Source organism: Nicotiana sylvestris, chromosome 2 (genome assembly GCF_000393655.2).
Source record: "Nicotiana sylvestris chromosome 2, ASM39365v2, whole genome shotgun sequence".
NCBI classification, from domain to species: domain Eukaryota; kingdom Viridiplantae; phylum Streptophyta; class Magnoliopsida; order Solanales; family Solanaceae; genus Nicotiana; species Nicotiana sylvestris.
Genome location: NC_091058.1, coordinates 215131902 through 215203990, shown reverse-complemented (window position 1 = coordinate 215203990; position 72089 = coordinate 215131902). Strand labels below are relative to the sequence as shown.

At 36.1% G+C, this 72089-nt stretch overlaps 4 protein-coding genes across 6 annotated transcripts; 1 reads left to right on the top strand and 3 right to left on the bottom strand.

Moving 5' to 3' along the window:
- Nucleotides 1-40384: 40384 nt before the first annotated feature.
- LOC138886274 (protein FANTASTIC FOUR 3-like) lies at nt 40385-41107 on the bottom strand. The gene has a single exon (XM_070167341.1). It carries the CDS (start codon nt 41105-41107, stop codon nt 40385-40387), a length of 723 nt encoding a protein of 240 aa, XP_070023442.1.
- Nucleotides 41108-44509: 3402 nt separating this feature from the next.
- LOC104235246 (uncharacterized) lies at nt 44510-47443 on the bottom strand. The gene is given in 6 exon segments (XM_070167340.1): nt 44510-45283; nt 45461-45694; nt 45823-46824; nt 46880-46963; nt 46965-47035; nt 47437-47443. Coding segments are annotated over 6 exon segments (2172 nt in total).
- Nucleotides 47444-48203: 760 nt separating this feature from the next.
- On the bottom strand, nt 48204-52317 carry LOC104235242 (uncharacterized). The gene is made up of 6 exons (XM_009788963.2): nt 52164-52317; nt 51882-52019; nt 51206-51331; nt 49927-50184; nt 49446-49610; nt 48204-48672 (listed from the first exon to the last, which is right to left on the bottom strand). The coding sequence occupies exons 1-6, from the start codon at nt 52206-52208 to the stop codon at nt 48397-48399; spliced, it is 1008 nt and encodes a 335-aa protein (XP_009787265.1). The 5' UTR covers nt 52209-52317; the 3' UTR covers nt 48204-48396.
- An 8820-nt stretch (nt 52318-61137) lies between these two features.
- LOC104235241 (general transcription and DNA repair factor IIH helicase subunit XPD) lies at nt 61138-69829 on the top strand. 3 transcript variants are annotated; one of them, XM_009788962.2, is made up of 13 exons: nt 61138-61851; nt 63342-63622; nt 64805-64881; nt 64978-65381; nt 66003-66196; nt 66302-66482; nt 66604-66728; nt 67047-67136; nt 67860-67938; nt 68026-68102; nt 68395-68503; nt 69075-69222; nt 69368-69829. In XM_009788962.2, the coding sequence occupies exons 1-12, from the start codon at nt 61312-61314 to the stop codon at nt 69192-69194; spliced, it is 2277 nt and encodes a 758-aa protein (XP_009787264.1). In that variant the 5' UTR covers nt 61138-61311; the 3' UTR covers nt 69195-69222; nt 69368-69829. The 3 variants fall into 3 exon arrangements, with proteins under 3 accessions (XP_009787264.1, XP_009787263.1, XP_009787262.1); XM_009788961.2 differs by having other exon boundaries at nt 69298-69829; XM_009788960.2 differs by having other exon boundaries at nt 69075-69829.
- The last annotated feature ends 2260 nt before the right edge of the window (nt 69830-72089 follow it).

Here is a 72089-nt window from a genome sequence, read left to right as displayed (position 1 = left end):
CTCATTCGATTCATTAGTTATAGAAAACTGATCGACGACATTTATCGAGTCGACTATACTAATCATAACAGGTAATGATCAGTCGTTCAAATAAACAACACCTACAGGGACCTAAAGGGCTTCGGACAACTTGGTCAGTCACTAGGAACCTATATAAGTTTATTCATGCGACGACTATACTAATCGGACATGCTTATCATAGGATACATTTAAATCATACACAGAAACCAATCGACCAAATAAAAGGTCTTTACAGAGATGAAGAAATCCGAATGAAAAATAACAAAAAATAACAAACAAACACAACGAAACATGCTGACCACTTAATCAAAACTAACACAAAAGAAAGGAAAACTTACCGAAAATGTTTAAATCAAACAGACCCAAATCTGATTCAACTTCGAACTTTTGAGGCCGAACAAACTTTAATCAGGGTGTTCTCACATGAGAACACCTTGATTAAGGTCTATTAGACCTCAAACCCATGTCCAAACCGGCCGGATTCCCCAGGTGCATGTGTTCTAAAGTCTGGATTTCCAGATCTGATTTTTAGGGAGTTGTGGGTAGATTCGGACCAAACCAAGTTTGGTTTGGTCACGAGGAAGGTCAGGGGAGTGTCTGGTATGAAGATGGGATGGTTTGGCATAGATCCGGGTTCGACTCAAATCTTCAAATGAAGATTCGAGACGAACGAAAGTGATTCGAGGCTCGTGGTTAGTGGATTCGTGTTCAGGACAGTGAGGTGGTCCTAGGGTGTTCAGGAGGCGGTCATCGGCGTTCATGCCGCCGGCTTTAATGGCGAGGGATACTGGGGCGGCTGCTAGGGTTCGGGGGGTTTCAGATTTGGGTTTGGGGACGATGAAGGGTGGGGTTGGTATAGGGGGTGCGGGGTACGATAGGAGGCTTATATACGGGGAGGCTGATTGGATCTGAGCCGTTAGATCAGATGATCTCAACGGCTTAGATCTGATCCTGAGAAATGAGACGGGGTCGTTTGGTAGTTAAACGAGGTCGTTTGGTTTAAGTGGGGGGTTGGGTCAGACTGGTTATTGGGTCGGGTTTGAAAACGGGTCGTTGAAAGGGGTCCTGAGCCGTTGGATTGGCCTGGACGGATGGCTCAGATCGAACGCCCTTATACGGCGTCGTTTGAATTGCTGCTTGGGCAGCCGGTTTTGGACTGGACTCGAGTGTCTGTTTGGGCCTGCATTGTTTTATTTCTTTGGGCCCAAACCGATTTTCCTTCACTCTTTTGCTTTCTTTTTTTTTTTTTTTCAAATTAAACAAAAATTCCTAAAACAATGTAAAAATTAAAATAAACCTACACACATATTGAGTGATACCCACAACGATAAACACAAAAATGAACAAATAAAATAAAAATAAAAATGGTTAGCTCACAGCTGAGAATGAACGATGCACACATACACATTTTTTGAATTTTCTTTTAACGACAGGCATTTTTGTATTTTTGTTTGATAATGCCTAGATGCAAAACGGACAGACCCATAAATGACTAACAACACATGTCACGGAAAACTCGAAGAATTGTACCGCGAAATCATTTGTCACTATTTTTATTTTCTTTTGGAGCGATTGCTCGTAAAGCAAAAATCACGTGCTTACAGTCCTTTGTGGAGGGCATGGTCGAGTCTGAAACTTAAATAGTGCCAAAAATGGCACAAAATACGTTTCTACTGTTAAAAAAAAGTTATATAAATACATAAAACACAATATTATGCTGCGTTTTACTTTAACGGAAAGTTAGCCGCTAAAGTTAAATGCCGTATTATACTGCATTTTATTAAAAATTAATTTTTTTTAGGAAAACGCAGTATAATACTACATTTTCCTTAAACGCAGTATAATACTACTTTTCCTTAAACGCAGTATAATACTGGGCTTTCCTTAAACGCAGTATTGTACTGCGTTTCCCTATAAAAACTATAAAATTTGGGCCCAATAAACTCGACTGCAGAGAATATTTGTTTTTAGTGTAAAACGTAGTATAATACTGCGTTTTACACTAAATTTTGGGTCCACCAAGTGTTCTGCGGATAACTGACATAACAATAATTGAAATACATAAAATGTGGTAGTATACTGCATTTTACATAAAAAAAATTCTGCACTCAAGCTCGGACTTGCCTTATTTAAAGGCGTTTGAATTTTATGAATCCATTCAAAACTTTCCTTCAAACTTCCGTTCATACTTCTCTCTTCTTCTTATCAATCATTTTTTTATAATATCTGAAGAGCCAAAAATAAGGGTTTCATTATACTGGGGGGTGAGGTTGTGCTGGAGAATAACTATGTGAGGTATAGCTCACCTCTACAGTGTAATGTTAAATTGCCGCTTATAATGGAGTACGATAAATTGGTATCGTTGTTACGTAAAAAAATGTGTGTGAGGAAACGTTCGGTTAACCTTAAAGTAACCGGTAGATTTTCGTATTCAGTGACTCGGCAGGGGTTTGCTTATTATTCTGAGTTTAACATCGAAGATAATGAAACTCTTAGAGTTTTTTTGCGGATTCCGGATGAATACAGGGAATTTATTGTAATAAAATTATTGAAAATGTACGTCAAGGTTGAAGACGTTCCCAATAATGATGGCGTGCATAGTAGGGATAACCCCCAGTCATCGAGTGGTTATTCTGGAGCAGTTTTTGTCGGACAGATTGCTGATGAAAGAGCTTGACTTGATTTAAACTTGACACCACCGGCGAATGAGCAGCCACAAAATAATTTTTCGACTTTATATAATCTACAAGACGACTGGTAAACTTTAATTTTTCTACGATTTAGTGATGTTTATTTTATGTTTTAATTGGATTTGTATTAACACCCATATTTTTCATAGGGGGTACCATCCGGATATGAATTTTACAAGTTATGACCCCGCCCCTAGTTGGAATATGTGTAGTTCTAGCGTATTGGACCATGGTGGTCCATCCGGGAGTCATCACCAACAAGAAAATATACATCATGAAACGGCAAGATAGTACGACTTGTAAGTAAAGTGATAGCTATATGTAAAGTATTTATCTAGTTGGGTAGCTTATCCTTTTGTTCTTTTTATGCAGTGAAAACGAGCTTCTTGATGTTCCTGACCTCACACAACTGCCCGTAGACGACCTACTGACTCGTGATTTGGCAGATGCGCAGAATCAGGAAGATGATAGTGATTATTATAACAATGCGGATGAGTCTGGAGATGACACACCCTTCCATGATGAGGGTGATGACGAGGAGGAAGTGGATGTCGAACCTGAGCTGAGGAGGGAGCATGCTCTTCCACCTCCCGCTAGACCAAGAGTGTACGAGTCCCACGTGCCATTTCATGAGCGGAATATTCCCTACCTTGATAATTTGCCAAGTATGTCGGACGTGGATGCCCTCACAAGGGATGATGACGAAATTCGGTCAGCGATGTGGGATGAGTCTAGACCAGTGGTGCTGGCAAAGGGCATGTATTTCCCCAATAAAGCTCGTGTAATTAGGGATGTAAAATCTACAGTGTAAGAGAGTGTCGTGAGATGACGGTAAGTGAGTCAACTACGGAGGTATACAAGGTTGTATGCCGTAGAAACTTTACAGGTTGTCACTGGATGTTGCGTGCCATCAAGAAGAAATTAGGTTTGTGGAAAGTGGGTAAATTTATTAGCACCCACAAATGTGAAATGTACACATTCAATGAGAATCACTTCAACCTGGATCTGGACTTTATTTCTCTAGCATTGATTTCATATTTGGAAGTGTCCATTAGGTTCAAGATTAAAGAGTGTATTACAACCGTCCACCGGGAGTATGGTTGTATTATAACCAAAAGAAAGGCATATCTCGGTCGCAAACGTGCCTTTGAACTTATTTATGGCGACTGAGATAAGTCTTTTTCATCTCTGCCCAGGTACATGGCCGCCGCACTGCAACACTTTAACCCCGGGACTGTTGTTGAATGGAGGCGTGAACGGAGTCCGGACAGACCCGAATATATTTTCAACTATGTGTTCTGGTCATTTAAACCAGCAATTAATGGTTTTGTGCATTGCTGTCCTGTAATTTCCATAGATGGTACTCATGTCTATGGAAAGTATGATATTAAGCTTTTGATTGCAGTTGCAGTAGATGCCAACGGACAAATATTTCCACTTGCTTTTGCCATTTGTGCCAACAAAAGCGAAAAGACGTGGACATTTTTTTTGAACCACTTGAAGCAGCACGTTGTCAAATAGCGTGCAGGTATTTGTCTCATATCTGATCGACATGATAGTATTTTAAGTTCTGTACGACACTTACTTGAATGGCAGGAACCCTATGCATACCACCGTTACTGTGTGAGGCACCTGAAGGCCAATTTCCAGAAGAAATATCCTGACAAGGCCTTGCATGACCTAATGTGAATGGCTACAACTGAGCACCAGCAGTGCAAATTTATGAGGCGCATGGAAGCGATCCGGCAGTTAGATCCACTAGCCTATACTTGGTTGATGGGACATGAGCTTCACATGTGGACCTTGCATGCTGATGGTGGTAGACTATGGGGAGCCCTAACTACAAATGTGTCGGAGTCATTCAACGGCTTGTTGAAGTCTGCCCGTGGATTGCCTGTCACTGCCATGGTCCACATGACATTCAAACAGAGTGCAGAGAGGTTAGTTGAAAGGCATGGAGCTGCGTCAACATTGATGGACATAGGTGTTCAATTTATGCCAATACCCATGAGAAGATTTGAAAGATACAGGAGGCGAGCACATTGGCATTCATTTTTACAGTACGATCACGACCGAGGTGTTTTTGAAGTTAAGACCATTATCCACGGACACCGTGAGAATAATCTACAGATGGTGAATGAAACCGGCAGGTTGTGTTCATATGGAAAATGGATCATCTACCACATGTCGTGCGCACATGCCTTGAAGTGATTTCAACAAGTTGGTTTAGGGGCAACCAACTATATTGATAGGCAACTATAGTGGGCAGTTGCAGCCATTAGGTGCGGAGCATTATTGGCCGCCGAAACTTTTTAAGATGGTGTGTAACAAGGACTATTTGCACAAGCTGCAAATGCAAAAGAGAATGCGTATACGGAACCAAATGGATGTTGGTGTCACCGTTTATGCGCGTAAATGTAGCATATGCTCACAAACAGGACACGACCGTCGTAAATGACCTTCAGGTGGTGGGCGTGGCGGTGGTAATCCAGCTATTGGTGCAAGTTCGTTGAATGTACCCAACTATCAGTGATACCCCTAGTTTTTTTTGTTTTCGTTTTGTTATTTGTAATACGTGTCTGTACTTGTGTATGTTGCAATATCTATAAAATAAAATTATGTTCCACAATCTTTTTACATCTTATTTTTTAACATGACATTTTGATATGGTTGTTCAAACATTAAACTTATTGGTGTTAGTAAAGAAGATTAAGATTGTGGAATTAAAAAAAATTACATATTAAAAAAAACTTAAATATGTAAAGCAGGGTACAATACGACGCTTTATCAGTAGTCTAGTCGTTCTGAAAATAGCTGAAACGACTACAAAAAAGCTGTTTAGTAGCAGAAAAACATTAATATGTAAAGCGTGGTACAATACTACGTTTTATCAGTTGTCTTATCGTTCTGAAAATAGCTGAAACGACTGTGAAAAGACTATTTCGTTTCAGAAAAACATTACTATGTAAAGCGTTGTATAATACTACGTTTTATGTGAAATCTTGCCTATAAATAACGGGCGCATTGTAGTTACTTTCTGCGCTTAACAATAACCTATAGCAATATTTGCATAAAACCAAAGTTTCTCTTTAAGAAATGTCTGAACAACCCCTTTATGTCCCAAGGTGCTATTGCAGAAAAGAATGCAGTATGTACAATTGATGGGAAGAAGGTGGACGCCGCTACTGGGCGTGTATGAACAAGTTTGATAGGCAACTCGACGAGCCTACATGTGATTTTGAGGTATGGATGGATGAACCATGTAAGCAGGAATACTACAAAGACAGAATTTATGATCTTTATAATTTGTGTACGAGGCAATGGGAAAGAGAGTGTCGATCCAACCAAGAAATTGAGGAGTTGAAGGCGAAACTCAAGGAGGTAGAAGAAGAAGAAAAAAAAGATGGAAGACCAACTCAAGTGGTTGGAGCAGAAAGTACTAGCCGGTCGTGACTAAACAGTGACTTGTACGTGTTGAGCGTAGTAGTGTATCTTTATGTTTCCCTTGTCAAGTGTTTTCGTTACTTGTACTGTTTGTTTTTGTTAAGTGTGTCTTTAGGTTTATCAGTTGTGTTTGTGTTTTCATGTTAAAATAAAATTGTTGAAGTCTTTTCTGTTAAAATAAAAATGTTGTTAAAATAGAATTGTTGCCATTATTTACATAAAGGGGAATTTTCTTCATAGAATTGTTCAAATATTCAACTTATTGGTGTTACTAAAGAAGACCAATCTAAATTTTTTTTAAAAAAACTATATGTAAAGCGTGGTATAGTACTACGTTTTGTGAGTTGTCTTGTCGTTCTCAAAAAAGTTGAAACGAAAAAAGCTGAAACGACTGCAGATAAAGTTGTTTTGTTGCAGAAAAATTTAATATGTAAAGTGTGGTATAATACTACGTTTTGTATGTATGTAAAGCGTGGTATAATACTACATTTTATGTGAAATCTTGCCTATAAATAACGGGTGCATTCTAGTTATTTTCAGCACTTAACAACAACCAATAGCAAATATTTGCATAAAACCAAAGTTTCTCTTTAAGAAATGTCTCAACAACCCCTTTATGTCCCAAGGTGCGAATGTAGAAACAAATGCATGATGTACGATTGTTGGGGAGAAGCTGGACGCCGCTACTGGGCGTGTATGAATAAGTTTTATAGGCAACCCGACGTACCTATATGCAATTTTGAGGTATGGATTGATGAACCATGTGAGCAGGAATACTACAAAGACAAGTTGTATCATCTTCATAATGTGTGTACGGGGCAGTGGGACACAGAGCGCCAATCGAAGCAAGAAATTGCGAAGTTGAAGGCGAAACTCAAGGAGGTGGAAGAAGAGAAAAAAAGCTGGAAGACCAGATCAAGTGGTTGGACCAGAGAATACTAGGCGGTTGTGATTAAACAATGGCATGTACGTGTTGAGCATAATAGTGTATCTTTATGTTCCCCTTGTCAAGTGTTTTCATTACTTGTATTGTTTGTGTTGTGTTAGGCCTGATATGTTTGTGTTTGTGTTGTACTATGAAAATAAAATTGTTTTTCAACCGCAGTTACATAAAATTATTGTTAAAATAGAATTGTTGCCATTATTTACATAATGTAATATTTACACAAAGTACAAACATAAGTAAATCAATGAGTCCGCAGCCTGTGTGCTTCAGTTCTGTTGCTGGCCTGAGTCGCATCCCCTGTCGCCCGGGTACACTATCGGGATCATCATTATCAAGTCACCTCTTTATGTGAGGATGCACAGCAGCGTCGACAGTACAGCTGGCAGGATCAGTAAAAGAGGTTGTCGGGTCGTCAGCAACCTACAAAACAATACTAAGCTTAGCATGTGAAAATGTATATTAGTATTATACGTGTTAAGTCAAAAATATTTTCTCACCGTGGTCTCGTCGGCCTCCTAGTATATGTATCTGTGGTGTCCTCATTAGCTCATACAGTGGCCTCCGTGATGGGCTGGGACGAAGCTTTAATAAGAAAATTAAAAATTAATTAATGACAAATCTTTAAGGAAAAGAAAACAAATTGAAATTTTACAGTAATAAAAGCATACATGCGCCTGTGGTAGATTCGGATCAACCGCTGGGGATGAGGCATAACTCAACCTGCGCCTGCCATCCATGTCCCGGGTCAGCTGATCCTCAGCTGCAGTAAATGGGCCTGAAAAAAACTGGTCTACATCTCCATCGAATGTACCCGTGATCAACAATGCATCTGACGGGGTGACCTGCGATGCTGGCAGAGATAGCTGAAGGTTATACGACGGCATGTTGCTGGAAGGCTCATCTAGCTGAGGGAAATAACCCGGTTGATCATCTCCAACATCCTCATCATGTGCCTCAACAGGTGGGTCGACAGGTGCCTCAATGTCCCCTTGCTGAGGACCACCTCCTCGCCATCCTCCGCGACCTCGTGGGGCACCCCTGCCTCGTGGGACAGCCCTGCCTCGTGGGGCATCCCTCCCTCGTGCCCTACCCCTGCCTCATAGGACAGCCCTACCCCGATGGTAATCCTCTGGCGCGGCATACTCAGCCTCGTGATCCAACCTCGCGCCATCTCTTGCTTGATACAGGGTCCGACGAGCCAGCTCTTCCACCCGCTGGCCATACTCAATGACTGCAGCACTATCGCCATGCTGCTGAATCTCCTGTCCCAACTGGTAGAACATGTGATGCCCAATAGCCTGCGCAACATTTAAAATATTAATTAAATAACGTTGTATCACAATTATAATATATTAATAAGTCACAAAAACATACCAGTGCCTCGTGCTTCCCGGCGTATGGTCTGTACCGATCGCCAAGTACATGAACGGGGTTCCCGATCATCAATCGGGTGTGACGGGGGTACCATGACGTATGCAGCTCAATAGTGGCCTCCTGGATATGCGAATGTGGTGGCGGAATACGGCACTATCGCTGGTCCTAAATATGGACCTGCTCTAGCCATCCTACAAATGCATCGTCCACCCTGGTACGGTCATCCCGCTGATAATGTGTAGGCACCCATGCAGGCTCCCCCAGTATAGGCTGGGGACGGTGAAACTAGAGAAGCACACGCTCTGTGGCATGATGCTCAACCACATCGAAGAAGATCATCGGGACGGAAGTGCTCCAAAGCAGTCGGTCGACTGAGCAATAATCGGGCAGCTGAGCTAGCAACTCGTCGTTGTATGGCGTCCAGATGAACTATCAAATAATAACATAAAAGTGAGTATGCGCAATACAAGTGAATTTATAACAAGTAAGTTTAGGTACATATTTACCTGTCCGGCCACCAGCATATCTAACACATCCCTGATAAGGGGGAAATTATGATGAGCATCAGTCCCTCGGTAGTTCCCACGCCGGAGAACCCACCTTGTAGCTAGAGGGAGAAACGGAGGTGCTAAACCCGACTCTAGTGGTGGTAAAGGTGGCTGCAACGGCAGGATCCGCTGCCAGGCCCAAACCTAAGATAAAAGGTTGACGTAAAATTTAAGAGTCATTTTGACCATATAGAATTCAGAGTAATGAACAGAGTATTCGAAAATGTTGTCACATGTAGAAGCGGCAGAAAACCACATATGTCTACCTGGCTGCCCATGCTCGCCCGGCACATACTCTTGTATAGGTATGCTAGAATAGCAGCACCCCAACTGTACCGGGGTAACTCATCTAGCTGTTGTAGTTGATGCAGAAAGTGTATACCCACTAGATTTCCCGAAGTGTTCGGGAACAAGACACCCCCAAAAAGAAGGAGCAGCGCCAACCTCGTGTACCGCTCAATATGGATAGTCTCTGTCTCGCCGGTAATGTCTGGATGCAATACCTCCATATGCTCTCTGATAGCTGTCATAGAAACGCGACTGCCCCCTCTAAGTGCAACCTCACCCTATGGTCTGTAACCAGTATACTGCCCCATCAAATCCAAATACTGGGGACGCGCCATAATCTCATGTACTGGGGCAGTGCAACGGCCAGTCCATCTACATGCAGCCCATACAAAACCTGAACATCCTCAAGCGTGATGGTGGCCTCTCCCGTGGGCAAGTGAAAAGTGTGTGTCTCCGGTCGTCACCGCTCTATCAATGCCGTGATGAGAGACCAATCAAGTTGCATCCGCCCAATCTGAAAAATCCTAAGGAAGCTCGTAGCCTCCAGGCGATGGACTACGCGGGCATGGAAATGTCTCTGTCTCAAAAAGTCCCACAAATCATCAGGTCTCCTGGCGCGGAGAGTCTGATCCAATAGATGTCCCTCCCATACATAGGAGGACCTATGATCGCCCTGCAACACTAATATCTGATCCTCGGCTGGTCCAGGATGCACAGGCGGCAATTCTATATCGTCTACTGTAATTTGAACAATATTAATTGTGTGTTTGTATAATTATCTATGGGACGAGTAATTATCTATGGGACTGAGTAAATAAATTAAATTATTTAATTGGACTAAGTAATTATCTATGGGTTCCAGGATCGATATTTGAGGTCCGGTTGCACCAAGTTATCCTTAATTATTATGTGTGTCAATTTCAATATTTTTAGAATTTTGTTAGTTTAATAAATTAAATAATTAATTATTTAATTGGACTGAGTAATTATCTATGGGTTTCAGGCTCGATATTTGAGGCCCCGTCGCACCAAACTATCCTTAATTAGTAATTATCTATAGGTTCCAGGCTCGATATTTGAGGCCTAGTAGCACCAAGTTATCCTTAATTATTATGTGTGTCAATTTCAATAAGTTTAAAATTTTGTTAGTTTAATAAATTAAATAATTAATTATTGAATTGGACTGAGTAATTATCTATGGGTTCCAGGCTCGATATTTGAGGCCCGGTAGCACCAAGTTTTCCTTAATTATTATGTGTGTCAATTTCAACATTTTTAGAATTTTGTTAGTTTAATAAATTAAATAATTAATTATTGAATTGGACTGAGTAATTATCTATGGGTTCCAGGATCGATATTTGAGGCCCGGTTGCACCAAGTTATCCTTAACTATTATGTGTGTCAATTTCAACATTTTTAGAATTTTGTTAGAGTAATAAATTAAATAATTAATTATTTAATTGGACTGAGTAATTATCTATGGGTTCCACGCTCGATATTTGAGGCCTGGTCGCACCAAACTATCCTTAATTAGTAATTATCTATGGGCTCCATGCTCGATATTTGAGGCCCAGTAGTATCAAGTTATCCTTAATTATTATGTGTGTTAATTTCAATAAGTTTAAAAATTTGTTAGTTTAATAAATTAAACAATTAATTATTGAATTGGACTGAGTAATTATCTATGGGTTCCAGGCTCGATATTTGAGTTAATTTGATAACATATATTAATTTGTTATTTTTGTAAGTTTATTTGTATAAATTAAATAATTAATTTTGTAAAGAGTAATTGGATAGAGTTTGTAGTTAGTACATACTTAAATTACAGAGACTCTACGCTAAAATGCTCTATATTTTACTACACTAAAAGGCTCTATATTTTACTACGCTAAAAGGCCACTATTACATATAAAAACAACAAACATAACATACATATGAACAACAAATTAAATAAATAATTCAAGGCTAATAATTAACTATTTTTTATCCCAAGCCTAATAATTCAATCCGGGTAAAAATAACACACAAATTTAAACACAAACATAACACAAATCAACGTGAAAACACATTCAATAAAACAAATATGCATATGCTCTACGAGTTTCGACATAAACAAAATCGAAATACCTCGATTTAAGTGTTTTGAAATAGATCCAAATTGAATTTTTCAACTCGAAAGAAGGAATCCAAGGCTTGTGATGTGTGCGAGACCTACACTCTTTACTTTTTATGTACGGGTGGGGCCCAAGAATTTTTTTTTAAAATCGCGGGTAAGGGGGGAGGGGGGGACCAGCAGTGGTGGGGCACAAGAATGACTTATGTCGTGAAGCCAAGGAAGAAGAAGGGTCCCTATAATTTATTATAGGGAAACGCAGTACAATACTGCATTTAAGGAAAACGCAGTACAATACTGCATTTAAGGAAAACACAGTATTGTAATGCGTTTTCCTATAATAAATTATAGGAATTTAAATGCCCTGCAGAAGTGGGCCGAAATATTATAGGGAAACGCAGTACAATACTGCGTTTAAGGAAAACGCAGTATTGTAATGCGTTTACCTATAATAAATCATGATTTAAATGTCCCGCAAAAGTGGGCCCTAATATTATAGGAAAACGCAGTATTATACTGCATTTCCTAAAAAAATTAATTTTTTAATAAAATGCAGTATAATACGGCGTTTAACTTTAACGGTTAACTTTCCATTAAAGTAAAACGCAGTATTACACTGCGTTTTATATATTTATGTAACCTTTTTAAAAAAAAAGTAGAAACGTATTTTGTGTCACTTTTGACACTATTTAAGTTTCGGACTCGGGCATGATCTATAGTTTCATCTTTAGTTTGAAACTATATTTGAAACTATATTTCACTTCCCAATAAATAAACAAGAAAGAGACGTAGATAGAGTTGGTTTTTTTATCTGGTGTTTGCTACTGCTACTGCCTAGTGCTCGTTTGAGAGTGAGTGTTAATAAACCAAGCTAAGAGAGGCAGAAAACTAAAGTATTCACTACTCTCATTTCTCTATCCTGATCAGTGACTATACTCCTCTTGAGACCATATATACTTGTTGTCATTTTCAATATTCTGATATTTCCATTTTCCCATCAGAAATACTCAATTTGCTACCAAAAAGTGCTCAGAATGGGGAAAGAGTGGCTGTACTGGGGTATTAGTAGATCTACCAAGAATAAAGGAAGACGGTAAGAGAAAGGAGAAATCAATGAACAAGTTACTACTGCTGGTTGCATGTGTGCTGTTTTTCAAATATTTGATTTTATGTTCTCGAAGTCAAGGAAGGGGACAATGTAGGAGAATACGCCATCGCATGACTTATTTCTATAATGATTCAGACTCGGAGCCTGAAGTCATCAGGAATGTCCTAAGAGCAAGGCAAAATGAATTAGGGATTGAAGGGCTGAACGAATGGAAAGAGAAAAGAAATTTATGGAGTTTAAGGAATTTAAAATGGGCCCTGATGCTTCCGTTCCTGAACATGTACAGCTTTTTAAGATAAAAAGAGCTGAATTGGCTAATTACATAGAAATCACTGATTGGGAAGCATTAGCTATTTTAGCGGACTCTCTCGAGAACCTTGGGATAAAATTTTAACTGAGATTTATTATGATGTTTGGCCTAGTGCACCTTTTAGCGTATATGAGCAAGAGTTAGTGTTCGATTGGTATATGGATATCCTAGCAAACATGTAAATTATTATTATGTGTTTTATCTTAATGAAATTTATATTATGTTATTTGTCTCGCCAGTTACATACATTGTTTATTATATTTTTTGTAATGGATTGAGACTTGAAATAAAGTACACACTAAGAAGTGATTTTAATTAGTTAAAAATATTTAGATATAGATGATGAATAGAAATGTAACGATCGTTCGATTCTATACTAAATGTAGAATTAATATTATAATTAATTTACTTGAGTGTGTAATCACATGCATAAATTAATTGAAGTATATATTGATAAGTTAAACTTGTAATATTGTCTCTAATAACAGACATGGCATCAAAAAGTATCATTGCTGACTTGAACAAGGGTAACAAACTAAATGGTGAAAATTACGATATATGGAGTCGTAAGATATGGTATGTACTCGAAGAGGAAGATGCTCTTGAAAGTATTAACCATGTTATGAGTCACCCAAAGGAGAGTAACACTGCCCAACACAGGAGGGATCTGGAAACTTACAATGTTTGGAAAAAGAAAGATTCCACTGCAAGTGAAATTATTGTAAGTTCAGTTGCTGATGATCTCATCCACGAATGTGAGCAATATCCTATTGCTCAATCCATGTGGGCACATTTAAGAGAGGCATATGGGGGTACGACTGTGACTCGCCTTCGACAATTGACAATCAAGTTTGACACGTACAAAAAGCGTTATGATCACGATGTCAAGCAACATCTAAGGGTGATGTCAAATATGATTATTCAACTCAAAAGTCTTGGCCATGTTCTCTCTGATGAGCAGCAGGTTCAGGCAGTGATTTGGTCTCTTCCCAATAATTGGGAACATTTGAAGGTTAACTTGACCCACAATGATAGCATGAAAACTTTTGTTGATGTTTCCCTTCATGTGGAGCTTGAAAACGAGCGGCTTGGTGCTGCTAAAGCTGTACCTAATGCCTTTGTGGCAGAATCATGTGGTACAAAGAGATCAAGCTAGAAGCGCAAGAGAAACTGGAAAAATAACGGAAAGGGTAAGGAGACCGGAGAAGGACCCTCCAAGAAAAGAAACAAGCCAAATTCCAAGAAAGGAAAATGGTTCTGCAAGAAGAAAGACAAGAGCAAGATGAAGTGTTACAATTGCCAAGTCCCAGGGCATTTTGCTCGTGAGTGCACTGAGCCGAAAAAAGTAGCATTTCAAAGCGCATCTCTTAGTGCTATATATATCTAGCATTGTTTTACTAACTGAATCTTATCCTGTGTAGATTGTAGACTTAGGGGCCATCGATCATGTGAGCCGCGATAGAGAAGCATTTATAGAGTTTCGTCGAGTTCCACCTGGATCAAAGCATGTATATGTGGGAAATAATGTAAAGCTTGAAGTCAAAGGGATAAGCACTTGCAGAATGGATATGCATGGTGGCCAATCTTTGATGTTGCATGAAGTCCTATATGTTCCAGAGATTCGACGAAACTTAGTATCTGCGTCTGTTCTTGTAGATTTAGATTTCAATTTGAACTTTAGTTGCAGTGGTGTTAGAATTACTCAAGACAATATTTTTTATGGTTTTGGACATCGTTATAATGGTTTTATTGTGTTAGATTGTAATCCTTATACGTATAACTATTTTGTTGACTGTTGTGTTATAGCATGTTATTCTAGTAACAGTGATGTTGATGTTATTACATGACATGCAAGATTAGGTCACATATGGCAGGATCGAATGAATCGATTGGCTAAGGAAGGACATCTAGGTTCTTTCTCTAAAATTGAAATGCCAACTTGTAAAAATTATTTTGCCGGAAAGATTATACATAAACCATTTGGAAAGGCTAACAGAGCTGATTTTCCATTGCAATTAATCCATTCTGATATATGTGGTCCAATGAATGTGAGGGCTAGGTCTGGTGCTTTATATTTCATTACGTTCATTGATGATTTCACACGCTTTGGTTATATCTATTTGATTTCTCATAAATTTGAAGCACTTGAATGATTTAAGAAATATTTGAATGAAGTTGAGAATCAATTAGACAAAAGGATTAAGACCCTAAGAACCAATAGAGGGCGTGAATATCTTTCAAAAAAAATTGAAGAATTGTGCAATGAAAAGGGAATCACCGGACAATTAACTATTCCGTACACACCTTAACAAAATGGTGTAGCATAAATGAGGAATAGAACACTATTGGACATGATAAGGTCCATGATGGCGTAGGCAAATTTACCTATCTCTTTTTGGGGAGATGCGTTATTGACTGCAACTTACATATTGAACAAACTGCCTTCTAAATCAGTTTCTTCCACTCCTTATGAGCTATGGACTAGTCATAAACCAAACTTAAAAGATTTACGGCCTTGGGGTTGTGGTGCATATGTAAAAGATTCTTTTAGCAAATTTGGTAAATTAGGTCCAAAAGGCAAGAAATGTATCTTTATAAGATATTCAAAATACTCCAAAGGTACGTGTTCATTGGTGAATTAGAGGATGGAAGTGTTACTGAGATTGAATCGTGAGATGTCACCTCTTTATGAAATGTTGAACTCAGATAGTCAGCAAGTGTCTTCTGACACAGTTAATAATCAAATTGATCAAGATCTTATTCTTGATCCGAATGGGAGCGGGAACTCTCAATCCCAAAATCCTTCTGACGAACCTGAATTTCAACTACGAGAGAGTGCCAGGAAAAATATACCAAAACGTACTTATGACATTGAAGATTATGTTTTCTTGGTATCTCCCACAGAAATGGATGAGCCAAAGTCTGTGACTGAGGCTTTATCGAGCCCTGGAAAAAATGAGTGGATAAAAGCAATGAAAGAAGAATTAGAGTCCATGAAAACCAAAAAAGTCTGGGATCTAGTTGACCTTCTACCTGTGTATAGAGCCATTGGGAACAAATGGGTTCTCAAAGTTAAACGCAAAGCGGATGGGTCAATAGAAAGATACAAGGCACGATTGATGGCAAAAGGCTTTACTCAAGAAGCCAGTTATGAAGTTTACCTCAATTCGCTTACTTTTGGCTATTATTGCACATTTGGATTTGGAATTACATCAAATGGACGTGAAGACAGCTTTTCTCAATGGAGAACTAAACGAAAAAATCTACATGGAAAAACCTGTAGGCTTCATCGTTAAAGGCCAAGAAAAAAAGGTCTGTAAATTGAAAAGATCTATTTATGGCCTGAAGCAATCTTCAAGGAAATGGTATTTGAGATTTCACAAGGAGGTGATCTCATATGATTTCATCATGATCGATGAAGACCATTGCATTTATGTGAAGAAATCCAACGGGATGTTTGTAATTCTTTCTCTTTATGTGGACGATATTTTATTGGTCGGAAACAATTTAGAGTATTTGAAAACTGTCAAGTCATGGCTTTCAAAGTCATTTGACATGAAAGATATGGGCGAGGCAGACTATATCCTTGGAGTTAAGATCCAAAGAGACCGTTCCAAAAAGTTATTGAGTCTATCTCAAGAAACTTATATAAAGAAAATTTTGGAGCGTTTTCGCATGAATGGTTGCAAATCCATGGATACTCCTATAGCAAGAGCTGAAACTTTAAGCCTTGAAATGTGTCCCAAGACTGAAAATGAAAAGGAAGACATGTCTCGAGTTCCATATTCAAGTGTTGTCGGGAGCTTGATGTACATTATGATGTGTACTCGCCCAGACATTTGTTATGTTGTAGGTCTGGTTAGCAAATATCAATCCAATTCTGGAAGAGATTATTGGAAAGTTATGAAGAGAATTTTTGGATACCTGAAGGGAACTGCAGATTATTCACTATGTTATAGTAGAAATGATTTATACTTGACAGGATATACAGATGTTGATTGGGCTGGTGAACAGAATGATTAGAACATCAACATCCGGTTATGCCTTCTTACTTAATGGTGGTGATATATCATGGAAAAGTAAGAAACAAACTTGTACAGCCCTTTCAATAATGGAAGCCGAGTTCGTGGCTTATGCGTCTGCAGTACAAGAAGCTGTTTGGTTGAAGAGATTCTTTGAGCATTTGGATATTGCAAAGAACTCTCAGGGTGCCAGGACTCTATATTGTGATAGTCAAGCGGCTATTGCATATACAAAAGCACCAAAGTATCACAGCAAGACCAAACACATTGACATGAAATATAACTTTGTAAGAGATATGGTAGTAAGTGGAGAGATAAATTTACAGTACATTCCTACGCTAAGCATGATAGTTGATCCTTTTACAAAGGCGATATCTAGAGACCTGTTTGAGAAACATGTTATGGCTCTAGGTTTGCGAAGGACATGAACATATTCATGTATTGTAAATGACTTTAGTATTATTATATGCCCATTAATATTTGACTCTTGAATTATGCTTATATCTCATATGCATGTGATGAATGTTTTGTTGATAAAGTGTGTCGAACAAGTCGCGAGATTGGCTCTCACATGAGCAATTTCCTCTTATGTTAAGACTCGTGAAGAGATGAGACCAGAGGTTATATTTACTTGTAGAGGTCGGTCTTGACAACTAATCAAATTTACGAATTTCACTATTCGATTATGACTTGTTTTGTAAGCCATATGCAATTTTCTCTATGAAGATGGTTTGAGGATTATTGAAGTGAGAAACTCGGATTAGACATTTGGAGGTGTCTAGACAACGATCTGTACGGTGTTGAATGGTTAAAAAAATAATAATACACACGCGCCAATATAAGGTGAGAACACCATAACATGTGTTTCATACTACGTGTGCTATAGACCAATGGGATAATGGAAGAATGAGTCTCTACTTCTTCATTGTGTGAGATCTCAAAGAAGTTACATTAACTTTTATTGGAATACTTTTTGACCTTTTACTGTTTCTTGAAGTGCCAATCAGTGTTGCTACTTTAGTATGTTACTAATAGCCATGAGTGATTTGGCAATGCAGTCCATGTTTAGGAAAACAGTTGATTTAGAATGGAAAGATTCGAGTAGAAAGGGAAGACAAATAAATAATTTCTGTTAATTTAACTTGTATTCATAGGTCGACCATTACACTTACCATGAGGGTATCAAATGTAGTTATGAATATAAAGTTAAACATGAACTCGAGTTCACCTCTTTCGAGGATGAGGGATTAAATAACTAGCTACTGGAGTAGCAGGTGATGTATGAGGTATTGCGAGTAACAAGATCCTCATGTTAATAGTAAATCCTTCAGCATGTGATTGGATTTCTACATAGAGTTGTTAAAAAACTTAAAGGGATTAAGAATATTATGGCTCTTAATGCTCGCAGGTCGCACGAACTATTTGCCGGTATGAATTATGTGTGTTATTTTCATGGTAGTTACTAGTTTGGATCTAGTCCACCTGTGCGAAGTGGGAGATGTTGGATATAAGGTTTGGGTCGTGGGTCACCTATGTGGACTGACCCGACCCGTTTTAAAAGAGATAAAACTTAAGGAGGTTACACGTAGGTTTTATTACTCCTAAAACCACAACACGTTATTTTGAGAGACGTGAGAACGTGGAGTGGTGGTTTTCATCGGTAGTTTCCTCTATTCCTCTTCTATATATTTGTTCTACAGAAGAACTATCAAAGAGCGTGCAAAAACTCTTTTCTTCTCCCAACAAAAATCACATACATAGAAAGGAAGACTTTTAGTTTGTGAATTAAACTTTGTTTTCTTGTGATTCAAAGTTCGACTTGAGGCAATTCTTTTGGTGGTGAGTTCTACAGTTTTTGCTGCGTCAATAAGGTACACAACTCATTGTTCTCGCCCCTCGTTTTTATCCAACACCGCCCTTCTGACCTCGAGTAGTGAATACTGTATCATTGATAGCAGTGCTATTGTGGATATGTGATGTTGTTGGAAAGTTTCTTTTACGGTTTGTTATTTTACACGAAGTAGAGTCTCGAAACAATGGTAAAATTGTTTTCGTGTGACCTCTAGGTTACGGGTTTGAGTCGTGGAATCAGCCGTTGATGCCTGCATCAAGATAAGCTGCCTACATCACACCCTTTGAGGTGCGGCCCTTCTCGGACCTTATGTGAATGCGGGATGCTTCGTGCACCGGACTGCCCTTTTATTATTTTATACCATAATGGTAGCATCTCTATACCTGATTTTCCCTGTATATTTCTTTCTTTATTGTGGATATGTGATGATTTTCAATAATTTAACTTCCTATTAATGTATATTTCCGCCATCTATGTGCTGTATTGTCATTTTTCAGCATAGTGCCTCATCCTTAGTGTATAGCTTGTTGGCTGCTATTCTTTTAAATATTTGCAACTAGGCTCTAAATCTTGTTACAGTTACTACTGGTCACAAACTGGTTCAATTAGCTTTGGATAGACATACGGATTTGTTGACGATATAATTAACGACTAATTGCATTAAAGATCACTCACTGTATTATAACTCAGTTTCGAATACACCATCTGTATTTTAGAGAATGGAATTTCATATCTCTTATATTGCTGTTATTTTATTATGCATTTTTATGGTACTAATATATCGGCTCCTGTTGCTTTTTTGAGCCGAGGGTCTCCTGGAAACAGTCTCTCTACCCTTCGGGATAGGGGTAAGGTCTACGTACATATAACCCTCCCCAGACCCCACTTATGGAATTATACTGGGTCGTTGTTGTTGTTGTAATTTCTACTGCTTAGGGTGGACTTTAACTACTAGACAGTGGTCACTTTTAGTTGTCTTACCTTAAACAATCAAGAATGTGTATAATTTTCACGTGCTTCGCCCATGAAAAATGTTACGTTAAGAGGTTGCTGGCCTAAAATAAGTAAACAATTTTTACACAAATAGCTGGTCATATTCACTATTTACTTTTTTTACCCATATACATAGATTATACATTAATTATATACGATTATACATATGTAATTCATAAGTTATACATATATTATACATTCACTGGCTATTTTTAATTTACAGAAAAGGGTTAAAAATGTTCCTAAACTATTGAAAAAGATTTAAAAATATCCCTCATCCATCTATTGGGCTAAAAATACCCCTTCATCCACCTTTTTGGTTCACTTATGCCCTTTAACCGTTGGGTCAATGCTGAATTAAAAATAATAATTATTTAAATTCTGCGTGACAACCTCCTATTGGTCGAAATTAAAATATTTAACCTATTAGAAAGCCCCCATCATATCTACCCATTTTTCGTACTAACCCGCCCCAAACACTAACTCGAACCGAATAAAAAGTTCAACTAGAAAAAGACGCTCCACTTCCATCTAACTCCAGATTAACTGCTGTAAAAAGCGCATTAGGAAACCAGGAGATCAAAATTATGCTTCACTAGTGGACTTTCTTGACCGATCTAGGAAACTACAAGAGGCAGAGAAAGTCGTTGAATAAATGCCAATGCAACAAACAGAATTAGCAATGAATTGGAGAAAATAAATTTTTAGCTTATTTTAAAAAGAAGTATTTTGGTCAAACAGGTTTGTTTTAAAAAGAAGTATTTTAGGGATAGAATAATAAATATTTTGGTCAAATTTAAAGTACTTATAAGCTGAAATTTGATAAGTTAGGGGAGACCAACTTATGGCGTTTGACTTATTTTTGGCTTATAAGTACTTAACTTATAAGCACTTTTAATTTCACCAAACGCGTAGATAAGCCAAAAAGTACTTATAAGCCAATTTGACCAGTTTATAAGCTTAGCCAAACACCCTCGTAATGCTACTGCTTATAATTGTTGGAAGTTCGCACTAGCATAACTGATGGAAATTGTCACTCCTATTATATCATTTCTTTCAACTTTTAGTGGTATAAAGGTGGACAAACCTAAGATAAACATGGTGAAAATAGTAAGGGCTATTGATGTCATCCTTCCATCTAACTTTGAGTTAGTTAGATGGAAGTGGGATTGTCTTTTTTTAGTTGAACTTTTTATTCAGGTCGGGCTAGTGTTTGGGGCGAGTTAGTCCGAAAAATAAGTAGATATGGGTGGGTCTTTCTAATAGGTTAGATATTTTAATTTCGACCAATAAGAAGTTGCCATGTGAAATTTAAATAATTATTATTTTTAATTCAGCATTGACCTAACGGTCAAAGGGCATAAGTGAACCAAAAAGGTGGATGAAGAGATATTTTTAAGCCTTTTTCAATAGTTTAGGTGTATTTTTAACCCCTCACCGTTTAATTTAAGCAATTGGGTGATTGCTATTTTGGTTAATTCTTTAAGGGAAAAGGGCTAGATTTGTCCCTCTACTTTAGTAAATTATCCATGTTTGTCCCTAGTTTTACTATCCGTCCATGTTTGTCTCTGCCGTTAAGAAAGTAGACAAAATCGCCCCTAACCCTAATAGAGATCCAACGTGGTACTGAGACCTTTCTCTTTGACTGCCAACTAAGCAAATTAAAAAACTCATACCCATTCAAATAACTCATTACCCGGTCGAACCCATTTTCCCTCTTAAAACCCATCCACCCCACCCAAAACGACCTCCAACTAGCATCACAATCCTAAAACAAATGATTTTCCATCAATGTGAAGCTTCCTCAACAACTTCAATGCCTAGCCAAAATCGGAATTATTTCAGCCTTTGCGTTGAGGGAGTCTTTTATGATTTTTTTTCCCTTCAACTGAAAGCCATCTCCGGCAGACAAGGGAGAATTTTCTACGACACCAGTGGTAAAGGCGGCGGCGGCCCGGGGGTGAGGGTTGGGGGTTGGGGTAGTCGTTGGGGGGCAACCGGTTAAAACCAAATATCCAACAGCCGCGCAACTTTTTATATGGTTCAACATTAGATATATAAAACTCGACTACACTAATTATAACATAGAACAAACAGTCGACCAAACAAACAACACAAATAGGGCATCAACTGTCTTTGACAATTTTGCACGACACAAGGAAACTACAGGCATTATAGATTCGACGATATTAATCAAATTGAAACATGTATATCACTATACGTATTCAACCATAAACAGAATAACAATCGACCGAATAAAAGGTCTTACGGAGATGGAGAACAACTGACAGAAAATCCCAGAAATAACAAACAAACTAATTAACCATGCTGATAAACTCAAATAATACTGAAACAATAACAGAAAAGGAAAAGTGAACTCACTCTGAAAAGCTTAAACACAGACGACCCAGGCTCGAGCTGGATTTGCCCATTTGAGGTAGAATAGATCTTAATCGAGGTGTTCTCGACCGAGAACACTTCGATTAAGGTCTATTATACCCCAACCTTCTGTTTAATCTGACCGGATTCCAAAAATTCTTGTGTTCTAGGGTTCGAACAGTCAGATTTGGGGTTTTACTCGGATCTTCAAATCAAGATTCGAGATGAAGGGGGATGATTCGAGGTTAGGGGGTAACAGATTTGGGTTCAGGGAGTGAAGGAGGTGCTATGGTGTTAGAGGGGTGACCGGCGGCGTAGATGTCGCCGGGTTTCAGGCGAAGGAAGCTCAGGGCGGCTAGGGTTTGGGAGGTCTGGGTTTGGGTTTGGGTTTGGGTTTGGGACGAAAAAGGGGGGAGTTCGGATGGGGGCATGGGGTAAGGGTTTGAGTTTATATACGTAGTGGGTGGTTAGATCCTGGCTGTTGGATGAAGTGAGATCGAGGGCCAGGATCTTTCACTTAATGAGGAACGGTGTCGTTCCACCTAAAAGGAGGTCGGGCTGGTCCGGGGTTAAATGGGTCGGGCATATGGGGATGGCCTGAGGCCATTGGATGGGATTGGGTTAACGGTTGAGATTAGCTGGCCCTATACGGCGTCGTTTAGGTAAGTGAATGGCCTGATCTGGTCCGTTCATTTGAATCAATCAATGGCTCAGAATGGGGATGCTAATACGGTGTCGTTTGGTGCGTCTGAGGGGTCAAGCGACTGGACTGGATCAATGCAAGGGATTGGGCCTGATTTTCAATTGGATTTTTGGCCCAAATCCGGTATATTTTTCCCTTATAATTATCAAAAATTCTTAAAAAACCAAAATTTAAACTACACAAATATTGATTACCACCTAACAACAATTATCACACGAATTAAAACATTTTAATAAAAATTACCATGACAACAAAATAGAATAAAATGCCTATTTTTGTGATTTTCGCTTTTACACACTAGATAATGGTTAATTAATTCCCAAATATACCATTTTTCCTAAATGTATGCAACATGTATATACTTTTTTTTTGTATTTTCTAACTATAGCAAGGCGAGCATTTACGGACAGAACAATTATCAAAATGTCACATAAATCCTCAAAATTGTACCCGAAGGTACCTTATTTTATTTCTTTTCCGATTTCTTTTGGAATAGTTTCCATGAAGCAAAAATCACGTGCTCACAATCATTTCTTTCAACTTTTAGTGGTATAAAGGTGGACAAACCTAAGATAAACATGGTGAAAATAGTAAGGGTTATTGATGTCATCCTTCCATCTAACTTTGAGTCAGATGGAAGTGGGACGTCTTTTTTTAGTTGAACTTTTTATTCAGGTCGGGTTAGTTTTTGGGGCGAGTTAGTCCGAAAAATAGGTAGATATGGGTGGGTGTTTCTAATAGGTTAGATATTTTAATTTCGACCAATAAGAAGTTGCCATGTGAAATTTAAATAATTATTATTTTTAATTCAGCATTGACCTAACGGTCAAAGGGCATAAGTGAACCAAAAAGGTAGATTAAGAGGTATTTTTAGCCCAATAGAAAGATGAAGGATATTTTTAAGCCTTTTTCAATAGTTTAGGTGTATTTTTAACCCCTCACCGTTTAATTTAAGCAATTGGGTGATTGCTATTTTGGTTAATTCTTTAAGGGAAAAGGGCTAGATTTGTCCCTCTACTTTAGTAAATTATCCATGTGTGTCCCTAGTTTTACTATCCGTCCATGTTTGTCCCTGCCGTTAAGAAAGTAGACAAAATTGCCCCTAACCCTAATATAGATCCAACGTGGCACTGATACCCTTCTCTTTGACTGCCAACTAAGCAAATTAAAAAACTCATACTCATTCAAATAACCCATTACCCGGTCGAACCCATTTTCCCTCTTAAAACCCATCCACCCCACCCAAAACGACCTCCAACTAGCATCACAATCCTAAAACAAATGATTTTCCATTAATGTGAAGCTTCCTCAACAACTTCAATGCCTAGCCAAAATCGAAATTATTTCAGCCTTTGCGTTGAGGGAGTCTTTTATGATTTTTTTTTCCTTCAACTGAAAGCCATCTCCGACAGACAAGGGAGAATTTTCTAAGACACCGGTGGTAAAGGCGGCGGCGGCCCGGGGGTGAGGGTTGGGGGTTGGGGTAATCGTTGGGGGGCAACCGGTTAAAACCAAATACCCAACAGCCGCGCAACTTTTTATATGGTTCAACATTACATATATAAATCTTCAAGTTCTTTATGTTCATATTTACCGATATGAGATAAGGTACCTTAAAGATTTGATTTCTTTTCTTTTATTTATTCATTTTTCTAATCTTCAACTCTTCACAAAATTAAAAATAATTTTGTAGCTTAAAGGTCTGTGATTTTGAATCACGATTCATCTATTAAGCAATAAAAATTTGTAAACACCATATTGTTAATTAGCACCCCCTTTATTTGGTAAGTTGGCACTATTGAGTTGTAAAGGCAGTTTAAGTTCCATAACCATTTTTATTTCATAACCAATTGGTTTCAAAATTTGTCTAGTTGGCAGTTTAAGATAAGGCTCTCATTGCCACGGTGGATTTCTGTTAGGGTTAGGGATAATTTTGTCTACTTTCTTAATGGTGGGGATGTATTTGGACGGATAGTAGAACTAGGGACAAACGTGAAAAATTTACTAAAGTAGAGGGACAAATCTAGCCTTTTTCCCATTCCTTAAAGATATAAAGGCGGAAGTGCACGGTTAGCCACTAATAATACATGTATTTACTTTTAAGCCACTGTTTAAAATATCTTTAGTCTTTAGCCACTGCTTTAATAAATTTTAACTGCTCGAACAAAAATATCTTTCTGCTCATGTCCTTAACTTCAGGACTACATGTCTTTAACTTTTGAACTTGTAACTCTAAGTTCAGGACTTCAGGACTATATGTCCTTAACTTTTGAACTTGTAACTGTAAGTTCAGGACCAAGTGTCCTTAACTTTTGAGCTTGTTAATCTATGTTCAGGACCTATTGTCCTTAACTTTTGGGCTTCTTAGCCTAAGTTCAGGAACAAGTGTCATTAACTTTTGAGCTCGTAATTAGTTTAAGTTCAGAACCTGTTGTCCATAACTTTTGGGCTTCTTGCCCTAAGTTCAGGACCTATTGTCCTTAACTTTTGAGCTTGTTAGTCTAAGTTCAGGACTTCAGGGCCTATTGTCCTTAACTTTTGAACTTGTAACTGTAAGTTCAGGACCTATTGTCCTTAACTTTTGAGCTTGTTAGTCTAAGTTCAGGACCAAGTGTCCTTAACTTTTGAACTTGGAACTCGAAGTTCAGGACCAAGTGTCCTTAACTTTTGAGCTTGTAATTAGTCTAAGTTCAGAATCTATTGTCCATAACTTTTGGGCTTCTTACCATAAGTTCAGGACCTATTGTCCTTAACTTTTGAGCTTGTTAGTCTAAGTTCAGGACTTCAGGACTTATTGTCCTTAACTTTTGAACTTGTAATTGTAAGTTCAGGATCTATTGTCCTTAACTTTTGAGCTTGTTAGTCTAAGTTCAGGACTTCAGGACCTATTGTCCTTAACTTTTGAACTTGTAACTGTAAGTTCAGGATCTATTGTCCTTAACTTTTGAGCTTGTTAGTCTAAGTTCAGGACCAAATGTCCTTAACTTTTGAACTTGAAACTCGAAGTTCAGGACCAAGTGTCCTTAACTTTTGAACTTTTCAACTTAGACAAAAAGAGGACGATATCATATCAAAGAGCAAAAGCTTTTAAATGTGAGAATCCATATGTTATGTATTTTATGCAACCATCGTATGTCTCGACACCATACAAACTGGTAAGTTAAGCTAAACCTTATGGATTTGATCTTTATTAAATCCATATAGTTCATGCCATTGTAGTCAATTTACTATGTCCATCTGTTTTGGCAGGACATTTCATTCTTATTTGTTGGGAAATATCTTTGGGAGAACTGTGGTTTTCTAGTGCTTCGTGTTCCTGGCAGGGGATCTTGGTCTGTCAAATACGTTCTGGGAAAATCAAAAACAAAAATTTGTTTCTATTGAAAGGTATTCGTGCGGCACAGTTCTTCTCCCTAACACATGAAAGAGATAGAAGAAAGGCTAATACAGTCTTTTCATATTAATTTTAATAGACTAGTGGCTACTATCATTAAGCATTCAAAATACTGGATAAAAAGTAAATACTACTTTAAAAAGTGGCTACCCCACACAATTTTTACAGATATAAAAGAGAGATTTTTTTCTTCCTATACCATATATGAAACTTTATTACCAAATATGTGCATAGTTTCTAATTTACCCGCTATGTTCACAGTTTTTCTACAATTATTATATCATTCATTAAATACTAATTATTAGTAGCTGAATCTTCCTAATTAGGCGCGCTACAAATCAGGAACAGAATATTTTAATTGATTTAGCGACCTTCAGATCAAATTTGAAACGCAAATCCTATACCTTCAATTTAAAATCAAATTACATAGACTCTTTTCTGCAAAAACTCTGTTCTTCGATATTTTTCCTTAAGCTACAAATAAAAAAAAGACAAAAATCGTCAACAAATTCGAATCAAATTGTAGAAATCAGTTCTGCAAAAAGCTCAGTTCATCGACATTCTCTCTACATCTCTCTCTATTTCTCAATCACAAAATTCAGTAATACAAAGCAAATGAAAAGAGAGCAGCAATTCCACTCTTGACAGCCATTAAAAAGCTTGAAAGCTTTGAATTCAAATTTGTGTTTTCAAAAATCATTATTTGTTTGGATTGGGTGTTGTTGAAAATAATCAGGAATATGGTTTGGAGTTTATATCTCAATTTTGAGGGGTTTTGGTGAAGATTAGACTTGGTTTTGACTGAATTTCAGATTGAAACTCGAAATTGTAGAAATAAAAAATTGTAGATAAATTGTAGATTATTTGTATTCTGATTGTAGATGCTTTATTTTCTGTTTTCACAAATAAAAACGGCTAAAACTTCTACAAATCTTCTGAAAAAACGCAATTATATCTAAAATATTATGCTACAATTGAATAGGAATTGAGATATAAAAATTCAATGTACCTAGTTTGTAGATATTTTATAGATAAATTATAGATTATTTGTATTCTAATTGTAGATGCTTTGTTTTCTGTTTTCACAAATCAAAAACGACTAAAACTTCTACAAATCTTCTGTAAAAAATGCAATTATATCGAAAATCCCAATTAAACTACAATCGAATGGGAATTGGGATATTAAAATTCAATATACCCAGTTTGTAGATATTTTGTAGATGAATTGTAGATTATTTGTATTCTGATTGTACATGCATTGTTTTCTGTTTTCACAAATCCAAAACGACTAAAACTTCTACAAAATCTTCTGCAAAAAATGCAATTATGTCGAAAATACCAATTAAGCTACAATTGAATGAAAATTGGGATATAAAAATTTAATGTACCCAGTTTGTAGATATTTTTTAGATAAATTGTAGATTATTTGTATTCTGATTGTAGATGCTTTGTTTTCTATTTTCACAAATCAAAAACGACTAAAACTTCTACAAATCTTCTGCAAAAAATGCAATTATATCGAAAATTCCATTTATGAGATTGGACGAATCTTCATGATTTAAGAAGAATAAATATTGAAATAACATATGGAGCTAAGTTAAAGCTTGTGACAATTTGTACATATAATGTGCAAAAATCTCCAACGCAAAAGAAGAGTGTCCAGCTAGTGGAGGCCTGGGAACAACAGATTTTGCAGATCTGAATGAATTTAACTAAAACATCCTTCAACTCCAACCCGAAAGAATTGCGTTCTGGATATTCTATACAACTGAAACGTAAAGTAATGCTCCTTCAGGAAGCCCTGGAATCAATTTCTTAACTGATAAGCTACATAGATTTCAAAGAACCGAACGCCTAGTGAACAGTTCTAATATTAGTATTAACAGACCATGTTACAACCTCATCTTTTTATGGAATTTCCTGATAAACAAATCAGCCACATTATCGATCTCGTCTTCTAGTACGAAATTTTGTCCTTCTTCCTCTTTGAAATTCCTCACCATATCTATAGCTGTTGCATTTGGATCACCTAAATATTCATCCTCTTCATCGAACAACGAATGTGTCAAATCAGGATACTTATCATCATAATCATCATACTTTTCACCGTTGCTCAATACTTTATGTTTAATAACAGTACATAAACGTGGGTGATGGTGAGGGTTTGGGAGAGAGAAACGTGGGAGGGGTGTAATATACGGTACCTTGAATTAAGGAGGGATATACGCTGCATTAATTGTACCCTTAAAATACATTATGGTATAGAATTGATATTTGGTATACTAAATATAATTATATCAAACCTTAAACATTAAGGATAATAAGGTTTCATATATGGTATAAGAAGGTAAAAATTCGTATAAAAGAGCACCGTCGCGGCCCAGTTGATTCAAATGACCCAAAACTAGTTCATGAATGAAAAGTAGGAGACAAGGGGAAAGTGCACAAGTACCTGATTTTGGACCGCTGTCTAAATTGTATCCTAAGATCAAAAAAAATTGCAGATTTATCAATTGCAAACATAACTTCATTAGTAAATTTCGTGTATGAAGTTACAAATTTATTTGAAATTAGGCAAATAATATACAAATGAACATCAGACAATTACTACAAAAGTTCAGGCATGCACACACTTTAGCTGTATATAGCTAAAGTGCACCAACTTTTGCATGCAGCAACATAAGATTGAAGTGCACCATTTTTGCCAATACTTCATATGCAAAATGTTTATAATAATAATTAACTAATTTAACATTTAATGATTCAAAGAACAAAATTTTTATCTTTTAAGTGCATGCGAAAAATTGACTGCAGCGTATGTGTTTTAAGAGCAGTCATTTTGCACTTAAAAGTTAAAATACACATGAGCAAAGTGTATCTAATTTTTTGCATGCACTTAAGATGCGAAAGATTGTCTCTTTTCGTTTTCTTGAGCCGAGAGTCTTTCAGAAATAGATTTTTTTCTCCTTGAGTAGAGATAAAATTTGTGTATAAACTATCCTTCCCAGACCCCAATAATAAAATTTCGTCGGTCGTTGTTTTTTGTTTTTTTAACTAAATATATGTGAAGGAAATCTATCACTACAAACTGCTCACAGAATGACTTTGACCGTGAAACCCCACCATGAAAATCCTAATTTGCCACACACATCATTTAAAATGTCAAAGTGGCTTTAATTTGCCACGTCAACTCCACATCACACCATTTTATAAGGGGTCTCGTCAAAGACAAACTAAAGGTAGCATAATTAAATTCGTGTTGGTCGTGCATTTTATTATCCTTGGCGTAAGGGGTGAGCATCGGTCGGTTCGGTTCGATTGTTAATATTATCGGTTCTTCATATCGGTTATCGATTTATAAATATACTAAATTGATAACCGAACCGATAAGATATCGTTTATTGGGTATCGGTTAGTCGGTTATCAATCCTTATTGGTTCGGTTATCGGTTTACCCGGTAAGAATAAAAACTATCCAAAAATTTATTATAGAAATCGTGACCATACTATTAAGAGAAAGGAATTAAATTTTTGCTCTTAAGAGAAGAGGGATTAAATTTCAACTTAGTAAATAAAACTTTCTTTGCATTTGAAAATCCCAATGAATGATCTCAATTTTCAAAATTATAAGTTAATAAGAGTAAGAGACAAAACATTCAACAATCTAATCTTACTAACTATCTCACTGCGGGCGGGCATAATTCATAGAAAAATAATAAAATCCTAATCTTGTAAATACTAAAGAATCAGTGCAACAAAAGAAACAAATAGAAAAACTAAAAATCTGAACAATTAATTCTCTAAAATTTAAAACTAAAAAACTTAATTGAAAAATTAAAATGAGAAAGGCGTAATGGCTTCCTGGCCACTTAAACTTGTAGGGTTTTTGAAAGCCGATATACGAACTTTGGATTTTCCCATTTGAACACTCCAACTTGACAAAATGGATAATAATAAACATATCCACCAGAGCGTGTATATCAATTGCGCTGACATGTACAACACATCATGTTAAGCTTTTTATTATTTGTCATGTGTTATTTATGAGTCCCATTTTTAAATACAAAATCAGAAGAAAAAAAAGTAACAAATACAAAAAGGAAAAAAAACTCCTGAAACATAGTTTGACAATTCCACCGTGGGAATCGTCCCCTCCGACGAGCAGCAGGACTCTGGCGAGGCAAAAAAGAACACGCAAGGTGTTCCAGGTATCCAAATTGGAAAAGAAAGGTACCAAAATGTTCGTCTTGATGAGGAGAATGCTCCTACAGTTCCAATTTCATATGGGTACCAACCAATTCCTCCAATTGTACAATCCAAAAGCCTAGGAAGTCCGGTTGAGCAAGGTGTTCGACGAAATGCCCCTATCAATTCTGGGCCAATTGGAGACCAATTTCCAATTGGAATCCCTTCTACTACAAACATGGATCCTCTATGCAAAGATTCAGCTCAATCCATTCAAGAAATCAACCATCACCACCAAGTTGAAAACTCAAAACTTCACCAGTTGGTCGGGCAAGGTGATCAGGCAAACCAAAGGACGCAAAACCAATGCCAAACTACTCCTGCTCCTCAGGAGAATGTTTCCAAACCTTCAAACCAGACCTTACATGGGCCAAATTTTTCGAATGTCCAAAATGGTCATTCTGCGCACTGTTCATATAACAGTGTTCGACCAAATGCCAATGCACCCTCCAGTTCTACTCAGCCTCTTTCACTAGGATTCTGAACTTACATGCTCCGGCATGGTCTGGTGAAGTTCGTAGCATCACTTACTATAGCATCACTTAATCCATGGTGGACACCTGGGAAGATGAAAAAATTGGAAAAGTCTTTTTTTTTCTTTTTCATTTTTCTTTTTTATTTATATTTTATTCTAATTCTAATTTTTTTTAAGTAAAAACAATGCTATTCACGTATCTTGGGAGCATAATTTGCACACAGTTTAGCCATGTCAGCTGTAGTGCTTCCACAGAGGCATGGTCAACGGTCAAATGTGTTTATTATTATCTATTTTGTCAAATTGGAGTGTTCAAATGGGAAAATCCAAAGTTCGTATATCGGCTTTCAAAAGCACTACAAGTTTAAGTGGCCAGGAAGCCATTACGCAAATGAGAAATTCAGAAAAGTTTAAAACTTACTCTAAGGATTAAGGTCAGAAGATGAAGAGTAACTACCGAGAGAATTGAGAGAATGAAGCCATAAGGTGGTTTAATATACTTAGTAGGTAAAATTATAATTTTGATAAAGCTTATTGGGCTATCGGTTAAACCGTTAATATAATTGGACAAACCGAGACCCGAACCAATAACCTATTAGTCAAATAATATTAAACTGTTATCGAACTATTTACCCAATAACCCGATACCGATAACCCAATAGCATTTTATCGCTTCGGTTTATCGGTTATACCCGATATATGCTCAGCCCCCTAGCGTAACTAGTAAAGTTGTTGTCATGTGACTAGGAGATTACGGGTTCGAGCCATGAAAACAGTCTCTTACAAAAATGCAGGGAAGGTTGCATACAATAAACCATTATAATCCGGCCTTTCTCCGAATCCCGCACATAACGGGAGCTTAGTGCACCGGCCTGTTTTTTTAATCGTGCACTTTATGATTAGTTATAGTAAATTCGATTCCCTTTTATGTAAATTAATCTTTGTTTACGTGCATTTATACTATTCTAGTCCCTTTAGCTTACCATGGAATAGTTAATGGATTCATATACATACAGTAATTAGAAAGGAAGTGGATTGTATTCAAGAGGCATATCTAACATTTAAAGTTTGTGAATTTTTATAGCGATATTAAGTTAATTTATAATAATAATTAGATTTATAATCAAATATCTATAAATATTTAATTAATTCCTAATATATAGGGTCCGAGAAAATTAAAAGCTATTGAATTATAAACCCATAGATTACATTGTAAATTTCTAAAATTTAGGGAAAATGTATAAGTACTCCTTATTTATACCCGAATTTCCAACTACACACTTTTTCTTTGCGGGAATCCTATTACCTCCCTAAACTTATTTTAAATGGAATTATTTGCACCATAAAACTAGACAACCAAACTCTTGTCAAATGGTGAGCTACACGTGCCCCACATGTATTTTTAGTACTTTTTTTATTCTTTCTTCTTTTTCTTATCCTTTTTTCTATTTCTTATTATTCTCAATTTTTTGTGTTATTTCATTATCTTTCTTTTTGTTTTGGTCACCGGCGGTATAAAATGGTGGTCGTCGGAATTTCACAAACACCATTTTTTCCGGCGATAGATTTTTATCCCGATCTAAGTATATTTTGTTATATATATATAAATTTTTCTTGAAAGTGTAATTTATGGGTGGGAGGAAGAGAAAAAGAAATAAAAATGAACATAAGTTGAGAAAACTTTTTCCAGTTAAAATTTAAATACATCATTTTTTCTGGCGTAGGAAGGTTTTCTGATGATGAAATTTTTCCCCCAAATCTGAGTATATTTTGCTTTGCTTATGAATAGAACTTTTTGAGAGTTTGATTTGTGTGTGAAAAGAAAAAATAGAAGAAAAACGTTTAGACAAAGTCGCCGGTGAATGAATATTTGCCGGAATTAGAGAAAAACGAAGAAAAAAAAAAGTAAATTTCTTGCTTCTCACTCTCCTTGGGAGAGTGAAATACGCACACTCTGCCACGTCAGTGTTAAGGGTACAAATAATTCCATTTAAAATAGGTTTAGGGAGGTAATAGGATTCCCGTAAAGAAAAAGTGTGTAGTTGAAAATCCGAATATAGGTTAGGGGGTACTTATGCATTTTCCCTAAAATTTATTTATATTGATGACACACACAGCACGATGCAAAATATATATGTGGGCAAAGGACCATCAAATGGAATGAAGAGAAAGAGCATATCTCTTCATGTGGGCAAAAGACCATCAAATTGGAAATGAACCACATGAAATTGTTTGGACTTCCAAGTGCCCACATGGCACCATGAACCCCCCCCCCACCCACCCACCCACCCCCAAAAAAACCTATTTCTTCATGTCTTCTCAAAAGTAGCACAAGTAAAAATTATTTCGTAATTTCTTTGCATCTGTTTAAATTTTGACTGTCATATTGATTATTCAGTATTAATGATCAGGACGGTTCTCTTTAATTTTTAAAAAAATTATACTATGCGATAAGGTAAAAGTGATATTTTTAATATATAAAAAGTATTGAATCCATTTAACAATAGAAAAAATTCTAGTTTAGTGGTGGAGTTTGTACGAATCGACCTAAGTGTGCTCGATCGTGTTGTATTTTAAAATAGCAAATACTCGTAAAAATAGACGAGATGTATATAAGCCAAAAATACGAAGATGCTTACAATATATGTTGTCCTCTAGCCTTTAATTATCTAATGTGTCCGATGTTCGTCATACATGCATGTATATGTGAGTGCAGGGAGTTTTCACATATAAATAAGAAGTATGTTTTATTCTTAACCAGATGTCTCGGGTTCGAGCCTCTGGATATGGAGTTGCCTTTGTTAGAGAGCGCTTTACCCTCCCCCCAATATGGAACTTTCCGGCGCGAATCCGAATTTTGTCGGGCCCCAATGTGGATACCTGACATCGGATGGAAAACCAAAAAAAATAGTATGCCTTATCCATTTTGGGACAATGACACGATATCCAAGTATAGAGAATATATATAATATATATATAGATTGAAAGGATTCTTTATAACTTTTGAGAAATTAATGTATGACACTATTCAAATCATTCGAACTTGTCCTATTCTTTTTTTTTTTTTCAAATCAAACATTCTAGCCATGGGAAATATGTTTTTTTTTTTAAAGTTTCTTCTTTGTAATTTTCTTGTCCTAGCATATAATTAAAGACTGGAAAGTGAGTCATATTCACATATGGAACTTATCCGTTTATTTCCCTGTCTCTTGGTAGGATGTTCCATGGACAGCTTCTTTTTGTTGATCATGTGATAGAGACTAATTAAACCAAACAAATAATAATTAGTAGCTCTAAATCATTGAATTCAAAAAAAAAAAAAAAAAAAAAAGTGCACCATGCATTTGCGCATAACGTTTCTGCTATGCGCGAGGTCTGGGGAAAAACCGAATCACATTAGATATTAAATATGTAATTTTACATTATATTTTTGTAAGAGGCTGTTTGTAATATATTTGACGACGGCTTTTTCATTTTCAGTAATTTTTACTAACTTTTTTTGCAATAAAATCACTAAATTAAAATTTATCACTTTAAAAGTACTGAACTTTATTGATGTTGTTATAATATGGTTTTGACTGAAAAACCTCACCAAACCACATTGAAAACCCTAATAAGTATGCCATACAGGACCGTCAAAGGATGTAGTGCAGTGGACAAGGTTGCTCCTCTCTTAATCAGAGGTCTCGAGTTCGAGTCCTGGGTATGGAAAAATTCTTGGTAGGGAACGCTACCCCCCGAATGGTGCCTTACCCGACGCAAATCCGGATATAGTCAGGCTCCAATACGGATATCGGACACCGACTTAAAAACCAAAAAAAAAGTTACGCCACACATCTTTCAGACACTCTCTTATAAAGGGATTAAAGACAAATTAAAGGTGACATAATTTCGTGTCTGTCGGACACTTTATGATTAGTTGTAGACAATTATGTGGTCCTTAGCCGTTTCTTTATACTTGTGGTTAATTTTCTTTTTGCTCTTTCTTTTTCTATTGCAATAATTCTCAGCCTCAAACCTACCAAAAAAGTTTAGTTTGGTTCTCTTTTATGTAAGTTAATATGATCTTTGTTTATGTGCCATTTATACTATTATAGTCCCTTTAGTTGACCATGGACCGAGGGTCTCCTGGAAACGGCCTCTCGAGCCTTCGGGGTAGGGGTAAGGTCTGCATACATATTACCCTCCCCAGATCTCACTTGTGAAATTATACTGGATCGTTATTGCTGTTGTTGTTGTTAGTTGACCATGGAAAAGTTGATGGATTAATATAAAGTTAGAAAGAAAGTGGATTATATATACCAATTAAGATTGTAGACTATAGTATATATTCTTTTATTCTTAATCAGAATCTTGAATTTGAGTTTTGTGCAAAAAGTCGCATTTGTTAGGGAATATTTTACCCTTAACGTGAAATTTTCTGGCGTGAATTAGAATTTAGTCAAGTCAAATGCGAGTATCAAATATATCAGAGCAAAATGGATTTTCAGGCGATTACTCTTTGAGTCGGGCTACTCTTTTAATTAATTTATTATCGAGAACTGAATTCGTAAAAATAGAGGAAAAAGCAAATAACAGAAAGTGGATTATATATATATATATATATATATATATATATATATATATATATATATATATATATATTAAGGAATTCGCATAAATTGACCATATTAACCTTAAATTGTTCATTGGCAATATAACAAATACTTCTAGGTTTGAATCTTTAGATGTGCTAGTTTTACATTTGTTTTTGAATTCTGTTGTTAGATTTTTGTGCTTTGCTGCTGGTGTGAGATAATAGATATCTAATAAAATACTCTAAATGACGCCCTGACACCATTATAGAATATATAATAGCGAAATAAAAGTTAAATATTAGGATGCTAAGAAAGTAAAAGCATTTCCAATATACCCTCCATTCAAGAAGACGCACATAATTCTCATACGTACAAATTTAAAAAAGAAGTATGCCTTATCCAAATCGGGACAATGACACTAAAACGTTGTCTTTTTGACACGATGGCAAAGTATAGAGAATATAATAATATAGATTGAAAGTATTCTTTCAAGAGAAATTTAAAAATAGCCAGATTTATAAGTGGTCATTCAAAAATAGTCACAGTTTCAAATATAATCGAAATTTAGTCACTTTTTATGTAAAGATAAATTTGAACGAAAATACTGTTCAAAATCTGGAAAAATACTCTAGCATAATATACTGGAGTTCCAGTATAAGATACCGGTCCAGCATAATATACTGAAGCCAGCAAAGTATACCGATCTAGCATAATATGTTGGAGGTTCATACACAGGTGCACCGAACTCCAGTATATTATACTGGACCGGTGTCTGTTGCAGCAAAATAGTGGCTATTTTTTTAATGAGTTAGCAAATGCTAGCTATTTTTGAATGATCAATCCGAAAACTAGCTAGACCGTGTTATTTTAACATGTATGACGCTAATGAAATTATTTGAACTTGTCATATTCTTCTTCTTCTTTTTTTTTTTTAAATCAACCATTCTAGCCATGGGAAATATGAATTTTTCTTTCTTTAAATTTTTTCTTTTTGGACACGTGCATTCGATCACACATTTTGAATGTTTTCAAGTGCATAAATAATTTCGCTAAATGATATTTTGTCTACTTAGCTTGAGTGAGATTGTGAGAGTTTTTTACCAATATTGTTCCTTATCTTTAAGGGTAGGTCTATTTTGATCCCTCAAATATTATCTTGAGCATATTTAATCCTTTAGTATGTTAAAGTGGAGCACCTTTAATCTCACGGACAAAATGTGTTCAAAAACTAACGGTGTTAACCAACTCTTATTCATTAAGCAAATCCTGTTCTAAAGCAAAACGTTTTCCTCTCCTTTTATTGGATAACGCAAATTATCACTTTAATTCCTCATTTTTAGATAATATCTTCTAAAATTTTGACCTTAAAAATATCCCCTTCTGTGTCAGCTTTTAATGAGAAAATTACACTATATAGCCGTTGTAAAAATAATAGACGAAAAAAATATAAAATTTGTATATTATTTTGTATATATATATACATTTTGTATGTTAATATACAAAAATTATACAAATTTTATATACTTTTTCGGCTACCAGATGTAAATAGTTTCTGCTGCGAGCTAAAAGTGATAATATAATCGGGCTATTCGTTTACTTCAATAATATGCCTAGAAGTAATCTTGGCAGCTCTATTTTTTTCAAATTTTAACTTTTCTTTTCGGAAAAAATCAACCGAAATTTTTAAAAGTAAAAGTTTCAATGTTAAAATCTTGATTTTATCAGCTATGTATTATTAGTGGGTGTTGGTTTATAAAATATTTTCGATAAGTAAATTAAAAAGACGGTGAGTGCCGAAACCAACTCCGTAATTGATCTTGGACAGATTCTGTCAGTGAGACTAAGGTGCTTCACTTTAGCATACTTAAAGGATTAAATATGCTCAGTGTTATATTTGAGGGACAAAAATAGACCTAACCTCAAAAATAAGGGACAATATTGACCAAAAACTCGAGATCGTGGGAACATAGTTATAAACTACATGGCTATTGATTGACTCAAATGATATTTATGATATTTTTATGTATTAGAACCATCACGTAATTGAAGCTATATTTTAGGTAGATCGCCAATAAATAATAACTTTACTAGCAATCTATTCGACTTTTAGTGGCAATACAGATAACATTTAGCGGCGACTGAAGATGCAACAAAATGTAAAAACTTATGCGACCAAAAATATTCAAAAAAAAAAAAAAACATCATGGGTAGGTCGTCAATGAATGATGACTTTATAGTGGCGACTATAGTTTATAGTCGCTACAAAAAATTAACACTCACACGACAAAAGTCGCCATAAAGTTAAGGTTATTGTGGCCAAACTGAAAGGATGAACGATTCCGTGGCGACTCAGATCGCCACTAAAAGCTGAGTAAGTTGCGACGAATGCCGACAAGGTCGCTATTTCTAGCGGCGACCCTAATCGACTTTTAGTGACGACCTACTCGACTTTCAATTGCAATTTCTGTAGCCACAAAAACTCTTTATCCTTTACGTCGCAATTCTGTTCGCCACAATAATCTTGACTTTATCGCGACTTTAGTTCCACTAATACTATTCTTTTTTAGAAAAATTGGAGGAAAATGCATAAGTACCCCTGACCTATACCCGAATTTTCAACTATACACTTTATCTTTGCGGGAATCCTATTACCTCCTTAACCTTTTTTAAATGGAATAAATACCACCCTAAAGCTAGACAACTAAACTCTTGGCAAGTGGTGAATTACACACGCCCCCACATGTATTTTTAGTACTTTTTTTATTCTTTCTTCTTTTTCTTATCCTTTTTTCTTATTTCTTATTATTCTCATTTTTTTTTTGGTATTTCATTTTTTTTCTTTTTGTTGTGGTCACCGATGGCATAAAATGGTGGTCATCGGAATTTAACGAATACCAATTTGTTCCGGCGAATTTTTTTTTTCCGACGACAGGTTTTTATCCCGTTTTGTTTTAGATATATATAATTTTTTCTTGAAAGTATAATTTATGTATGGGAGGAAGAGCAAAAGAAATAAAAATGAATATAAGCTGAGAAGATTTTTCTTGTTAAAATATCAATATATCAATTTTTTCGGCTTGGGAAGGTTTTCCGATGATAATTTCCTCCCCCCCCCCCAAATCTGAGTGTATTTTGCTTTGCTTATGAATAGATCTTTTTGAGAGTTTAATATGTGTGTGAAAAGGGTAAAAAGAGGAAAATGAAAAGCAGAATAAATAGAAGAAAAACGATTAGGCAAAGTTGTCGGTGAATGAATATCCGTCGAAATTAAAGAAGAAACGAAAAAAGAAGTAAAAGAAAAAAGACAAAGAAAAAGGAAAAGGAAAAAAAAAGTAAGAAAAATGGTAAAAAAGAAAAAAAATCTGAAAATTATTTTTTCTTGCTTCTCACACACTCTGTCACGGCAACGTTAAGATTGCAAATAATTTTACTTTAAAATAGTTTAGGGAGTAATATGATTCCCGCAAAGATAAAGTGTGTAGTTGGAAATCCGAATATAGGTCAGCATTTTCCGAAAAATTGCCCTATCTGCTTTTAGTTCAAGTGTTATCTTGTTTGCTTTAGGCAATGACAGTTACCAGTCATATGTACACCTAGTACTGCAGCCCACTTGCATGAAGCATGAGCACATTTTGCTCATTTCTATTTATGTTTTAGCATAAATTTAACTTATATATACTGATAGTATAAAAATAATTTACGCAATCAATATATTTTAATCTGTTGTAGCATATAATTGACCTTCTTATTCTGATTACTAGTCTCACTTTTCATAGACGGTATTTATATATATTTTGTTAATTATTTTTAAACGATCTGATAATGTAAAAGTTCTTTTTACTACGGTGTATAAAAATTAAACTCGTGCTTATATTGTGAATGGCTCATTGCTCATGCATGTGAGGAGACAAGAAAATTATTGAATTGGTGATGACTGATGAGTCATACATCAAGTTGTACCAATAGTTATAATTCCTCTCCAATGAAAAGGTGAAAGGTTCTCCATACATTCCAGTGAAGAATAAGGCAGTAATAAACAATTAGAAAAAAGAATATTAGCAAAGTTGAATCATACTGTGAGAACCATAATAACTACTCCATGTACAAAAGAATGAGAATAAATACACAGTTAAACCTCTCTACAATAATCTTATTTGTTCCGAATATTTTTTGATGTTATAGCGAAATGCTCTTGGAGGGGTTGTTCTGATGGTAAGCAACCTCCACTTTCAACCAAGAGGTTGTGAGTTCGAGTCTCCCCAAGAGCAAGGTGGGAAGTTTTTGGAGGGAAGGATGCCGGGGGTCTATTTGGAAACAGCCTCTCTACCCCAGGGTAGGGGTAAGGTCTGCGTACACACTACCCTCCTCATACCTCACTAAGTGGGATTATACTAGGTTGTTGTTGTTGTTGTTGTATAGCGAAATGCTGTTATATAGAACATATATTATAACATAAAAATTGGTTCTGAAAAAACTTAGCTTTTATAGTGAAGTGTTGTTATAAAGGGATATTGTTATAGAGAGGTTTAACAGTAGTAGCAAAATGGGAAAAAATCGAGGGTCTGTTAGAAATAACTTTTCTATCTGATTATATTAAATTTATTGTTGTTGTTGTTGCTGCTATATATTACCAAGATGGGGTAAAAGAGAGGTGTAGATCCAGCCAAATTTCCAAAAGAAAGCATTTGGCTTTTTATGAATATTTTAACGTTTATACACTGATAGGTAAGAAGAATTTTTCGCTATCAGGTCACCTAAATAATAATTACAGATAATCGCCATACAAAGTGCGGTTAGTAGCATAGATAATAAAGCAACTTACTTGCTACACTAGATTAAAAATTAAAATTATACTGATAACGTAAAAATTCTTTACAGCGTCGGTGTTTCATAGGTGAATTCTTTAGGAAATGACCACCCATAATTGCCCCCAGTTTTGTATCCCTTTGCTTCTATTTCCACTTTCCTTACACTTCCTTGCTAATCTTCTTCTACCATTCTTTGGCCAATAATCATCACCATTTTCATGTTCAATGACTTTGGCTTCGACTTCGGCTTCTGCTTTTTCACCATTTTGAACTTCAACATCTTGTTCAACTTCCATTTCATTATTATTACCATATTTTACCCAAGAAAGTCTGAGCGTGCCGTTAGCACGCTCAGCCTGAAAGTAAGGGCTGCAAGTACTTATCCTTGCAGCCCTTAAAACTAGGCGCCCGCCTTCACGATAAGATTTTATCTGTACTCTGTCCATTCCACTGATTGAAGTCAGAGGAGGTGGAAAAGTTACTGTCTTCTTGATTCTTTTCTTGAATTCTCGACATTTTGATCGTTTAACACCACGAGAAATGTCAGAAAAGAATTCATCCATATTGCTTTCACTGATATAATTACTGCCCGTCTCGCTTCCTAATATCTCTGTGCACATATCCAAGCTTCTTGTGTTCATAATGGAAGAAGAACATTGCTTCGTCGAAGGTTGAACGTCGATTTCCTCCGTTGTATCGGATTGATTATTTTGGTAGGAAGAAGAGTTGTTGAGGATTTGCATGAAACTCCAGTTACTCACATTTTCATTTTCTTCTATTAGTTCTTGTGGAGAAAAGTTTGATATAGGAGGAGACATTTTGGTATTGTTTTGGACCAAAATTGCAATTGAAAACAGAGCAAAAACAGAGGAATTCTTCTGGTTTTTTGTTTGAAGTGTGTAATTTTTAAGTGTGAAATTTTTTTAATATGTGTTTGTAAATACAACGTAAAATAGAGTTTTTATTCAAATCTCTACTCGATAAAGTAGCGCGACAAAGAGCAATGCGGGTTGACAAAGGATAGAAGGATAGGACATGAAGGAGAAGTGAAAGGTGCAAGCTTGAATTTATAGAGCTAAAAAGCTACCACTTGAGGGGGGTTTTTTGGGGGGGGGGTGGGGGTGGAGTACAGAGGCGGAGTCAGGATTTTTAAGTTATGAGTTTGGGTTTCTTATCATTTTAAGTTATTGAGTTCTAAATTAATAATTTATATATATTTAATGAATTTTTAAGACGAATACAGGGTTCGAATCAAAGTTATTAGGTTCGATCGAATCCGCTTCCGGCAGTCTAGCTCCGCCCTTGTTGGGATTCTATATTTTGCAAGGGGGAGGAGAAAAGCTTTTGATGCCACTAGAAATATTCAGCTTTTTACTCTGCCACATATTATAATGAGGAAAAGAACAAGAAAAAGTTGAAGAAAGTGGGAGGCTATAATAACTTGAAATTAGATGAATCTCTCTGGACTTGTTTTTTTTTTTAAAAAATGGTATTTTCCTTTTTTCTTAAATTGGTAAAAGATATTGAGTTTTGCCTGGTTTTAATAGCTAAAAATTGGTTGATAAGTGTAAAAAAAAAAAGGAATTAAAAAAGGTGTGGATTGGTTAAATATCTTTTGTCCATACAAAAATTAGCCAACAGATTATATTATATAGTTTTTGCCCATCTCATTTGTACTTTTTAATTTCCACATAATTACCCTCTTCCCAACCCACTTTTCTTAACTAAAAATTCAAGAATTAAGACATCTTTTTCCAAATACTATTATTTTATTACGGACCGTTTAATTTTAATCCCAAAAACTAGCTCATGAGAGTTTGAGATCATATATAACATGTCCACGCCTCTCTATCGCGAAATGTTAGGATTCTTACATATAATATTGGAATATATTCAGAAGTAATGCGCGAGATCAGGCACCTATGTTTCCTAGTTATAACGGAAAGTTAGAAAATGTGAATGTATTTGTTTAAATTTCTTCCTTCATTGGTTTTTGGTTGTCTATCGAAAACAACATTTCTGTCCGTCCAGGGTAGGGGTAAGGCTGCGTACATCTGACCCTCCCGACCCCACTATATTTGAAATATACGGATATATTGTGGAAAACCAACACTTGTAAATGCACTATGATGTTATTACTTTAAAGTTTGAAATGTCTTTTAGAAAGTTAGTTCAATAAATAATGAAATCCCACTATAATTGATTGGCCAAGAATAATCAAGCTATTTTCTATTTTGTATAGTTTTAGGGATTAATAAGAAAAGTGTGTTTGGAGTTAATTATGAATTAAGTTAAATGTACCGATAAATTATAAAATTTCATTTATCATATGTTTTAGGCTATCAATTAGTGTTACTAAATATACCTTTACAATTTAATCGTACTTAAGAGAGTCGGAATTATCGACATCCACTAACATAATCAATTAATTAAATGAAATTATACACGGTGATAGTATAAAAAATTTAGAAAATCTTAATAGACCGATGAGAATGACGTCAAAATTGCATGGGCTAGCCAATTTTTAGATTGGTAATTTAAAAATAGCCAACATTTGCAAAATAATTGAAAAATAGTCACTATTTTGCTGCAACACGGAAAGTTCCAGCATAATATTACTGGAGATTGGTGCACCTGTGTATGAACTTCCACCGTATTATATTGGACCAGTATATTATACTGGAGTTCCAGTATAATATACTAGAGTTCTAGTATATTATTCTGGAACTCCAGTATATTATGCTGGAATATTTTCCGGATTTTGAACAGTGTTTTCGTTCAGATTTATCTTTACATGAAAAGTGGCTAAATTTCAATTACTTTTAAAACTGTAACTATTTTTCAATTACCACTTATAAATCTGGCTATTTTTGAATTTCACCCGAGAATGACTCACAAGGTGACATAATCCACATGCACATGCAAACCAATGCAAATTAATGGAAAAGTAATTACGCATAGGAAGTAAATCCAACGTCATTTTTGGCTATTTTACAAACGAATTAAAGCATAATTTAAGGCTGTTCTTGTCCTTAAGCACTTAAGCCCAGTCATAACTATGGACATGCATGTTACCATCAAATAATAAACTTTTATTTCCAATGTCTTTCTCCTGCAATATAATATGCAATTCATGAACGTGACGTTGGTTAAATATAATGTGCATCATATGTTAAATCATAACGGTAGTGGTGGAGAAGTTGATAGTTTTTTTGTAATAATCATTCTGAGACAAAGAGGGCACCTCGTATTCCTATTTAGGCATTGAGGGTACTTTGTAGTAGTTATTTTTTGAAAGAGATGAAACATTTTTGTACTTATTTTTTGGAACAGATGGCTTTTTGTAGTAGTCATTCTTTTGTAACGATGGCACCATATGTTCAGGTACATATGGCACCTTCTAGTTATTCTTTGGAACTGATGGCATTTTGTAGTAGTCATTCTTTGGTACAGATGACATCTTGTATTCCTTTTTAGGTGTTGAGGGTGCCTTCTAATAGTTATTTTTAGAAGAGATGGCACCTTCTTGTAGTTATCTTTTGGAATTGATGGCTTCTTTGGCAAAGATGGCGCTTTGTATTCCTGTTTAGGCATTGAAGGTACCTTGTAGTAGTTATTTTTTAGAAGAGATGACTCTTTCTTGTAGTTATACTCTCGAACAAATAGCTTCTTGTGGTAGTCATTCTTTGGTAGTGTTGTGTATACCTGCTTAGGCACTGAGGGTGCCTTGTAATAGTTATCTTTTGGAAGAGATGGCACCTTCTTGCAGTTATATTTTAGAACACATGGCTTCTTGTAGTAGTCATTCTTTAGCAAAGATGGTGCCTCGTATACCTGTTTAGGCATTGAGGGTGCCTGTAATAGTTATTTTTTGGAACAGATGGCACCTTCTTGTAGTAATATTCTGGAACATATGGCTTCTTATAGTAGTCATTCTTTGGCAAAGATGGTGCCTCGTATACCTGTTTAGGCACTGAGGGTGCCTTGTAATAGTTATCTTTTGGAAGATATGGCACCTTGTTGTAGTTATATTCTGAAACATATGGCTTCTTGTAGTAGTCATTCTTTGGCAAAGATGGTGCCTCGTACACCTATTTAGGTACCGAGGGTGCCTTGTAATAGTTATCTTTTGGAAGAGATGACACCTTCTTGTAGTTATATTCTAGAACATATGGCTTCTTGTAGTAGTCATTCTTTGGCAAAGATGGTGCCTCGTATACCTATTTAGGCACTGAGGGTGCCTTGTAATAGTTATCTTTTGGAACAGATGACACCTTCTTGTAGTTATATTCTGGAACATATGGCTTCTTGTAGTAGTCATTCTTTGGCAAAGATGGTGCCTCGTATACCTGTTTAGGCACTGAGGGTGTCTTGTAATAGTTATTTTTTGGAACAGATGGCACCTTGTTAGGGTTATATTCTGAAACATATGGCTTCTTGTAGTAGTCATTCTTTGGCAAAGATGGTGCCTCGTACACCTGTTTAGGCACTGAGGGTGCCTTGTAATCGTTATTTTTTGGAAGAGATGACACCTTCTTGTAGTTATATTCTGGAACATATGGCTTCTTGTAGTAGTCATTCTTTGGCAAAGATGGTGCCTCGTATACCTGTTTAGGCACTGAGGGTGCCTTGTAATAGTTATCTTTTGGAACAGATGGCACCTTCTTGTAGTTATATTCTGGAACATATGGCTTCTTGTAGTAGTCATTCTTTGGCAAAGATGGTGCCTCGTATACCTGTTTAGGCACTGAGGGTGTCTTGTAATAGTTATTTTTTGGAACAGATGGCACCTTGTTGTAGTTATATTCTGAAACATATGGCTTCTTGTAGTAGTCATTCTTTGGCAAAGATGGTGCCTCGTACACCTGTTTAGGCACTGAAGGTGCCTTGTAATAGTTATCTTTTGGAAGAGATGGCACCTTCTTGTAGTTATATTCTGGAACATATGGCTTCTTGTGGCAGTCATTCTTTGGCAAAGATGGTGCCTCGTATACCTGTTAAGGCACTGAGAGTGCCTTGTAATAGTTATTTTTTGGAACAGATGGCACCTTCTTGTAGTAGTCATTCTTTGGCAAAGATGGTGCCTCGTATACCTGTTTAGGCACTGAGGGTACCTTGTAATAGTTATCTTTTGGAACATATGGCACCTTCTTGTAATTATATTATGGAACATATGGATTCTTGTAGTAGTCATTCTTTGGCAAAGATGGTGCCTCGTACACCTGTTTAGGCACTAAGGGTGCCTTGTAATAGTTATCTTTTGGAACAGATGGCACCTTCTTGTAGTTATATTCTGGAACATATGGCTTCTTGCAGTAGTCATTCTTTGGCAAAGATGGTGCCTCGTATACCTGTTTAGGCACTGAGGGTGCCTTGTAATAGTTATCTTTTGGAACAGATGGCACCTTCTTGTAGTTATATTCTGGAACATATGGCTTCTTATAGTAGCATTCTTTGGCAAATATGGTGCCTCGTATACCTGTTTAGGCACTGAGGGTGCCTTGTAATAGTTATCTTTTGGAAGGGATGGCACCTTCTTGTAGTTATATTCTGGAACATATGGCTTCTTGTAGTAGTCATTCTTTGGCAAAGATGGTGCCTCGTATACCTGTTTAGGCACTGAGGGTGCCTTGTAATAGTTATCTTTTGGAACAGATGGCACCTTCTTGTAGTTATATTCTGGAACATATGGCTTCTTGTAGTAGTCATTATTTGGCAAAGATGGTGCCTCGTATACCTGTTTAAGCACTGAGGGTGCCTTGTAATAGTTATCTTTTGGAAGAGATGACACCTTCTTGTAGTTATATTCTGGAACATATGGCTTCTTGTAGTAGTCATTCTTTGGCAAAGATGGTGCCTCGTATACCTGTTTAGGCACTGAGGGTGCCTTGTAATAGTTATCTTTTGGAACAGATGGCACCTTCTTGTAGTTATATTCTGGAACATATGGCTTCTTGTAGTAGTCATTCTTTGGCAAAGATGGTGCCTCGTATACCTGTTTAGGCACTGAGGGTGTCTTGTAATAGTTATTTTTTGGAACAGATGACACCTTGTTGTAGTTATATTCTGAAACATATGGCTTCTTGTAGTAGTCATTCTTTGGCAAAGATGGTGCCTCGTACACCTGTTTAGGCACTGAGGGTGCCTTGTAATAATTATCTTTTGGAAGAGATGGCACCTTTTTGTAGTTATATTTTGGAACATATGGCTTCTTGTAGTAGTCATTCTTTGGCAAAGATGGTGCCTCGTATTCCTGTTTAGGCACTGAGGGTGCCTTGTAATAGTTATCTTTTGGAACAGATGGCACCTTCTTGTAGTTATATTCTGGAACATATGGCTTCTTGTAGTAGTTATTCTTTGGCAAAGAAGGTGCCTCGTATACTTGTTTAGGCACTGAGGGTGTCTTGTAATAGTTATCTTTTGGAACAGATGGCACCTTGTTGTAGTTATTTTTTGGAACTGATGGCTTCTCGTAATTGTTATTCTCTGGTAAGCTAGATGGCACCTTGTATTCATGTTTAGGCGTTGAGGGTACCTTGATTCATGGAAAATTATGGCACTTTGTATTTGTCTTGTGACAATGGTGACACATGATAATTGTCACTCTTTACTGGGTTTGGGACTTTATTGTATGTTGAAACAGGTGGTTTATAAGAATATGGTGAATATGCCAATAGTGCAGGTTGCAATCAAGAAAAATGCCAATGCACAAACAAATTGAGGCATTTGTTTCTTCATTTGGCTTCCTATTGAGAAGATTTGAATTCTAAGGCTAGATGATTATTTTTTGGTTAATTCTGTTCCACTAAGGTCTTGAGATAATGGGATGCCATGAACATATCATACACCTTAGCTTGGCTCACTTATTTTAAAAATTAAATCCAAAATTTTATTGACTTCCTAGAACATGGATCCTGTTTACAAACATATCATTTGTGATTTTATAAAATGATTGGAGAGGAAAAAGAAAGAAGAAAATAATATTTAAGCCGTTAGCCAGCCTTACTAGTTTATTCTACAAAGTAATACTTCATTATTTTGGCTTATCTTACTAATTATATTTATATTATGAAAAAATAGCGATTTTAGTCCCTGCATTATAGTCTAATTCTGCTTTATACAAAATGCGCAAGTTTAGTTCTTAAACCTGACATTGTTAACTTTGGATTATTTTCTAAACCACTTCCGGTGAAAGAGAAAAAAGTGTATACTCTCTAACAAATTAGAGATTACAGCCCATTTGCAACTCCATTAGAGTGTCAATGAAATGAGAATTATATACAAACATCTTAGAACTATATACATACAAACATTTTGTCTTCCCTAATCTTTAATTACATAGCTTCTACAATAGAAGTCATCTTAGTCTTCTTGACTGGCCACATTTTTAATTATTCTCCACTACTTAGATTTTGAAGGTTTGGCTTGTCTCCATGTGACTCACGGGTTCGAGGTCGTGGAATCAGCCACTGATACTTGCATCAGGATAGACGGCCTACATCACATTCCTTGAGGTGCGGTCCTTCCCCGGACCCTGTGTGAATGCGGGATACTTCATGCATCGAGCTGCCTTTGCGGTCCATACGTCTAAAAAATCCATGGTCCAACTCTCATAATTTATCCATTTTCAAGAACTATGACAAGTTTTCTCTACAATGAAAGTCCTCTAGTCTCCTTGTCCTGGCCTGTTTTTACCTTTAATTTGAGCCTTTCATATTCTTCATTCTTGGAATTATGAAGGGTTAAGGTACCTAATGTAGTGATTATTTATTGCAAGGACAGCCAATTGTCATCGAGATAGATGTACTTTTGAAATTATAACTCTAAGATCAGTATCGAAAATACTAGTTTCAGTTGAACCCATTCAATATGGTTGCATCTTCCTATGCGTCGATGCTTCTACTCTAAGATAAGTACAACTTAAATCAAGCTTTACTTGATGAATGAAGGTGTTGTTGGGATGAAGTTTGGAGGATGAACAACATAATTGTTGTCTTTCATTATAGAGAACACAACTTGCAATATGAGCTACAAAATTTTACAATATTCGCGATATAGGCAGATTACATTGATTTAAAAAGCAGGTTTATACTTTATCATTGTTTCTTCATTCTTCATCATAGATCTCATCTAGTGATTTGGAAATACCGTATATATCTTTCTGTCGTGTTCCTGATCCGCCATTTGTCTCGGTATCCTCCTCTGGAGAAATGTCCAAACCCATTCCTCTTAGTAAATCTTCATAGGATGCAGAGAGATCTTGTGAGGTCAACTGGTGGTACTCAACAAGATGTCTAAGGCATTGGTTTTCCCTATTCAAGTTTGCATTTTCATTTGCAAGTCTTGATTTTTCAGTAAGAAGTGCCTCCATTTGAAGCCTCACCTGAGCAAAGTAAAAGAAGTAGATTAAATGCGCAGATATTTTGCAGATATCTATTTTGAGTCACAATTCAAATGATAGAATATGAATTTTAATCTAAGGTTGATCATGACTATTCTTATCTAGTGTGTGAGATATATAAACGGCTAGTTTATACAATTTCAATCTATCTTACATTCTGAAGGGGAGGCTTCGTTTAACTGGTAAAGTTGATGCCATGTGACCAGGAGGTTACACGTTCGAGCCATAGAAACAGCCTCTTGCAGAAATGCAGGGTAAGGTTGCGTACAATTAGAAACTTGTGGTCCGGCCCTTCCCTGGATCCCACATAGCATAGCGGGAACTTAGTGCACCAGGCTGGCCTTTTTGAATCTATCTTACTTTCTGTCATGGTTCAAGTAGTAAACCATTTGAGTGTCACGGTTCAAGCAGCATAGCTCTATGTTTATCTACCATATTATACTGTCAGATTATATACCATAAACCTATGCTACATTGTGTCAAACAATTTTTGTGTCATGGCCCAAAGTAACAAACAATTTGAGTGTCGCGGTTCGAGTAGTGTCACTCTATGTTTTCTATAGAGTGACATAACATATAATTTATTATACATCATGCCATGGTTGATGTAGTAGACAATTCGAATGTCATGGTTCAAGTAGTATCACTCAATGTCGTCTATCATATAATATATTATACTGTCAGTTTATATAACTTAAATCTATATCACGGTTCAAGTAGTAAACAACTTGAGTGAGGATGTCAAGTGTCATTACCAGGTCATCTTCTTCTGGTGGTATCCCTTTGTCAAAGCCATCGCGAAGTCTTCTATTCTCCTCCTCCAAAAGAGCAGAACGTTCTTGCATAAAACGTAAGTCTGATCTTAATGATTTCAATTCTCGAGCTAATGTGGCCGCTTTTGATGCCATGGATATTGCAAGCTACACAGAGATAATATCAAGTTAGCACTTAAACACAAATGCAGTAGCAACAACAACAACTATGCCTCAATCTTAAACAAGTTGAGGTCGGCAAACACAAATGCAGCAAAAGTAACTATAATCATTCTTGGAGAAATAACAACAACAACAACAGCCCAGTGAAGTCCCACAATTGGGGTCTGAGGAGGATACTGTGTACGTAGACCTTAGACCCTTGGGAGGGTAGAGAGGTTGTTTCCGATAGACCCTCGGCTCAGGAAAGAAATAGTAGAAACAAGCAATAGAACACAAGAAAAAGGAATGAAGGGGTACAAACATTTTTGGCTTTCTTGAACTTTCCCAGCTCTTTTGTGACCTGCCCATTTTCTTTTTTGGTATCATCATCTTGTTGTGCATCATCTGAGCATTCATCCAATTTCCTCTTCAATCCTTTGTTGCTTTCTTCACTCTCTTTCTTTTCTTTAAAACCCTCATCTTTACCTTCCTTTGATTGGTTTTCTCCACTTTTTGCCTTCTCCATTGTGCAATGAAGTATATCTGTTAATGTGGGCGGTTTCGCTAGATCTCTCGCTCCCTGTATGAATATATATACAATATATATGATCACTAGCTCGACGTTTATTTCTACGTTTCCAAACAATGTATGCACGTGCAAACACAACTTTCAACTTCTAAATATTCTTTTTCAACTATATTACAAGGTACATTCTTCCAAATACTCTTTTTCAACTTCAAATATGCGATTTTTCAACTTCAACAAAATATTGCCAAACTGTTATGCCTCAAAAGTTATATTGCAGAACCGTAAAAGAATACCTAATGCTTAACAGTATCTATGAGCAACTTCTTGTTAAATGATAAATGTAGAAGAACCTCAACTTTACAAACAAAAACTTCTTCTCATCAAACCATATCTTCCTTAAAACAAAAGGCCTTTGATAAATCACACAATAAATCATATATCAACAATATATATGTATAGAGAAAAATTTAAATAACATTATTAAATAGACTCTACTTAGAGGGTTTCAAATACACTGATTTTAAATCCTGAATTTGCTTTAAAGTTACATTGTACAGCTTTTAGAACTTACATATGCTTGACACTATGAGCAACTTCTGGTTAATGACAAACAAGATAGATGGTAATTCTTTCATTCTCATTAGCAATTAAAAAAGAGCAGCCTAGTGCACTAAGCTCCTGCTATGCGCAGGATCCGAAGAAGGAGCAGGGCGAAGCTATGTAGCTCCAAGGGTGGTCAACAAACCAGACCGCCCTTCATTAAAAAATTACGCGGTATATATAGGTAAAATATTAGATTTTAGTGGTATATAACATATACTGTATTGAACACCCTTTATCAGAGATATTTTTTACTTCTTTCAAGTTTGAACACCCTAGATGAAATTCCTGGCTTCGTCACTAGGAAAGAGCGGACTACAATGGTCAACTTGAGATAAAACCTCAATTTCACAAGCCAAAACTTCCTTTAAAAAAGTCATATTTCCATAAAAGAAAAAGCCTTATCAAAAACTCACACAATTAATCCTATATAACCTACAATCATATATTAAAACAAGGGATATATATATACCTGAAGGGCATTTTCAAGATTGTTAGACAACTCTGAAAGAGTGTAAGAAACAGAATCAAATCCTCTTAGTAAAAGCATAGCATCCTCCTTCATTCTCTTTGATTTATCCTCTGCTGCTCCATCACTCTACAACAACCATTTTCACACAAAATTAAACAAAAATTAAGACCCCAAAAAAATTCAAAAAATAAACATTTACCAATTAAAAAATGAAGCACAAAAAAGGTTTAAATTATGTGCATTAATGGTGTAAAGATATTTACACAATCAGGTCATTTCCTAGGTAACTAACGTGCTATCACAGGTTAAATTTCACTAATAGTACACAAAATCCTCTGCTGCTCCATCATTCAGCGACAACCATTTTGCAGAAATGCAGCCTTACTCTGCATTTCTGCAAAAGTTTGTTTCTACAGCTCGAAAACTTACCAGTTACACCAAGCCTCGGAGCAACCATTTTCACACAAAATTAAACAAAAATCAAGACCCCCAAAAAATCTTCTTCTTTTTTTTTTAAAACATGGACCAATTAAGACCCCAAAAAAAATTAAAGAGTTTCCTATGCTCTGACGGTATAAAGATATTTACATAATCAGGGCATTTCCTAGGTAACTATAACATGCTATCACAGATTAAATTTCACTGATAATACAAAATATTACTAGTTAAAATTTACCTTTTGAGCAGGGAGGGGAAAATCAATAGGGAGTCGATTTTCAAGAAGAGTATCAACTCTACTGCGTAGAGTACTCCAAAAACGTTTATCTGAAGATGGACTGTAAATTGGTGAAGAACCCATCAAACTTGATGACCCCTGAAAATTAAATAGTGAAAAAATTTAGTTTTTTTGGGTAATTTATTATACTGAAAATTAATAAAAACAAAAGGGGTAGTACAGAAAAAATGAATCTAAAGTTGTAATCTTTAATGTTGTGTTATTAAGAGGAGAATCAAGAACCTTGTTAAGTGAAGCAGGAGATGAAGATTCTACTGAGATTGTCATTTGAGCTTTATGGATTTAGAGAGAGAAAGTGAATTTGCAGAGAGAGAGAGAGAGAGTGAGTAAAGAGAGGAGGAAGTTTGAACTTTGTATATGTAAGTTTCGTAACGGCTAGTTTTGGGGGAGCTGATGAGGTTGTCTTTAAATAGGAGAGTTCATGACACCAACGTTATAATAAATCGTAAGGTATCACCAAAATATGTGGAGCAATAAATGAGACTGCTCTTCCTTTAATCAGAGATTTCGAGTTCGAACTCTGGGTATTAAATCTCGAGTTCGAACTCTGGGTATGGACAAATTCTTGGTAGGGAGCGCTTTCCCCCGAATGGGGTCATATGCCGTACGAATCCGGATATAATCGGGCTTCAATGCGGGTATGAGATACGGAAAACCAAAAAAAAGAAATCGTAAGTTGCCTTGGTGTCGCATTTATCGTTGGTTTTGGTGATCCCATCACACGACTCGATTGACATTTACCTCCCATCAAAGAAGGATAAATACTTGTTTTGCACTAGTATTTACTCTAAAATCAAAAAAATTAATTTCTATATTTCATCACTAGGCTGAATAAATATGATTTGCAATTAATTGTGTTTTCAGTAGGACTGAGCCCGTTTGGACATAAGAAATTTTTTTTTTTTTTCAAAAAAATTTCATTTTTTTTCCGAAATCAGCGTTTGTTCATAAAATTTTCAAATTTCACTTGAAGATGCAATTTAGAAATTTTCGAAAATTTGAAAAACTCCAAAAAAAACTATTTTTTTCAAAATTTTCACTCATAAATCTTCAAAAAAAAACCCAAAATTCTATTCATGTTCAAGCACAACTATAAAATTCAAATACCATTTTAACTTGAAAAAGAATTTCACCCTTTTTTGGGATTTTACAATTCTTATGTCCAAACGCCCACTAAGTGATTTGTTGCTTCCTTTTCACTTCCTTTGAGCCGAGGGTCTATGGAAAACAATTTCTCTACCTTCACAAGTTAGGGATAAAATCTACCTACACATTACCCTTTTCAAACCCCACTTTAGAATTACACTAGATTTGATATTGTTGTTGGATTAAGTGATATATTAGCTCGAAAATCAGCTATAACAACTCATACAACTCCAAGTATCCCCTAATTCTTGATTAAAAAAATTGTTTTTTTAATTTAATTCTAGATTTGGAGCAACACATTTTCAAACAAAAGATATTGTGGATCTTGTGAACGGCATGATCTTAAAAGAAAGTTCTGAAGGGGCATAAATAGGATTCTTCATCGTTAATCAAAGGTCTTTAATTCGAGTTCTGGGTATAGAAAAAATCGAAAGAAATTCAAAAATAACCAGATTTACAAGTGGTCATTCAAAAATAACCACAGTTTCAAACGTAATCGAAATTTAGCTACTTTTCATGTAAAGATAAATCTAAGCAAAAACACTGTTCAAAATCCGGAAAAATACTCAAGTATAATATACTAGAGTTCCAGTATAATATACCGGTCCAGCATAATATACTGGAGATTGAAGCACAGGTGCTCCAATCTCCAATATATTATACTAGAACTTTCCGCGTGTTGGAGTTCCAGCATAATATGCTGGAAGTTCATACACAAGTGCACCTATCTCCAGTATATTATACTAGAACTTTCTGTGTTATGCAACAAAATAGTAGCTATTTTTCAATGACTTTGCAACGCTGGCTATTTTTGAATGACCAGACCGAAAACTGGCTAGCCCGTGCTATTTTCCTTCAAAGTTCAAACAATGTAAAGAACCACAAAACGCTCTTAAGGATATATCAATATTAATGCCTTAAAACAAGATGAAAAACCTTTTATTTTGTTTAAAGAAACTGCCATCTTAAACAACTGCCAGCAGACTCAAGCATGCTGATATTGGCCATGATCCATTTATTTCTTGTCATCATCTAATCTATGTTGCTCAGACTCTCCGAAAATGTGGCCGGATACGTGTCGGATCCTCGAAAAGTAGAGCATTTTTGAAGGATCCGACACGAGTGAGGCTACATTTTAGAGAGTCCGCGCAACATAGCATCAAAAATAACCTCCTTGTATTAGTCTCTTAAACAATTCAGCTCATCCCTATGCTCACTTACAACAGCACGGACAATGTCTCCGACGAACATAATACCTACGATGCCAGTGTGATCAATGACTGAAATGTGCCTGATGCAGTAATCTGCAAGTGACATGCATGTATCAGAAAAATAGAAAGACAGAATTGAAAGAAAACCTTGAAACGTTAAAGAGTATTGTTCTTAAAGAAATATTGCATGTATACAGTTTAGAAGAGAAAAAGAGACAACTTTCTTCAATAGACAAGAAAGCCAAAACGTATACTGCAAATAGATACAGTAAGTCACTTCCAAGGAAGACCCAATTCATAGAGGTTGATTAAGGCCAATTAGAAAAAGTATCTTATCTCATGAAAGGTATTTCAGTTAGAATTCTAAACATATATTTAAGTTTTAAATAAAACTAGTAACGTTACATAAATAAATAACAACAACGACGACCCAGTAAAATCCCAGTAGCATGACCAACTTTAAAAGCCAGCCAAGAAGAAGCTGTTATCTTTAAGAAGTGGTTGATATCTCTTCTTTATTCCAGCAATTGATTTATTTTCCCCGGGTCTCAAACCACCAAGACTCCAACATTATAGTGTCATATGCGTCAAAGCAACCAATCAAAAAGGGCAGCCCGATGCAAAAAGGGCAGCCCGGTGCACTAAGCTCCCGCTATGTGCGGTCCGGGGAAGCGCCGGACCGTAAGGGTCTATCGTACAGAAGCAACATTACATAAGTGTGCATATAAATACATATATGTAAATATTCTATGTGCGCAATGTCAATGGTGAGATGCAAAGACATTTTAGATAAAGCATGAAGATACTAGCCGACTGCACAGCATCATAAGGAGTATCATCTGTAGTGCACCAGAGCAGAGAACCATCAGTGCCTTTACCATGTCAGATATGTAGTGCTTTCAAAACCATGTTCTTCCATACGAGCAGCTGAAGTCGATTCATGACGTGAAGCATAAGTGGCCGCTTACTGGATTCACTAAGTGAACATGTCGTAAAACAGCATTCTTGAGTACATTTCCAAGAAAAACAATTGCTTGAACTCCTCCTTGCATTTTGTCTAAGAACAACATATTTTGGATTTAGACAGATAACAGTACAAATTTGGATACATTAGCAGAGCATAATGTCTTGCACTAAAGACTAAAACTACATATATCGCATAATCAGTTCGTATTTAATCCAATAGGAGCTTAGATCACAGAAATTGACAGTCCTAGACTTACTTTCACTTAAAAGGGTCTAACCCTTTTTAACCAACAGTTCTCTACAACATAAAGCACCTTTACTTCAAGTACCCCACAAAAGATCCACCAAATGTAAAAACTAAGTAGAGGATTAAGACAACATAAGGGAAAATATTCAACAAGAAGATATAAAATTTTAGATTTTACCCCTACCCCGGAGGGGTAGAGAGGCTATTTCGAAAGACCCTCAGCTTGAGAAGAAGAAAAATAAATAATAGACAATAGATCAATGACAGCAATAGAAGCTATAAAAATAGTAACAACATCATAAGAAATAGAAAAATAGATGTAAAATCAATAACAATAAACAGCAATACTACCATAGGAAATAGTGAGGAAACTACATAAACCACTAACAACCCACAGCAAAATATCAACAGGCCAACCCCGCCACCGGCATCAAGCCAAAATAAAGATCGAGCTTGGGCATATGGAGTTGCAATTGGCAGTAGCACAAAAGTCCGTTATTTTAAGAATTGAAACATTTGCTTAATATGTTATTTTTATTGAGTTCTTGGTCATTTATCTATGCCTATTTAATATTTTTTATTTATGTTTTAAATTGCGCTTCCCATGAAAAAAGCGCGCTTTGCTTTGCACTTCTCGCTTCGGTGAAGAGAGGCCTCCTCGCTTTTTTCCGCTTCGCTCTCCAAAACACTGGCTCCAAATACCATAACCATTAGCCTGAATAAGAATTCCCAGTTTACATTGTCAAAGTATTGTAAAGGATAAAGTATTGTATTACTACTGTTAGAGTATCTATCATCGTCAATGGTACTGTAGAATTTATTTTCCCTATTCTAAAAGGGTCTAAGGCAAGGTGATCCACTCTCGCTATACCTTTTTATTCTTGCTTCTCTTGTCGTTGAAACATCTATCATTCCTCTCCATCCAAATAGACCAGAAAATGCAAGAAGGAATAGCAGTCCAGTATGTCCTTTGATGAAGACTGCTCGTACCAGACTACCAGCTGCTTAATGCATCCTGGCATGACCCGTTGGACACCAAAAATGGCAAAAACATTGTCCAGATCTGCCTAGAGAAGGTACAGTGATGCAGTAGATAATTTACTGCTTCATTGGCATTTCCACACAGAAAGCATCTGTTGCACAAAACAAAACCTCTTTTCAGTTGTCATGGGTTAAACAAGCTTCGTGAGTAGCGATCCAAGTGAAACAGGTGGCTCTTCCAAATGTTTTCCATGGCCAGTCCTTTTGAGTGCCTCCCATATTCCTCAAAAGATTTTTATAACATATTTTTACAGTAAACTCCCCGTCTTTCTGATGCTTCCACCACAGTGAGTAAGCAACCTGATCATTGAGAGATATAGCATCCAATTTCAGCAGCGGTTCATTTACATATTACTGTTCTATGAGAATGTCAATTCCAAATAAGCATCCAGTACTCTTGGCTCATATAAAAACCTCCAAAAATATATTCTTAAATAATTTTAATATGATGTTTACCATCCATCTATAGTATATTCTGTCAGGGTTAAACAATTTTCATTTCAATGCCAGGAAAACCAAAATAATTCATACTATATGGTTAATGAATAGAAGGATGGGGTTGATCTTGTCAGCTTTAATTCTATTGCACCTGAGAAATCCTTGCACAATAACATTGTAAGTGACATTGTTGGGCAAACAACCGTTGCCTTCCATTTTTCTTAGCATATCTTTAGCTTCGTCTAACATCCCTTTGAGACAAAATCCAATTATCATTGTAGTGTATGTTCTCGCATTCGGAACCAATCCAATTAAAGAAAGCTTCTCAAAAATAGTATGAGCTTTATCGTGTTTACCATTTTTGCACAAACCATTAATGACAAGCCATGCAAGATAGTATTGTAGGTAAAAACATCAGGTTTTGACCCCTTTTGAGAAATTTCATGAAACAATTGCATGGCCTCAGCCAACTTCTTTTTCTTACAGTACCCATTTATTAGTATGTTATAGCTAATAGTGTCAGGCTCAATGTTCTCACCAATCATGAAATCAAAAATTCTCCTCGCTCTATCCACTTGACCACGCAAGCAATATCCATCCATTATCACATTGTAGGTGAAAATATTAGGCTCTACACCTTTTCCGACCATGTGTTTCATTACTTCCTCAGCATCTTCAACTCTCCCTTCTTTGCATAGTCCATCTATCACCGCGGTGAAGTTGCGCACATCTGGATAAATATTAAGGCTCACCATCTCAGAGAACAATGTCTTAACCTTTTCCCACTGACCAAGCTTACATCAACAGCAATCCCAAATTTCTGCATTTCTCTAGAAAGAGAAATAACAGCAGTGTAATGCTTCCTATTTGCCATAGTCTTGAATAATTTAGAGAAGCATACAAGAGAAGCTTTTGGTGAACAGTTGCAATTGGTTTGTTTCATTAGTAAAGAGTAAAGACTAAAGAATAGTAGTATATTGTAAGACCACGTTTGGCTTAGCCGATTTAGAGTAGCGGATAAGCATTAGCCTAGCCGCTGAAAAATATTTTTAAATGATGAATCTGATTTACAAAATAAGCAGTTACGTGTTTGGATAAAAGTATTGAAATTAATAATAAACAGTTGAAGAACTGGGTATACGAAGAGTTTTGTTTAAAAAGAATTATTTTAGGGATAGAATAGTAAATATTTTGGCCAAACCAAAAGTGTTTATAAGCTGAAATTTGATAAGTTGGGGGAGACCAACTTATGGCTTTTAGCTTATTTTTGGCTTATAAGCACTTAACTTATAAGCACTTTTAATTTTACCAAACGCGCAAATATGCCAAAAAGTGTTTATAAGCCAGTTTGACTAGCTTATAAGTTTAGCCAAACACCCTCTTGGATTGTCGAAACCAATTTATTTTTGGTCGGTTTAAAAAAGAATAATACCTCTCTAAATTCGGTAACAATTTAGCTTAAACTTACAATTCTAACCCTAATGAGAAGCTTTTATAATCACACAAATACTCTGGGTAAGGGTGGCAAATGGGCGGATTGTGTTGAATTTGGACGGGTCAAGATGGGTTAGATCAATAAATGGGTCATTGCCCAACCCAACCCAAAGTGTACTTGGGCTAAGATGGGTTGGGTCAAGATGGGCTAAACAATGGGTCATAACCCAACCCGCCCAACTTGACCCATATTTTAGAATAATGCTCATCTTGCATAAAAAAAAGCCTTTTGCCTTAAAATGTGTAAGTCAAAAAAATATTTGATGGTGGGGTAGGGTTGGGGGAGGGGGAGGCGAGCGGGTGGGTGATGCAGAAAAACGAAAAAAACAGAAAATTGAAAATACATTTTTTTTTTAGGGGATGGGGGAGGGGGGTTTGTGGTGCAGAAAAAAAAACAGAAAACTAAAAATACAAAAAAAAAAGTAAAAATTTTCTTTTTGACGGGAGGGGGGTTTTGCGGGGACAAGGTAAGTAAATGGTGCATAAAAACAAAAAATCATAAAATTTAAAATACCAAAAAAAAAAAAGTAAAATTGGGGCAACTAAATAAATTTCTATATAAGTTGGGTTGAGATACATTTTCTTTTGGATGAGTTTCATGGGTTGTATTTAGGCTGCTTAATGGGTCAAAATGGGCTATAAAATACAATGGATTAACTTGGGCTCAACCTAAATTGAACTATGAGCTAAAATGTTTGTAACCCAACCCATTAATCTCTGGGCGGGTTGGGCGGGTTAGATGAGTTTGGGCTCAAATTGACACCCTTAACTCTGGTTCATTTTTGATTTGTTTATGACCACAAATTCCAAAAGTCTTCATTTTTTCTTAAGCTCCGTGTCCAGTCAAACAAATTCACATAAATTAGATCGGAAGGGTAATATTTATTCATGGGAGTATAACTGTATAAGTCGCAATAAGTGAATGCAATTTATAATTAGTAATAAGTGAATGCAATTTATGAGTCGTATTAGCTTAATTAAGGTTAGACAACGTGAGTTGTTGTGATGGTAAGCACCCTCTACTTCCAGCCAAGAGGTTGTGAGTTCGAGTCACCCCAAGAGCAAGGTAGGGAGTTCTTGGAGGGAAGGATGCCGAGGGTCTATTGGAAACAACCTCTCTACCCAGACCCTACTTATGAGATTATACTGAGTTGTTGTTGTTGTATTAGCTTAATTAAGGTTAGGAATAAGTGATGTGATTTATGAGTCATATTAGCTTAATTAAAGTAATGCGATTTATAAATTGCGTCATTAATGCGGCCTACATATAAATGCTCCATTTAGCACTACAAGCATTATATCTCTCATTTTAACGCAGTTTATATGTTCGCATTTGATGATTCACAATTTTAAAGTTAAATATTTTCACGCTTTATTATATTTAATAAAAATTTACTCAAAAGAGCGTTTGCTTAAATAAATAAATGGTATAAAATATTCGAAATGAAATAGTAAAAAGGCAAACCAAAATAAAAAAATAAAAAAGGAGAGATTTTCTATATATTAAATATTACTGTAAGTTTTAAAAAAAATTGGTCACATACACAAAAGGAAAGAAAGTTTTTTTTTTATAAATTTTAAATTACATACTTTCACTACTTTATTTTTAATAAAATAGTTTACGCAAAGGAGCATTTGCTTAAATAAATTTAAAATATTCAACATAGAATCATAAGAAAGCAGACCAAATAAAAACAGAGAATTTTCTATATATATTAAATATATTACTATAGTTTATAAAAATATTGGTCACATGCTCAAAATGAAAGAAAGTTATTACTGTTTGACCAAAAAATATAGATCTTGGTTCAAATAATTAAGTTTGTATAAATAATGGCTAATCTTAGCTAATAATAATATATCTAAGATGAAGTTCTTAAAAGGGCCACAAATACTACGAAAATATAGTTGAACATTGACGGTAGCATGCAATAAATATTCTAGAAATCAAAGGCAGTATAGCATTCAATATCAATGAATAGCAATAAATGACATTTAAGTTAATAGAATCAATGAGTCACCCAGGAAAAGATGGAATAAGTGGATGTTCTTTCTGACAAGAATTTTAGCGAAAAGGTGATGTTTGTATATTAGCAATGAGATCCGATTCTTTTTTTCAAGTCAAAGTGTGTTTTTTTACAAATGAATATTATCCGTCCCATATCATTGTGTATTTTTCTATTCATAGAACATGTTCCTAAAAAACCCTAACATTGTTGACACCTCCACTTCGGCCTTTGTTGACAATTCGACTTCAGACTTCGCCGCTTCTTGGTCTCAGACTTCGCCGCTTCTTGGTCTATTTTGATCAACAACAACTTGAGAACTTTTTCCTTAGTACTATTTTGGCTTAAATATTCTAAAAATAGCTTTTGACCCATACAATTAATTATAAAGTAATTTAGATAGACATAAAAATTTGTCAAAACAATTTAAATTTTTTTTTTGGGGGGGGGGGGGCTTGTTTTGATGTTTCGCAAGCATTAAAAATGTTTTTAAATCAAAAACAAGCCAAAAGTAATACATTACGAGTTCCATCTTTCTACATTTTAATAAACTTATTAATTTTTTTAGTTTGACAAAGTAAATTGGTTTATTATCCCTTATATTTTTTTTATATATATTCCTCATTAGTCATACACCAAAAATCATAACCCACCCCCCTCACTTCCTCTCCGCTTCACTCCTCCATTAGGGTCTCAAATTTTCCTCTTTATTCTCCAAAAGACCCTACCAAGATTCAATCTCTTTGATCAAAAACCCAAAAAAAAGCTACAAAGATTCAATCTTTTTGATCAAAAAACAAGAAAAAACCAAAACCCAAGTCATGAAATTCCAATTAGAAGACATAACAGTGTACTTCCCATATGACAACATATACCCAGAACAATACTCATACATGTTAGAACTCAAAAGAGCTTTAGATGCAAAAGGCCATTGTCTTCTTGAAATGCCAACAGGAACTGGAAAAACCATAGCTTTACTTTCTTTAATCACAAGTTACAGACTTTCAAAACCCTCAAGCCCAATTAAGCTTCTTTATTGTACAAGAACTGTACATGAGATGGAAAAAACATTAGCTGAGCTTAAATTATTGTATAATTATCAGTTACAGCAGTTCGGGCCGGGGGCCCGAATGCTGGCAATCGGGCTTTCATCTAGGAAGAATTTGTGTGTGAACCCAAATGTGGTTTCTGCTGAGAATAGGGATTCTGTTGATGCTGGTTGTAGGAAATTGACTGCTAGTTGGGTTAGAGCACTTGCTATTGAAAACCCTAATGTTCCAACTTGTTCATTTTTTGAGAATTATGATGCTGCTGATAAGGCTGGTACTTCCACTTTGCCTGCTGGTGTTTATACTTTGCAGGTATTTTGAGTTATATGCACCTACAATGTAATGAATTTTGACCGCATCATTGTAATTTAACTTGTTATAGTTGGAAACTTATATTTATTGGATGCTACTGATTAATGCTTCAATCATAAGTTATATGTGCCGACATTGTAATTATTTTTACACCATCAGTGTAATTTAAGTTATATAGTAGGTTACGTGCCATTTTTAAATGACCTGATTGTGTGTGAATATTTTTTACACCAACAGTGTATGCAACTTAAACTCCATTATTGATTATGCTTTGATGCCAAATTAGTTGGAGTTGGACGCCTCCATGATTTGGTATGGTGATATGAGTTTAGTGCGTGGTGTTTGGGTTAGGCGCACTTCACGGATTTCAACCATGTCGCAGACGAAAGTGTGGTGTTTATAAGTGGTGAATCATGAATGATAAGTGGGGCGGACTCATTATCCACTGAGTTTGGAGCCTTGCGCCATTGGCCCTCTAAAGGGCAGCTCGGTGCACTAAGCTCCCGCTATGCGCGGTGTCCGGGGAAGGGCCGGACCACAAAGGTCTGTCGTACGCAGCCTACCATTGGCCCTCTAGTTATTAAAATAAGTTGGAGTTTGGCTATATGAATCTGATTCAAAGTTAGACTATTTTTAAGCTTCCATCAACCTATTGGAACAGTCCCATTTCATCTACTTATGCTTTTATGAAGCTCACATAGGCACAGTTAGGAAAAAGACACTTTTTTTCTTGCACCAGCTGGGAAACAAATTGGTCATTGTTGATATTGCTCTTTGTGAAGGATGCAATGACAATTGTGTCTAATCTACTTTGGTTTGAGAAGGGGTCATAGAGAAACACCTGAATTTGCAACGGGAAGAGAGATAACACTTGTTTTTTCATTGCATTCTATGGTCTAACGGCTGATCCTTGACTAGAACTTTTACTGTAATTATTGAGTCAAGTTTGATTGCTTATGTTTTTGTGTTAAAGTGGGTGCCCAAGTTTGCATATGTTCCTGTAAGATTGTTAGAAATAGAACTGGGTTATAAAGAAGCGCTTAAATTTGCAGTGGTGAAGAGATGTGACTAGTTTTTGCACTGCATCCCATGCTTCATGGACTGATTCTTGACCAGTAATTTCTCTGTCTATGTTTGAATCAAGTTTTGTTGTTGATATTTTCTCTGATAACGGGGGTGCTCGAGTTTGCATATATCCATGTAAGACGGTTAGTCTCCATTCGTGCAGGAGCTCATTGTTTGGCAATGATTTTTTTGGAGGATACAAAGGCATCCGGTGTATCCTATTCAATTTGGCTCGAGAAGTGCTTGTATTTGCAGTGGCGAAATGAGATATATTTGTTTGGCAATTGCATTCTATGCTCTAAAGATTGATTCTTGACTAGAATTTTTTGCTCTAGTCAAGTTTTGTACTCTGTATTCTTCTCTGTTGATGGAGGTGCTCAAGTTTGCATATGGTCTTGTTAGATGATTAAACTGTATTGTTGCAGGAGTTAAGGATGTACGGTAAGGAAAAAGGTTGGTGCCCATACTTTTTAGCGCGGCATATGGTGCAGCAGGCAAATGTTGTGGTTTATAGCTACCAATACCTGCTTGATCCCAAGGTTGCTGGTATTATATCAAAGGAGATGGAGAGAGAGTGTGTTGTGGTGTTTGATGAGGCCCATAATATAGACAATGTATGCATTGAGGCACTTAGTGTTAGTGTGAGGAAGCAGACGCTTGAAGGGGCAACAAGGAATCTCAGTAGGATGTCTCAGGAAATTGAAAGGTAATTGTTACGTTAGGTAAGCTTCTTATGAGTGCTACTTGTTATCTTCCTGCACCGGCAATGCTTAACTTCGCATGTTGATGTTGTTTGTTTTGCATTTAGCCCCACAAAATTTAAATTCTTGTTCTATACTATAATGTTGATTTTAGTGATTATCACCGGGACATTTTGTGTTCATACCCCCCTTCATAGGAGGACCTAGGATTTGAGCGCGACGGAGGCACCACTAAACTTAAATATGCCAATAATTAACGATAACCAATAATTAACGATAAAATTTGGTGTGCTGTTCTTTAAGAAATTAATAAGTATGACAACTTATCCGCAATATATAAACAACCAGAAATTTTTAAAGAAAGAAAAAGCACTAAGCAAAGAGTGAAAGATTACTTTGCAAAATAGGTGTTGTAGGAAGCAATGTTGATAGAAACGGTGTCGCCGGACACTGCTGCTTTAATTTTTCTTAGTTTATATATATATCAGTATTTTGTTATAAAACATTTTGACAAAACTGGTTTACTAGGTCTGTAATGAAGCCTTCAATTTTGCGTAAGAGGCCAAGGTTTCAAAATCTGCAAGGTTAGAGGACATAAACTATCATCGAATCCAAAAATGTAAAAGAAAACAAAAGAAGAAAGGAAAAAAATGCTAATTTTGCTTGAACTAGGTCTAGAACACTAGACCGAATGGTAAGGAAAGCTAGAAAGGTGCTTAAACTAGCAGCTCAACCACTGTTGCCGTCCAGCTTTTGTTTTTCAGGGGGTCCAATTAAATTATTTAAGGGGTCCTATCTGGATATACAGTACACAAAAAATCTGTATATACATGGTTTTTGCCGAACCTAACAGGTTCCGGTGACCCTGCACCCTCCACTGAAGGTCCGCCTCTGCCCCCCTTCATGCTGAACCATAGTTTGCATATTCTTACGTACACAAAATGGAAGTATAAATTTGCTAATACCATTTGAATTCTTTACTTATGCTGCAGTTCTTTTGGTTAAGTTTTGGCATATTTGGAGTACCTCGGAGATTGTTCAGCCATAGTATATATGATGTTATCATCTGTTATAATCTATAACCCCCTCCCCACAAGCCCCAAAAAGGAAAATACGTAAAGAAGAAGAAAAGAAAAGTAGACAAGTGCTGAATACCATGTTTGTCTAACATCTTGCATGGTAGGAAGGCTGAAGGCCACTGATGCTGGTCGATTGCGAGCAGAGTATAATCGTCTTGTTGAGGGTCTAGCACAAAGACTGCCTGGTATTTTGAATATATTGTCTGTTGACTGTGTACTTCTAATCATGTATTAGTGATATTAACCGAGGTGTTCGCTCATCTATTTCTTCTTTGTTATAGCTCAGGATGTATGGCTTGCTAATCCTGCCTTGCCTGATGACATCATGAAGGAAGCGGTGCCTGGAAATATAAGGCGAGCGGAGCACTTCTTATCTGTTTTGCGAAGATTTGTCCAGTATCTTAAAGGGCGTCTTGACACTGAAAATGTGGAAAAGGAGGGTCCTGTTGCCTTTGTTGCTTCTATTACTACACAAGTTGGAATCGACCAAAAGATGTTAAAATTTTGTTATGATAGGCTTCACTCTCTTATGTTAACCCTGGAGATAACTGATACAGATGAGTTTCTGCATGTGCAAACTATTTGTGACCTTGCAACGTTGGTAGGGACGTACTCTCGGGGCTTTTCAATTATAATTGAACCTTTTGACGAGAGAATGCCACATATTCCTGATCCTGTTCTTCAGGTGCGTGTTTGCTGCTCATGAGTCAACTATGGACGTATTTGTCTTATCATACCTCAAGCTAGTCTAAGTTTGCAACATATATCTCTTGATTTAATTTGGGTTTTTTTTCCATTTTTAGCCCGACAGCCGAGAATAATTACAGGCGGTAGCTCAAATATACAAAACATATTTACACTTAATATAGAAAACATATACATTTGCGGGCTTCTTTTTTTTTTGGGCGGCCCAAAAATGTTATTTTCCCATTGATTTATCTGTATCAGAGATTATTGTTCTTAGTTTCTTCTGAACATTTTATCATGGAGATATTGGATATTTCTAGTGCTCTTGTTTTGTTAGTTGTTCTTCAGGCACTTACTATTATGCCACCCCGTATCTATCCGAGAATGGCGTCCATTTGTCTTGCTTTGACTAATATTATTTTCCTTTTAATGATTGTCTCAATTAGTCTAATAGTAATCCGTGTTCTGTAATGAAAAATTTGTTTCTAAGAATATTGTTACTATTACTATATCGAAATACATTCAACTATAAAGATGTCTCAGTCGACAGTGATCTTTCAGTAGTTGTTTTACTATTAGTGTTCAATTTCCTTACCTCAGAAATAATTTGGCATGCCAGCTTACCTGTCATGATGCTTCTCTCGCCATAAAGCCCGTTTTTGAACGATTCCAGTCTGTTGTTATTACCTCCGGGACCCTTAGTCCCATTGATCTCTACCCGCGTCTTCTCAATTTCAATCCGGTAGTCAGTCGAAGCTTCAAGATGTCTTTGACAAGGGATTGCATATGCCCAATGGTCCTTACACGGGGAAGGTAAATCTTTGAACCAGTTGTTGACCCTATAATTATACTAGTCTCAACCCCCACCCCCTTCGGGTTTGGTATATGTTATCTGTTCTGTATTTGTGTTAATTTCAGTGATCAGCTTCCAGTAAGCACAAAGTATGATCTGAGAAGTGATCCTGGCGTCGAGAAAAATTATGGGAAGCTTTTGCTAGAAATGGTGTCTGTCGTTCCAGATGGCGTTGTCTGTTTCTTTGTCAGTTACTCTTATATGGATGGAATCGTCAATAGTTGGCATGAATCAGGAATATTAAAGGTGCCAGTATACCTTTTATTTTATATGAACTGATGAGATTAATGCTTTATGACTATGCCTTAGCAAACACATGTGGCTCCTTCTCTCTACTGTTTTTTCTTATCGACGTTATATGATGCAGGATATAATGCAACATAAACTCGTATTTATTGAGACCCAGGATGTTGTAGAGACTACATTGGCTTTGGATAATTATCGCAGGGCTTGTGATAGTGGGAGGGGTGCTGTTTTCTTCTCGGTTGCTAGGTGAATTTTTTTTCGTGTTTATGCATTTAACAATTTTGTACTTCTTCCTTGCATGTTTCTTCTTTGCCAAACAAAAATTACTATGGGGTTAGTATTTCATTTGTTTCGGCCTTCGTGCGGGTTTGGTTAATTCAGGTCAGCAACTGAATTAACTCAACTTTTGAAAATGGAAAACTGATCTTTGGACAAGAATGAGTTCAAACCCTTTTCAAAATTTATGCTTCTGGTTTGGTTAGGTTTTGGCCTAATTTATTTTTGAGTTTGCATTTTCTCTCTTTCTCTCCTTTTGCTTTAAAATATGTCTGTGTTACTATGCAGGGGAAAAGTAGCTGAAGGTATAGACTTTGATAGACACTACGGCAGGCTTGTGATCATGTTTGGTGTTCCTTTCCAATATACACTAAGCAGGTTAATATCTCTACGTCTTATGCTTCACTTTCATGTACTGAGGTACTTAACTTGGATTTTATGTGAATTAGAGGATTTACTGTTATTAGAGCTGTCCATTTGGTTGGTTTGGCTTCCATGACCACAATTCAGTTTTTAACCAGACTATATATCACCAAAATCTCAATTTAAAAAAGTTAAAATACTGCCCTCTTATTAGAGTCACCTGACAAGCAAGATCAATACACTTAGGGCTCGTTTGGTATGAGGGATAAGGGATAATTAATCAACAACAACAAACCCAGTATAATCCCACTGGTGGGGTGGGATTAATCCTGGGATTAAATTTAATATGAGTTTATCCCATATTTGGTTGGGATAAAATCGTGGTATAAATAATTCCGGGATAATCCCGGGATTATAATATTTTTTTATCCCTATGGGAGGGTGGGATAACTAATCCCGGGATAATTAATCATTGGATAATTTGTTCCCAACCAAACGACCCCTTAAGCTAATTGTTCTCAAGTCATAAGCTTCATCAAAAAGAAACTGTTCTCTTATGATCGAATAATGAATGGATGTTTATCTTTTTAATCAGAGAGAAACTGCAAGAGCATATTCCTTATGATCTATTAATGAAAAGAATATCTTCTTTAATAGGAGAATCTTTTCTCTGATTGAGACGTGTGAACTTATCTATTTAATGCTATAAATTGCACCTTTACCTTGTTAAATTTGCAGAATATTACTTGCACGATTGGAGTATCTTAGGGAAACTTTCCAGATAAAAGAGGGAGATTTTCTTACCTTTGATGCTTTGGTACTTTCAGACTCAGTCAAGTCCTTATAATATTTATTTGGGACTTCGTTTTGATATAATTAACTCCATATATACATATATATTCAGAGGCAAGCTGCTCAATGTGTGGGGCGAGTTATCCGTTCAAAGGCAGATTATGGCATGATGATTTTTGCTGACAAAAGGTTTGCTTCTTTGTCTGGGTCATTTCTATAATATTAATGAAAAGACAAGTTGGAACGGAATTTACAAAAGATGCACAAGGAACTGGTTATATGTTTTACAGGACCTCTTATCTATTATCCTAACCTAAAATTAAATAGCTAGCCCTCCTTGGTGATTTTTGTTTCTTGAATATGTACTAGTTCGTCCAACCCCCCCCCCACCCCCACCCCCCCCACACACACACACAGCCACACCCAAAAATTTTTTTGGAACGAGATGCTTGTGATGCTTGTCTCTTTATCTTGTGATCAGATATAGCCGTCATGATAAGCGGTCTAAGTTGCCTGGATGGATACTTTCGCATTTACGGGATGCTCACTTGAACTTGAGTACAGACATGGCCGTGTATATAGCAAAAGAGGTATATCCTCTTTCCTGTACGCTGTTAATATTCAGATGCAAGAGAACTGTTCGCTGCTGTTACTTAGGAGTGTTCAACTTCTGCAGTTTTTGTGAATTATCAAATGTGCTCTATGTCCTACTGAAAATTTGCTTTCGTTGTCCTCTCTTTTCTTTGCTCGGTCGTAAGCGTCCCAAGGGAAGGGCTAGGTTGTTGGAGTTGTTAGTGTTAGAATGTAACCACACTGGTTAAGGGAATGTGCTGTTGTTTATTGTTTTGGGCAGTTCTCATTGCACGAGCTAGCTTCTAAGGTTGAGTTAGGCGCAAAGTTCATTTTCTCAACATGGTATTAGAGTCAGATACATCCCTATTCTTGGTTTACCCAATGTTGTGCGCCCTGTTATATTGCTCATGATTCAAATATCTAGTCCCTGGGCGTGCAGGGGAAGGGGGTGTTAGAATGTCTCACGTTAGTTAAGGGAATGGACTGTTCTGTTGTCTCCTTATATTGTCTTGGACAGAAGCATCAATTTGATTGCATTAGAAGAACTGACACTTCTTGATTCTTAAACTTTCCGTCTCATGGATGCAGTTCTTGAGGAAAATGGCTCAGCCATATGATAAGAACGGTGCATTGGGCAAGAAAACTCTATTGTCACAAGAAGACTTGGAGAATATGATCACTGGCCCTGATGGAGAGATGTTGCTTTAGGTGCCAGTACTCAGGCAAAACTATTTTGGTGAGAAATCAATTTTGTTGCTACGCTTCCTGGAATTTTCAGTGTTTTATATACTGAACAGCAACGTTACTATAGTGTGGCTGCATCGTTCAAGTTTTCCCACAGTTTGAAGGTTTGGTGAAAATGGAGCTGATTTTTGTTACAGCTTTGCAGCAACCTTCAGATGGGGCCTTAGTCGATACGTTTAGAGCAGATTTCATTTAACGATCAAAAACCATTGGAACGTTGATGCAAATTTGTACAATTTCGGATCAATGTAACTCTCTACCTTCAGATGGGGCCTAAGTCGATACGTTTAGAGCAGATTTCATTTAACGATCAAAAACCATTGGAACGTTGATGCAAATTTGTACATTTTCGGATCAATGTAACTCTCTTGGTTTTTTAGAAGCCGGAATAGGTTTTAGGTTGAACATAGCATGGATGTCGCGAGCCTATTGGCGGAGAAGATGTATTTATTTTCTACATAAGCTGGTTGTGCAAAGTCTGTTCATGCATAATGTTACAGTGTAACTTGAGGTCTGATTTTGAGTTTTAGGCAAATGAAAATTTTGTTGACCAAAATTTTTATGCATATAAACACAAATGTATGTGGTGTTGAGTTTTACTTTTATTTCCAAATTGATGTTTATTTTGCATTATTTTTGAAATAGTGTCGACCTATTGTAATATACCCATTGGTTTTCACATAAAAAAAATTATTTACATATTTTTAACTAAATTTTTCGACAAAGCTGTGTCGGATGAGAGAGTACCCTTGTTGCTATTTATATGCATATATTTATTATATTAACTTTTAAGTTTTGATAGTTACTTCATTTAAAATTTGATCTAACTGTGTAATTACATGACTTGTACAACCAAACAACACGCTTGCAATTGCACTGTAATTATGTTATGACAAATAAACATGTCGTCATAATTCCTAGGTTGTGTAATTACTACCCTAGTAATTACACTAATTTCAATTACCATGCGAATTTCCAAATATACCCTTATAAATTACCTTTTTTTATAATCTTATAGTGTTCGAACCAACTCAAGTATACTTTAACTAATTTTACGGCATACCTATTACCTGCCACTAGTATAAATATAATAGAATTTATCCATCAAGATTTGGACATACGAGAAGAATCATTTGAAATTCCCTTTATCTGGTCCTCTCTCTTGTGTTTATTTATTGATTTGCAGTATTAGCCAGAAAATTGTGTACTAAAAGTCAAAAGAATTGATTACCTTGTGGTTAAAGAGACAAAGAAATTACATCACCATATGTTTGAATATGTTCCATGTTTTCTTGCTTATAAACTAATAAAAAAAAACCATTGACAGCCTATTGTTCTTCTCTTTTTTTTTTCCCTCTATTCACACTAACCTCAACCCAAACAAGACCTACAGAAAGGAGAAAAATAAAAGAGAATAATGGACATTAAATCTAATAGCAATATTTTTCCCCAAAAAAATAAAAAAATTTACCTACTATACCCGCAATGGCGAACGCGGAATTTTGTGCAAATGGTGTGGGCAAATAAATCACAAGTTAGCTTGTAAGTGAGCTCGTAAGCAAATAAAGAACAAAACTTCAGCTGCTATGCTTAAGTTCAGCAATTACAAACAAAAACTTCAGCAAATAGAGAAAAAAACTTCAGCTACTATGCTTAAGTTCAGTAATTACAAACAAAAATTTCAGCCCGCTTGGTTCAGCACACTTGCTACTTCAAGCCCGTCTACTAGAATGCTGAAATTTTGCGTAATTGCCTTTGCTTCTTCAGCCCCGTATGCTAAAGTTACGCGAAAAAGTGGGTAGACTTACAATTTTTTTGCAAATCGGGCACAAATTAAAACGTGACCCAAAAACGGGTATAGATACAAATGCGCCTGTTTGATATTAGTATAAGTGCCCGACTAATCCAGATTCGCCTCATAGCTTTGTTAATTCTAAGTTGCATTAATACTAGTGGTCTGTATATTCAATTGTCCCTTTTATATTACTTTTATCCCATTCCTTTATATTTATACCCAACTTGTACCATTTTGTATATTTAGATCGTACGTAATGATATTAAACTCATTGATTTTTTTTATTTTTTTATTATTTATTTTTTTTGTGAACCCAGCTTGCTTTTATCTGATACAGGATAGAAAATTAGAAGGGAATCCAAACTTTAAAATATTACTACAGATTTTTTATTCGAAATCAGACATAGTGAATGCATGCCAACGTGATGAAATTGCATGGTTTAAAACAAAAAAAAAAACAATATTTTTATAATACTAATTATGGCCTCATTTGATTCTTTATTGCAATTTGCGAGATGATTGGGTCGAGCGTGAAATTCAAAAATAACCAAATTTACAAGTGGTAATTGAAAAATAGTCACAATTTCAAAAGTAATTAAAATTTAGCTATTTTTCATGTAAAAATAAATCTGAATGAAAATACTGTTCAAAATCCAAAAAATATTCCAGCATAATATACTGGTGTTCCAGTATAATACACTGTACTTCCAGTATAATATACTGGAGTTTCAACATAATATACTAGACTTCCAGCATAATATACTGGAGTTCTAGTACGATATACTGGACTTCCAGTAAATATTCTGGAGTTCTAGTATAATATACTGGTCCAACATAATATGCTGGAAGTTCATATGCAGGTGCATCAATCTCCAATATATTACGCTGGAACTTTCCGTGTTGCAGCAAAATAGTGGCTATTTTTCAATGACTTTGCAAACGCTGGCTTTTTCAATGACCAGTCCAAAAACTGGCTAGCTTGTGCTATTTTCACTAGATAGAGTATTATCACTTTTAGCCCGCGCCAAAAATTATTTATATCTGGTAGTCGAAAAAAATATATA

What these genes read in the sequence shown, in the direction of transcription:
- LOC138886274 (XM_070167341.1), bottom strand. Translation starts at nt 41,107, where the DNA reads ATGTCTCCTCCTATATCAAACTTTTCTCCACAAGAACTAATAGAAGAA.
- LOC104235241 (XM_009788962.2), top strand. Translation starts at nt 61,312, where the DNA reads ATGAAATTCCAATTAGAAGACATAACAGTGTACTTCCCATATGACAAC. An exon ending in ATGTCTCAGGAAATTGAAAG is followed by an intron (nt 63,623 to 64,804) that starts GTAATTGTTACG and finishes CATGGTAGGAAG; the next exon opens with GCTGAAGGCCACTGATGCTG. An exon ending in TTCCTGATCCTGTTCTTCAG is followed by an intron (nt 65,382 to 66,002) that starts GTGCGTGTTTGC and finishes TTGGCATGCCAG; the next exon opens with CTTACCTGTCATGATGCTTC.
- LOC104235242 (XM_009788963.2), bottom strand. Translation starts at nt 52,208, where the DNA reads ATGACAATCTCAGTAGAATCTTCATCTCCTGCTTCACTTAACAAG. An exon ending in TTCCCCTCCCTGCTCAAAAG is followed by an intron (nt 51,332 to 51,881) that starts GTAAATTTTAAC and finishes TGGTTGTTGTAG; the next exon opens with AGTGATGGAGCAGCAGAGGA. An exon ending in AGTTCAAGAAAGCCAAAAAT is followed by an intron (nt 49,611 to 49,926) that starts GTTTGTACCCCT and finishes ATCTCTGTGTAG; the next exon opens with CTTGCAATATCCATGGCATC.